This window comes from Corylus avellana, chromosome 11 (assembly GCF_965113065.1).
Source record: "Corylus avellana chromosome 11, dhCorAvel1.hap1.2, whole genome shotgun sequence".
NCBI lineage: Eukaryota > Viridiplantae > Streptophyta > Magnoliopsida > Fagales > Betulaceae > Corylus > Corylus avellana.
Window position 1 is genome coordinate 17,281,678 of NC_142500.1, and position 72,089 is coordinate 17,353,766.

General features: G+C 35.2%; 2 protein-coding genes and 1 pseudogene across 3 annotated transcripts; 2 read left to right on the forward strand and 1 right to left on the reverse strand.

The window, feature by feature from the left end:
* The first annotated feature begins 3,108 nt into the window (after positions 1–3,108).
* LOC148583173 (ras-related protein Rab11A pseudogene) lies at positions 3,109–7,088 on the forward strand (annotated as a pseudogene).
* A 9,386-nt stretch (positions 7,089–16,474) lies between these two features.
* Positions 16,475–29,323, reverse strand: LOC132165871 (uncharacterized). The gene is made up of 15 exons (XM_088511741.1): positions 29,011–29,323; positions 28,765–28,853; positions 28,103–28,169; positions 27,879–27,991; positions 26,878–26,944; positions 26,676–26,724; positions 26,359–26,444; positions 25,893–26,158; positions 25,754–25,809; positions 24,227–24,312; positions 20,745–20,837; positions 19,284–19,617; positions 18,409–18,947; positions 17,181–17,415; positions 16,475–17,107 (listed from the first exon to the last, which is right to left on the reverse strand). The coding sequence occupies exons 1-15, from the start codon at positions 29,188–29,190 to the stop codon at positions 16,842–16,844; spliced, it is 2,526 nt and encodes an 841-aa protein (XP_088367867.1). The 5' UTR covers positions 29,191–29,323; the 3' UTR covers positions 16,475–16,841.
* An 18,992-nt stretch (positions 29,324–48,315) lies between these two features.
* LOC132166189 (uncharacterized) lies at positions 48,316–50,953 on the forward strand. Of its 2 annotated transcripts, XM_059576965.2 has the most exons (6): positions 48,317–48,424; positions 49,629–49,760; positions 50,031–50,200; positions 50,280–50,545; positions 50,634–50,655; positions 50,743–50,953. In XM_059576965.2, exons 2-6 carry the CDS (start codon positions 49,682–49,684, stop codon positions 50,761–50,763), a joined length of 558 nt encoding a protein of 185 aa, XP_059432948.2. In that variant the 5' UTR covers positions 48,317–48,424; positions 49,629–49,681; the 3' UTR covers positions 50,764–50,953. The 2 variants fall into 2 exon arrangements, with proteins under 2 accessions (XP_059432950.2, XP_059432948.2); XM_059576967.2 differs by lacking the exon at positions 50,634–50,655 and having other exon boundaries at positions 48,316–48,424.
* Positions 50,954–72,089: the final 21,136 nt, after the last annotated feature.

A 72,089-nucleotide genomic window follows, 5' to 3' on the forward strand; every position in this document is an offset into this window, starting at 1 on the left:
TTTATTTGTTTATATTAGCTGCTTTGGTTGAATATTTCCTGAAGAAAATCTTGCTATGCAAATGGGTTTTTCTTTTTCATGTCAAACATACTTACAATTTTTTTCTCTGAAGATCGATGGGCAAGACAGAGGCTGACAAAGATATGTTGGATCTCAATGTTGATATCCTCTCGAGCAACTTACCTTGTGACGAAACAGAGGAGACAGTAGTAATAAAGCCGACCAGGCAGCTTTTCCCGGTTACTTGGGTGGTCTATGCTTATGCTTTGCTTCCTTTTTCGTCAGCAAATTGATGAAGTCCAAGTTTCCCGCGATAGCCCGAGTGCTCAATCGACTAGGTGTCTTCTTTGCAGTGACAACTTTGTTCACGTCCATTACAATTCCATTTCCTCTGTATCAGCAGTTCAAAAATAACAGTTTAAACTAATTGTTGAGTAGTTTTTATTCAGTTACTTTGTTCTGAAATTTTAGTTAGTTCAGTTAAATTTGTTAAGAAGCAAGTTAACAAACTCTGTTCTCGTATGTGAGAAACAGAGTATGCATATATTTATTGTAATCGATTACTTCTTTTACATTTTTAATGAGAATCAGTCAAGTTATTCTCTCCATCTTCTTCATCTTCTTCTTTTTTTCTCGCCTCTAAATTATTACGGTTTAGTTTCTACTCTCTTCTAATTATAATATTACTAATGTTCCACGTATTTCAATTAGTTTTCACATGAATAAATGCTGAAAGTTGTAATTTTTTATGCTTTTGAATGAATCAATGCTGAAAGTTGTAATGTTTGGTTTCACTCAAAAAAAACAAGACAAGATTTGGCTTTCTTTAGTTCTACTCTTTTAACCGGGTCGACTGTCAGGTCTCATAGGTGATACGTCATCGGATTGGATTGAAAATGGGCTAGGGCGAATCGAGTTGGGTCATTGGGGTGTGTTTGACAAAGGACTTGAAAAAGAGATTGGACTGAAAATGTAGCAGATTTCATTGATGTAAAAAAAAAGATAAGAAAGTTTTGTATGAAAAAAAAAAAAAAAAAAGAAGGAAAAGGAAAAAAAATTATTTTATAGTGATTTTTTTATTTGAAAAGTAATAAAAAATTATTGATATGAAAAAGTAAGAATATTATAGTTAATTTTGAGATGAATTTTTTGAGTTTTTAGGTCTGGTCCAGTTCAGTCCAGTCCTGGCACAGGACGTGGAGTTTTTTCACACCGCAGAAGCTGCACTTCTTGTGCAGTTCGAAAAGAAACGTAGTAACGGTAATAGTGGCAGGCAGCAGACACAGTGGCAGTGCATCATTAGTTTTCTTTTGACCCTAAATCTCGAATCTTATGCGTTGAAACGTGGAGATTACTAGCTTGGATTTAAACTTGAGAACTAAGAAGAGAAATGTATTTTCTTTTGCTGGTGTAGTAGTGGTCCTACTGGGTGTGGGTGGTTCATTTGTTTGAAGGCTTGAGTCTTGAGATGGGAAGAGAAGAGGTGAGAGGAGATGAGAAGGTAAGAGAAGATGAGAAGGTGAGTTTGGTGAGGAGTGAGCTAGTGAGGAGCGAGGAGGTGAGGAGTCTCATGAAAGGTGGAAATAGAAGACAAGAAATGAGTGGTTAAAAGATAAGAAGGAAATTTTAAGGAAAAAAAAAAACCCGCAAGGAGTAGCCGAGTAGGTGTGCCGCGTTAGTTGAAGTTGAAGGAACAAAAAAATAAAAAATAAAAAGTAAAGAGAGTCAAGAAAGAGTTGTCGGCAGAAGAAGACGTGGAGTTTTAAGGTAGAAAAAAAAAATATTAAAGAGAATAGAAAGGCATTAGATTCTAGAAGGTGAAGAGAACCAAGACAAAAAAATAAATGAAGAGAGTAAATGTAAGCATTAAATTTTAGAAGGTGTGAAGTGGAATTTTAAGGAATAAAAAAATAAATAAATAGAAGAGTAGGCGTGAGGAGATGAAAAGTTTTTTTTTTTTTTTTTTTCCTACAAAGGTGAGAAAGTTTAGAAAACAATTTAAACTAAAATAGAAGTACTAAAATTAACTAGTGTGGGAGGAAGTTTAGAAGACAATTTAGAAGATAATTTTTTTTTTTTTTTTTTTTTTTTTTGGTTTTGTTTGTGTTCCATCATTTCCTTTTTTAATTCATTATTTGTTTTTATTGGTTGCTGTGTTTGGTTTATTTTCAAGAAATCCCTCAAGATACCTCTAATTTACTGAAAGATACTCATTTTTCTTAGATACTATTAATTGTGCTTAAGTTTATTTTGTAAGTAGTTTGTATTATTATGTGTTTGTGATGGTTAGATAATATTTTTCAGCCTACAAAAACAAAAAACGGTATTTTTCAGCCTCACGTTGTCATAAATGACACTACAAAAAAAAAGGTCATTAGTGGCGACTTTGAGTTGCCGCTAATGAGCACAATTCCCAATTTTTCAACCTCTAATTTTTTACAAAATTTTAACACAACCTCTATTAGAACACAAAAAGATAAAAAAGATGAAAGATGAGAGATGAAAGAGAAATATTTATATTAAAATAATGTATAAGAAACTCTTTTAGTTCCTTACACATTGGGTAGCACTATAGCATTCTCAATGTTTAGAGAAGCTGCTACATACAGGTGACTTTTTGTGGTTTCTTTTGAAATTTTCCATATATATAGAGAGAAAGAAATAGGTTATAAGGTATCTACTACTAGTACTCTAAGAGTTGCTTGTTTACCTTGTTAGGCAAAACAACGTAATTTGCTTTTGAGTTAATAAAAAATTTAGCAAAGTTAGTCTGCATTATGTTATGTTCAACAAACTTGTTTTATGTTTTAACAAATAGAAGCTTGTTTTTTTGTTTTTTTACATGTATACACAAAAAGAAAGAAGAGATTCAAACGAATAGAACTTGTTAAAAGCCACTTAAAATAGTAAAACAAGCTTGTTAAAAGTCTTTTCCTTTTTTCCTTTTCATTAAAGTATTAATTAAGTTATTAAATTTATTTCTTTATATCAATTTAAATTTTTAGAATTAGTAATAATTTAATATCGTATCCGAACTAAAAGTCTTGAATTCGATGAGAACAATAATATTAAAATATTAATTAAATTATTAAATTCAGATGCGTAGCCATGCCGACAGGCGACAAGAACGTTGTCATTATACTGATTGGTAACAAAAGCTATCTCAAGGATCAGTGGGCAGTCCCCACTGAGGACGCCAAAGAATTTGCTCAAAAGGAAGGACTGTTTTTCTTGGAGACTTCGGCATTACAACTTGCAAGGGACTAATGTTGAAACTGCCTTCTTGACTGTGTTGACAGAGATCTTCAACTTTGTCAACAAGAAGAACCTAGTTGCGGATGAAAATCAAGGTAATGGGAACCCTTCTTTGGCTGGCAAGAAGATCCTTGTCCCAGGTCCTACACAAGTGATCCCAACCAAGAGCAGCATCTGCTGTAGATCATGATTTGATTGAACTGAGGTTTCAGAAAATGGGAATCTTGGTTCTATGTTTCTCGAAGCAATTTTTTGAGGGGTGTGGTGTATTTCCTTTGTATATTTTACATTGCTTCAGTGTAGTTTTGCACGAGCGGCTGATTAATTGCATGTTAGGAAATGGGAGAAAGAACTAAGGATGAAGCTGAGTTGGAGATTGTTTGTTACTAATTTGTTGTATTGAAAAATTTAAGTTTACGTTCTCTTTGCAATATCAATTTCACCCTCCCCATAAATCTTTGAATGCCCCGGAGACAGAACCTCTTGACAATCAAGAAAAAATGAATTGACACTCTTCTACCAGTGTTCCATCAATTTTTTAAACAAATTTTCATGGGAAAAGTACACTTTACCCCCCCAAAGTTTGGGGCAAATTTAAATTCAACCTCATATGTTTTAATTTTTGCAATGCACCCCTCCAAACTTGCAATTTTTTTTCAATTCGACCATTGTTATTCCAAAATTTCCATATTTTCCTGATAATAGTGTTCGGTGTCTTTTTGTAGTCTATTTCGGACTCCGTTTTTGGCGTTTTTGTTTTAGATCTAGTTTGTCGATATAGATCTAGTTTTTCAAATTCAAATCTACTCGTCTTCACCTATCAATGCATGTCTATGATATCGTGCTTTTCCGCAGCTGCTTGTATTGAAAATTTTGTTTTGTTTTGTTTTTTTTTGTTTTGTTTTGTTTTTTTTTTTTTTTTGTCGCGGTCTTTGGGTCGAGGATGTGAGTTGTTTTCCTAACCTTTTAGGCCGAGGAGGAGTAAATCGGTGTGGGGATTATCTCTTACAGCCGGAAAATAAAGTTTGAAAATTTGGGCTACCCATGTCTTAGATCTAATCTGCTTTGAGCATATTTTTTTTCATAACTATAATTATACATAGGCTAGCAGAATCTAAAGTCATAGATAATACTTGATTGTAAGAATTTTCTGATTGTATCTATATTTTTTTTTTAACCTCATAGTTTTTTAATGAAATCGGACAACATTCCCATTAAAAAAAAAAAAAAAAGGAATTCGAATTAATAAAAGCTTATTAAAAGCCACTTAAAAAAGTAAGAACCGAATTGTGACACTCGTTAGTTGTTGGTGGTTAAGGTACAGAGGGGAAAGATCGCTGCTGCCTCCTGCCTGGGCTTCGATTTTATTTTATTTTTCTTTTTGTTGGTATTAATTATCTAAAGAGGAAAGTCAAGGGTAAAAGGCTCCGATTCCAGAGGTTGATATATACAAATTTCCCCATTGGTATCTTCCAGGTACATGTTAACGTGATTAGTTTATTGTGCTTTTTCCTGTATTCTTCTTACTAAAAGTCTAAAATACATTTTTTCCTTCATCAGATAAATCTTTTTAGGAAGCCGGGATTTGAAATGGTACTTCTTCTGATCATTGGAGAAAAAAATATTCAAGTGGGGCTAGAATGAAACGTGCTTAATTAGTACTGAATGTGGATTCTGGAAAGTCATTGCTCAATTAAACATGCATGCACCGAAGCCTCGCACTAGCTAATACGACCTACGAATATGTTTCTCTCTTCTTCTTTATTTTTTGAAAAAAATAAAGAAATTTTTGAAAAAATATATATATATATTTAAATAAAATAGTAAATTTGATAGTTAAAATGGTAATTAAAACTACTTAAGATGCTTTAAAAAAGTGAATAACTAAAATAGGAAAATGTGATTTTTAACCGGGTTGACCCGTGGGTTTCATAGGTATCGGGTTGGATTGAAAATGGGTTGGGGCAGATCGAGTTGAGGCATTGGGTTTTGGAGTCATGAGTCAGATTTTCATGTCCAATTCCCTAAGAGCACTAGCTTCCCTTTGATTTTCCTTAAGTTTAAGGAACAAAACTACTTTTTGCTTTTCTAACCAAATATACTTCAAAATAGTTTTCCTTACATTTCCTTATACCATAAGCAGCAGCTTTTCTTTGATTTTCCCAAAGTTTAGGAAACAAAACTACTTTTTGCTTTTCTATCAAAATATACTTCACAATAGTTACCCTTACATTTCTTTATACCATTAAAATATTATTTCTTTACAAAATACAAGTTTCATATCTACCCTCCAATTTTTTACAAAATCCCAACACAATCTCCAATAAAAGGCAAAAAGATGAAATAGGAGAGGGGAAAGAGAAATATTTATATTAAAATAATGTATAGGGAAGCTCTTTTGGTTCTCTACACATTGGGTAGCACAGTAACATTCTCAATGTTTAGGAAAGCTGTTGCAGGTGAATTTTTGTGGTTTGTTTGTTTATTTTTTTGTTATTTTTTTAATTTTCCCTATATATAGGGAAGTAAATGGATTATAGAGTGTCTGTTGCTAGTGCTCTAAAAGTTGCTTGTCTACCATGTTTAGGCAAAACAATGTAATTTGTTTTGAGTTAATAAAAAATTTAGCAAAGTGAGCCATTATGTTATGTTCATCAAATTTGTTTTATGTTTTAACGAATAAAAGCCTTTCTTTCTTTTTTCTTCACATGTATGCACAAAGCGACAAAAGGGATTAATTCAAACAAATAGAACCCGTTAAAAAAAGTAAAATAAGCTTGTTAAAAGTATTTTCCTTTTTTCTTTTCTATTGAAGTATTAATTAAATAATTAAATTTATCTCTTTATATCAACTTAAACTTTTAAGATTAGTAATAATTTAACATGATATCAGAACTAAAAGTCTTGAATTCAACAAGGATAGTAATATTAAAATATTTATTAAATTATTAAATTCAGCTTAAACTTTTAAGATGTAACAATTCTCCCCATCCGACCACTTTGCATCTTCCAACTGTAATATAGGATCTTTCCATTTTATTCTCAATATTTACAATATAGTTTCCGTTGGTTATTGGCTCTTTTTGGTGGAGGGTCCCAGCCACCACCCTTTGCAGATTTTGCAAAGCATTTGCTTCTCTCGAAAGGTTTTGTGCAGCACATGGGCAGCCACCATTGTTGACGTTGTTGCTACATCTTTAATTATCACTTCAGTTGTTTTGCTCCAGAATGAATTCGATCAGCCAAGCACAGCCCATGAAATTTTCTCCATCTATTTGAGTTGAAGCTTATTAATTAGAAAGTGGCTCGTTTCTTAGCTTGGTTGGACCTGGACCATGGCCTAGGCAAGTTATGGTGTTCTGCATTTTTCTTTTGGATCGAGCAGGTACAGAGCAGTTACAAGTGCATATTACAGGGGTGCTGTTGGGGCAATGCTGGTTTACGACATTAGAAAACGCCAGACCTTTGATCACATACCTCGTTGGCTGAAAGAGCTGCGTAGCCATGCCAACAAGAACATTGTCATCATACAATTGGTAACAAAAGCGATCTCGAGGATCAGCGGGCAGTCCCCACTGAGGATGCCAAAGAATTTGCTCAAAAGGAAGGACTGTTTTTCTTGGAGACTTCGGCATTGCAACTTGCAAGCGACTAATGTTGAAACTGCCTTCTTGACTGTGTTGACAGAGATCTTCAACATTGTCAACAAGAAGAACCTAGTTGCGGATGAAAATCAAGGTAATGGGAACCCTTCTTTGGCTGGCAGGAAGATCCTTGTCCCAGGTCCTGCACAAGTGATCCCAACCAAGAGCAGCATGTGCTGTAGATCATGATTTAATTGAATTGAGGTTTCAGAAAATGGGAATCTTAGTTCTACGTTTCTCTAAGCAAGTTTTTGAGGGGTGTGGTGTATTTCCTTTGTATATTTTACATTTCTTCAGTGTAGTTTTTGCACGAGCAGCTGATTGCTTACATGTTAGGAAATGGGAGAAAGAACTAAGGATGAAGCTGAGTTGCAGATTGCTTGTTACTAATTTGTTGTATTGAAAATTTAAGTTTACATTCTCTTTGTATCAATTTCACCCTCCCCATAAATCTTTTGAATGCCCCGGAGAAAGCACCTCTTGATTATTAAGGCAAAATTAATGAACACTCATCCACAAGTGTTCCATCAATTTTTTAAACAAATTTCCATTTTTCATGCCATCTCTGTAAGCCTTCTGCCAGCAAGATGACGGAAAAGCTCTTTCAGCCATTCACCCCTACTGCTGTCAAGCTATCCAAAATTTTGAGATACATCCAGTTGGAAGATGCAAAATAGTGAATTTTGGAAATTTTGGATACTTTGAACAGACTATTTTTTTTTTAATCGATGGGGGGAAGGGGAAAAGGGGAAGACGGTTTAAAAGGCTTGTTTTTCTTTTTTAAGTGGCTTTTAACAGGATTTTATTCGTTAAAACATAAAACAAATTTGTTGAACGTAACATAATGGCTCACTTTGCTAAAAATTTTTATTTTTTAAATAAAAATATTTAGGAGAAACTTCACTTTAAACCCTTGAACTACCGCTCGTTTTTAAATAAAAATATTTAAAAACTCTCAATTTACACTCATGAACTTTCAATTTCAATTAATTTACCCCATTCGTTAGATTTAGTCGTTAACTTTTAACGGAAATGCCTAAAAAGACCAAATTACCCTTCAATTTTCGTTTTATTTTTAATTTGAAATTAAGGGTGAATTTGAAATTTTATAAAAAATCGAGGGATGTAAACGTTATTTTATCACTTTTAACATTTAAAATCTGAAGGATGTGGGTCAATTGAATCAAATTAAAAGTTCATGAGGTTAAATTGAGAGTTTTTGAAATTTAAGAAGGTCTTCTCAAAACGCGCGATAGTTCAAAAGTCTAAAGTGAAGTTTCCCAAAATATTTAACAATAACTCAAAAACAAATTACATAGTTTTGCCTAAACAGCAACATTTAGGGAATCGGACATGAAAATCCGACTCACGACTCCAAAACCCAACGCCTCAATAAGATCTGCCCAGCCCATTTTCGATCCAAACCCGATGACCTATGAGACCTGCAGGTCAACCTAGTAAAATGGCAAGAGTAGAACTTGAAATAGGTGGGACATTCCCATAAGCAATAAAGTAGCAATATTATAATTAGAGGAAAGTGGAAACTAAAACCGCCATGAATGAAATTGCATAGACCAGCCAAGTAATAATTTGGAGGCACAGAGGAAATGGAATTGTAATGGCTGTGAAGAAAGCTGTCACTGCAAAAAAGACGCCAACTCCTTCGAGGACTCGGGCTATCACAAGAAACTTGGGCTTCATGAATTTACTGACGAAGAAGGAAGCAAAGGATAATACGTATTCAAAAGAGAGCACGTAGAAGGTTGGAGAGAATTTGGAGTGAACTTGGGCGTACGTGAGAGCTATTGCAGTTGCCGATGCTAAGCAAAAGTTCTCCATGTTGTTATGCACCACTTCCAAATCAAATGGCTCGGCGCCTGCTTCTACGTCTTGAGGTGGCTGTGGCTGGGGAAGAAATTTCTGAAAAAGTTGCCACAAAAGTGTGAAAATACTCATTTTTCAATGACCTATGTGGGTATTTGCGAGTGTGCTGCTTGTGTTTTACAAAGGGGTTGGCCTCTACTGCTTTTATATATATACATACACAGGTGTGGTATTGTTGTAAATATATAAAAAAAAACTTATTTACAACAATGCCATAGCGGACATGACAAATATATTATTTATATATCATCATGGCAATGTTGTAAATATGTAAAGATAAACACATGAGGTTGTCACATGCGTGGCAATGTTGTAAATATGTAAAGATAAACACATGAGGTTGTCACATGCGCTTGCTGTAAATATTTACAACAATGCCATGGCGGATTTGAGTCAGAGACGACGTAAACATCTTTACATATTTACAACATTGCCATGATGATATATTTTTGTTAGGTCTGTCATGTCCGCTATGGCATTGCTGTAAATGTGCAAACATGTTTACATGTAAAATATTACATATTTACAACAATGCCATAATGATATATATATTTGACAGGTCTGTCACATTCGTCATGGCATTGTTGTAAATATGTAAGCATGTTTAATATTTACAACAATGCCATGATGATATATACATTTGCAGGTCTGTCACATTCGCCATGGCATTGTTGTAAATATGTAATGTGTACATATTTACAACAATGCCATGGCCGATGTGACACTTGCAAATATTTATCATGTGTGTTCCTACAAGGACATCAGAGTGTCAGACTAAGAAAACAAAACTTCGTATCATTGCCATTTGCCGGCGATATCAAATAAAAGATAAATGTTTTTGTAAGAATTTTCAAACTTTGGGACATCAAATAAAAGATAACTGTTATTGTTATTTGGCAGAGAGCAATTAATTTTAGAGAGATCGAGTAAACAGAGGGTTAATTAGGGAAATAATAAAACTGTAAAGAGAGTTTGTGAGACCCTAACTTGGACCAAGACCCCGAGAGACACGGGCTTTCAACGTGAATGTTTGTCGGCGGGCCGCAGCCTCGCACTAATACACTCATGACCTAAATGAATAAAAACTATTAAAAACTTTCTCTTTTCTTTCTTATTTTTTGAAAAAAATTAAAAATAAATAAATTTTTAAAAAAATAATATTTAAATGAAATAGTAAATTTTATAGTTAAAATAGTAAAACTACTTAAATACTTTAAAAAAGTGAATAGCTAAAATAAGAAAATATGATTTTTAACAGGGTTGACCCACGGGTTTCATAGGTCATCCAGTTGGATTGAAAATGGGCTGGGGCAGATTGAGTTGAGGCATTGGGTTTTGGAGTCGTGAGTTTGATTTTCACGTCTAAATTTCCTAAGAGCACTAACAGCAGATTCCATTTGATTTTTCCTAAGTTTAGAGAACAAAACTAATTTTTGCTTCCTTATCCAAATACATTACACAATGGCTTCCATTACTTTTCCTTATACCATTACAATATTATTTCTTTACAAAATACAAGTTTTATTCCTATCCTCTATTTTTTCACAAAATTCCAACACAATTCCCATTAAAAGGCAAAAAGATGAAAGATGAGAGAGAAAAGAGAAATATTTATATTAAAATAATGAATATGAAAACTCTTTTGGTTCCCTACATATTGGGTAACATTGTAGCACTAGTAGCAGCTTCATTTTGATTTTCCCTAAGTTTAAAAAATAAAACTACTTTTTACTTTCCTATGAAAATATAATAGTTTCTCCTACATTTTTCTATACTATTAAAATATGATTTTTTTACAAAATACAAGTTTCCTACCTACCCTCATATTTTTCACAAAATTCCAACACAATTCTCAATTAAAAACAAAAAGATGACAGAGGAGAGAGAAAAGAAATGTTTATATTAAAATATGGGTTAAATGATGGAGTTCCACAGACGCCTTACACGTGGACTGGTACCTGTGTTTTCAATGCGACACGTGGACTGGAACCTATGTTTTCAATGCCACAACAATCAAAATATATATATATATATATATATATATATATATATATATATATATATATATATATAGTGGCGGAGCTAGATGTTTCACAATGTAGGGGCCGTAAAAAAAATTTTCCGCGTCCTAAAATGTTTTTTTTGCATCCTAAAATTTTTTTTCACACTAAAAAGTTGGTAATTCACACAAATGTAATCAGTTCCTGACTTCCATTGCTGCCCTACAAAGACATAACAGTATGACACTCATTTAAATTATAAACAATTTTTGGGTGCTCTTCTTTCATCAAGGAGAAAAAAAAAAAAAAAAAAAATCAAGATTTAATGCATAAAATTAACTCTAAATCAATTCTACTTTTTAAGAGAACAAAGGATGTAAAACCCACATGATATCTGATCTTCGGACCTTCACTCTTATAAGTTACAAATGCAATTTATTATTTATCAATGATTATGGCTTGGAGTTGGAGTTGGAGCGTCTCTACGTGACTGCGTCTGTCTGACTCTGAGAGAGAGAGCGTTTCAGAGCCAGAGGGACTGAGGGAGAGAGACGGAAAAGAGAAAGGGAGAGAACTCAGAGGAAGTGTGGCTGCGAGTGCGTGAGAAAGAGGGAAAAGAAACAATTTTTTTTTTTTTAGTAACTCGTGGGGGCCATGGAGGATGGAGCAGACCAGCAATAATTTTTTTTTTTAATATTTCTTGTAGGGGCCGTGGCCACCTCTGGCTTACATGTGGCTCCGCCACTGTATATATATAAAGAGTTTTGGGGTAGCTAGCCACCCCATTTTGGCCATAGGGGGTGGTCGGCCACCCGCATTTTAGTTAGGGGTGGCTCGGCCACCCCCATTTTAGTTAGGGGTGGCTCGGCCACCCCCAAGCAAACCACCCCCGTGGCCCTTGGGGGTGGTTCGACCACCCCCTGGCTGGCCATTGAGCCACCCCTAGTTAAAATGAGGGTGGTCAACCACCCCTTATGGCCAAAATGGAGTGGCTAGCCACCTTGAAACTCTTTAGATTTTTTTTTTTTTGGTTACATATTATTTTATGAGATATGATATAGCCACAACTTAAATCCAACTTTGGTCCAACTTCTAGACTAAATTTCTCTTTCTCTCTAGTTTAAGGCTCTCTCTCCTCCACATGCAGTTTTTTTTTTTTTTTTTTTTTTTTTTTTTTTTATAATTTAAATTTAAGAGAAAAGTTGGGCCAAAGTTGGGTTTAAGTTGTACCTTTATCATTTTCCTTATTTTATTAATTTTTTAATCTGACATGGCATTGAAAACACTGGTAACAGTCCACGTGTTGCATTGAAAATATAGGTACCAGTCCATGTGTAAGGTTTACGTGGAGCTCCGTCAAAAAATCTAACAGAATCGTGACGGAAGTACCAAGTGGGTTTATCTGTTTACTTTAGGTACCATTTTTGACATTTTTGAAAACCAAGGTAGCTATTTGATTTTAGCATAATACTGGAAAGACATTTAACCCTATTTTATTATTTTATTATTTTTTTTAATCTGGCGTGGCACTGAAAACACAGGTACCAGTCCATGTGTTGCATTGAAAACACAAGTACTAGTCCATGTGTAAGGCATACATGGAGCACCGTAAAAAAATCTAGCAGAATCGTGACAGAAGTACTAAGTGAGTTTATTTGTTTACTTTAGGTACCGTTTGTGACATTTTTAAAAACCGAGGTGACTATTTGATTTTGGTGTAAAACACAGGTACTGAAAATGTATTTAACCCTTTAAATAATGTATAGGGAAACACTGAGAGCATTCACAGCAGCTCCCCTATATGTGGGTCTCTTCCCTAAGTTTAGGAAAAATGTCAAAAAAGTTACAAAAGCCACCCACAGCAGAGTCCATATATCAAACATTAGGATCACTACAATGCAACCCAATGTATAGGGTTGCACTGTAACAATTATTGTGCTTATTAAAATAAAAAAATAAAAAAACTCATTCTCTCTCCTGAATCATTAAAAAGGTAGAAAAATAAAGAACTAAATAAATAAAAAGAAAAAGTAAAGAAATGATATTTAATTAGTATAGAGAATGATAAAGAGAAGCAATTGTAGAGTGTATGTAGTCTTTGTAGATAGGAAAGTAAAAAGTAGTTTTGATTCTTAAATTTAAGGAAAATGACAAGAAAGCTGCTAGGAATGCTAACCCTTGAAAGTTGGTTAAATGTATGGAATTTGATGTGAGTAGGTTTTTGTGGTTTTTTGAAATTTTTCCTAAACATAAGGAAAGGAATGACATATAGGGCATCTGCTATTAGTGCTCATTCTCAATGTTTAGGAAAGCCGCTACATGTGACTTTTTGTGGTTTTTTTTAAAAAAATTCCTATATTATAAGGAAATGAATGGGTTATAGGGTGTCTATTGCTAGTGCTTTAAGAGTTGCTTGTTTACCCTGTTTAGACAAAACAATGTAATTTGTTTTTGAGTTAATAAAAAACTTAGCAAAGTGAGCCATTATGTCATGTTCAACAAATTTGTTTTATGTTTTAACGAATAGAAGTTTGTTTTTATTTTTATTTTATTTTTTACATGCATGCACAAAGAGAAAGAAGGCATTCAAATGAATAGAACCGGTTAAAAGCCACTTAAAAAAAGTAAGAGTTAAATGCTTTTTTAGTACCTGTGCTTTTCGTTAGAATCAAATAGCCACCTCGGTTTTTAAAAATATTACAAATGGTACCTATGGTACGTAAATAAACCCACTTAGTACTTCAGTCACGATTCTGTTAGTTTTTTCGACGGAGCTACACGTAACCCAATGTGGACTGGTACATGTAGTTTTGGAGGCAACACGTGGACTGGTACTTGTGTTTTTGGGTGACACGTCAGATAAAAAAATGTGTAAACTAATATGTAACAACAAAAAAAAAAAAACAACAACAACAACATCAAAAAACCAATAAAACCAAAAAAAAATTAACACTCTTCCATAAGTGTTCCATCAATTTTTTAAACAAATTTCCATATTTCATGCCATCTCGATCTGTAAGCCTTTTGCCAGCAAGATGCCGGAAAAGCTCATCCAGCCATACAGTGGGGGTGATTCACCCGTACAGCTGTCGAGCTATACAAAATTTTTTGATACTTCTACTTGGGAGATGCAAAGTAGTCGGAGGATTAATAATTTGCCGTAATATTTGGAAATTTTGGATACCATTTTTTTTTCTTTGTAATAGATGGGGGGAGGGGAAAAGGGAAAGACTTTTAACAGGTTATCGGCTTATTTTTCTTTTGGACAGTTTTTTTTTTTAAGCGGCTTTTAACATGATTCTATTCGTTAAAACATAAAACAAATTTGTAGAACATAACAAAACATAATGGCTCACTTTGCTAAATATTTTTTATTTTTTTATTTTTCTAATAAAATATTTAACAATAACTCAAAAACAATTACATCGTTTTGCCTAAACAGGCTAAACGTACAGCAACTCTTAGGGAATCGGACATGACAATCCGACTCACGACTCCAAAACCCAATTTGCTCCACCCCATTTTCGATCCAACCCGATGACCTATGAGACTCGCAAGCCAACCCGGTTAAAAGGAAAAACTAAAGAAGGCCAAAATTGAAATACGTGGGACATTCCCATAACTAGTAAACAAGTAATATTATAGTTAGAAGAGAGTGAAAACTAAAATCGGCAGGAAGGAATAGACCACCCAAGTAATAATTTGGAGGCACATAGAAAATGGAATTGTAATGTCAGTAAAAAAGGCTGTTAGTTGGAAGAAGACGCCAACTCCTTCGAGGACTGGGGCTTTTATAGGAAACTTGGGCTTCATGAATTTGCTGACAAAGAAAGAAGCAAAGCATAATATGATTCGAAAGAGAGCACATGGAAGGTCGGAGAGTATTTAGAGTGAACTTGGGCATGTGACACAGCTATTGCAGTTGCCGATGCTAAGCAAAAGTTCACCATGCTGTTATGCACCACTTCCAGATCAAGTGCCTGAGCGACTGCTTCTTCGTCTTGTGGTGGCTGTGGCTGGGGAAGAAATTTCTGAAAACGTTGCCACAGAAGTGTGAAAATACTCATTTTTCAGTGACCTATGTATTGCTAGCTAGTGTACGTGCTGCTTGTGTTTTACAAAGAGGTTGGACTTATATATAAAAAGGTGGTGGCATTGTTGTAAATATATATTTATAACAATGCCACCACCTTCAATTGAAGCTTCCTTTCAATTCTCTGGCTTTACATATATATATGATATATATTGTACTTTGCTTTGGCTATATATATATATATATATATATATATATATTATCATGCTTTGCGAAGAAAAAGAAATGGATTGTTGAAGGTGGATTATATCTGCTAGCCACTGCGTGTTTTAAGCTTCGCGGAGGGGAAAAGACGCCAACTCCTTTCTCTTTATCTCTCTCTAGATGATCTCTTGAAACGATGAAAATGACTCGATTTTCCTTTTCCTTTCCTTTCCTTTTCCTTTTCTATATATATTTGAAAAGCCGAAGAGAAGCCGATGGGTTTATAAAAATGACACGAATGCCCGCTGGATTTTTCGTGTGTAATTTGTGTTAGTAGTGGCTAATAATAAAATATTACTATTAAGAGTAAAGTCCTCTTAATCCCTCAAACTATTAATTTAATAGTAATCTCTTCTTAAACTATTAATTGTGATAATTTACCATCGAATTACCAAAACAGTGACAATGTATCTTCTAATGATAGTAAAATGACAAAATTATTTATATACAAAAAATACTCTTACAATTTTTTTTTAAAAAAAAACAATTAAATATATTTAAATTTTAAAAATATATATTAAAAACTCTCTCTCTCTCTCTCTCTCTCTCTCTCTCTCTGTATCGCCGGACTCTCTCTCTATCCACCGGAGAATCACTGCGCCGTCACTCTCTCTCTCTATCCACCGGATAATCCCCGAGCCGTCAGCTTACGCCGGAGAAGATCCGCTGCACCATCACTCCGCCGTCGCTGTCGTTGGAGAAGATCCATCTGCCGGTGCTGTCGGGATCCACCGGAGAAGATCCACTGTAATTATTAAATATGATTCATCTAGTAATTGGATTGGTTGGGTTGTGCAGCACCTTCAATGTAGTTGTTGTGAACACTATGGAACTTCTGTGCTGTTTATGGTTCAGGGCTCTTCAACAGTGTGGTTGTTTATTCATCCAAAAAAAAAAAAAAAAAACCAGTGTGGTTGGAATGGGGGTGGTCGAAACCGCCCCAGAGGGTCTGGTGCTCGAGTTTTCGTCTGGTTCCCCTGCACCTCTCGCATATTCGGCAATTTTCAGCAGCAGAATTTCTATGTGGAGTACGATTTGGAAAATGAGAGGTTTGCCTTGAGTGCACTGTTTTCTTTAGGGGGGGTTTTGTGTTTGTTCTTTTGAGTGCAAGTGTCAGGCTCAGGCAATTAAGAGGCATATATATGAATTTTTGTCAAGCTAGCAACAGCAGCTGTAGAACTTGGGAATTGAAGCGGCCGTAGAAATGGGAGAAAGAACTGAGGATGAAGCTGAGTTGCAGATTGCTTGTTACTACTTTGTTGTATTGAATATTTAAGTTTACATTCTCTTTGTATCAATTTTACCCTCCCCATATATCTTGTGAATGCCCCGGAGAAAGCACCTCTTGATTATCAAGGCAAAATTAATTAACACTCTTCCTTAAGTGTTCCATCAATTTTTAAACAAATTTTCATATTTCATGCCATCTCTGTAAGCCTTCTACCAGCAAGATGCCGGAAAAGTTCATTCAGCCATTAAGAGGGGGTGATTCACCCCTACTGCTGTCAAGGTATCCAACAATTTGAGATAAATACATGAATATCATATCTGGAAGTATGCAGAGAACAAAATTTTCAGCAAAATCTATAATTTCTTGTTCTAAAGAATACATTAGCACATGGTAGTCCACATAACAAGAACTGAGTTCCTCTAAAATGGTATATGGCAAGACAAAGGGACTCTGGCCATACTAGTGATAAGATCCAAGACTAGATTCCCCCATTATAGCGTATGGAAAGAAATAAATTTTTTGAAGTGAATTCAACTTGAAGTTGCAAGTTCGATCTTTTCTGCGTTCTCATTCTTTTCAATGTCATTTGATTCTTGTACTTTGTTAGCCTCAACATCAGATTTCTCTTCCTGCACCAAAGAGCCGTTTTCAGGCTCCTTGCGCATCAGAAGCCTTTCTAGCAGTTCTTGGCAGTCAATTGCAGTGACCATTACAGTTAAACTGGCCCTACCCTTCCAGCATCCAATGGCTATTGTTGACTCGTTCACTTGGGCATGATGATCCAATGCATTGTTACCTGCAGAGAAAGGCAAATGTTAGGTACTCACATAGATGAGCACTGATCATTTTGACATCTTGTTACTATATACCTTTGCTCAAAACAATCACACAGCAACCCATCATTAGGTTTGATGCCTTCTGACCAAACTCAGCATCAACGAAATCTGCAAATTTAATAGTTTTATATTGCAGAAGATGCTTGAAGTCCACTGGGGATGCATAGAGGATCTGTTTGGTGATGTAGGGGAGAATCAGTGGTAATCCTTCTGAAGATATCCGAAATGAACATGGTGCAGAGCTGCCTTCTCGGGATGATTGTCGTTCCTGTTTTTCAGGGAAGGATAAAAGGAAGAGATTACCTCCAACCACTAAAAAATAGCAGGTGATCAGGGAACTTTATTCTCCTAATAAACTAGGATTGGCCAGGAGACAGCAAGGCTCCTTACAAGGAATATGATGAAATGATATAATATGGAACTGCAAAAGAAAACCATTCCATACTTAGCAGACATGTATCGCATCAGAGGACTAGACTCTCATTTCTTGTTCCTTTTCTTGTCCTGATCCTCTACCCATAAACCTTCCAACCCAGGTGAAGGCAAATATCAACCCTAGTAGAAAACTTAACAAGAAGGTAGCAAGCACCCTCCTTGATTCTTCGTTAGGACTAAAATTGTATGTTTTCATAAACTTTAACTATTTGTATGTTAATGATTATAACCTAACTTTGATACGATAATGGGACTTGTAAAATGGTAGCTTTTACTTTCAAATTTAATTTCAATTTGACTACAGCCTTCTAGACTTAGGCTATGCTGACGTTAGAACAAATTGACAAGAGTCGTATCTTATTGAATAATGTTAGAAACTATATTTTTATCCCACAACTATCCCATAATACTAATGTGGCAGTCCAAACCAACACTTGGATTAGTCATTATTAAAAATAAAATCCAACTGATGGTTGAGACTGTCATGTCAACATTGTAGGATAGTTATGTAATAAAAATGTGGTATAGAGCATTATGAGGGGGCAGGGAGGTCATACATGCATTTAGGGTAACCACAGCTGATATGTAAGGTGCCCATACAATGGCAACACTGCCTTAATTTATAAATACCAGATCAGATAAACTTCGTAAAGTAAAGAAAGAGCTTTAATGCCATGCATGGCAATTTGCTGTATAAGTCCCTTGTCTATCATTAAGCTATAAGGAAGTTATTCAAACACCAAATAGACACCACCAAACCAAATATTAGAGACGAGAAGACATGGGAAACCTATGATGAAAATTATCTTGGAATGGAAATACTTACAAACATCTTCAGGCCAATGGATGTTATCTTAAGTTGCTGCCCCACAGAGAAATTCAGTTCAAGAACATCCTTAACCGACTTTGAAATATAGTATATTCTCTTCACGTGGTTAATATCGTTATTTCTTGTGACAAGGTGCCCATTTAATGCAAAGGATTCATCAATACCGTAGAATGTCTTTATGCTATTGATGATGGCTTCATCTTTGAAGAAAACAACAGGGTCAACCCCTTTCCACTTGCCTTGAGTCTGCAACTTTCTTTTACCTCCAGCTTTCTTGGGATCAGTTTCCCTATGACCAGTTGCTTGTGTTTCCTCTGAAGTATGCTCTTCACCTGTAATGCAAATATGAGGTTCCACTGCAGCCCCATCTGGTTCATTATCAATTAAATCAGCCTCTGAAGCTGCTTCTAAAAATTTCGCATCTGTACCATCTCCTGATATAACCTCCAATTCTTTCATATCTTCAATAACCTGATTCGGTGATTTAACACTTTGCTCATCAACTCCTTGCAGAAAATGGGGTTTCTCCTGCATGGCTGCAGGCAAAAAAATATTACATTGCAACTATCTGATAAGGAAAGCAAAAACAGCACATAAAGAACAAGAATTGCTCCAAAATGAATTATAAATTTAAATTCATTGCAAATAACATATCATAAACAAGTTGCATTTGCAAGAAGGTATCAACCAGTCATCTGTTTATTCCCACAAAAAGAAAACAAAACATAAAAGACACAAACACACCCAAAAAGGGATTTATTCTATGGATGTTTAGCACAGGCAATCTATCACTTCAGTTTTACCAAACTGATACATTCACTGTCTTGGATTCTCATGAAAAATACGATGACTTAGATAATATCTGAAGCTACCTGGAAGAGGGGAAAGTTTGTGGAATACAGCAATAAAAAATGCTCCACCGTTTTGATCATGAGGCACTATCCTCGTGCAACGTTCTAGAGGAAAATTACAAACTTCCTCGTCCAATTCATCAGCTAGCGCGACAGGATCCTCTGGTGGCTTGAACCCATCTTCAGAGTTTCCATGACCATCATTCTCATGCTTTTCTCCCAACTCCATGTCATGGTTAGTCTCAGTCGGCTCCACATAGCTTCTGCCAGAGGGAAACATGCTGGGAACAATCACATTCCTGCGGTACTTGGGGACATCTTTGTAAGAAACTAACCAAGTGCCCTTGTCACGTACCTGCATGTCCAAGTGAATGAATGAACAAACATATATTTGAAAGCTGCCAGCAGGAAGCTAAAGGAGTGATGCAAGAAGTCCACAAAATATACCACAATCTTTATCTACTGCTAGCTATTAGGCAAGGTTAGCAATTTGTTGCGTTTGATTTGGATAGAGTAAGCTATATTCGATGTAAAGATCAAGTTTGAGGCCAGAAATTGTCATGTACAGGAACATCACTTGCTATATACGAAATTTCTTAAGGTTAATTGATTTTGAAAATTTTAGGTTTTTTTTTTGCGATAAACAACCAGTATGCCTAAAGTAATAGCTTCAGTATTAACCTGCTGGTGCAACCAACATTAACATTTCCCAGTCGAGAAAATAAAGGCCCAGGTAGGACAGACTGCTTGCGATGCACCAATTCAAATATGCAATTTAAAAGAATGGACAAAACCAAGTGACTAAGTCCAATAAGAAGGTACCATCTACCATTAATTAATAAGAGAAAATGCATTTTGACCAAAACATAAAAGAGGAAAAAGCAGTAATATGAGATCTAATTGGAAAGGCAAGCTTCCATCGCGTACCATAGTCAAAAGCAGTACTGCACCATCACTTCCATCTACTAGCTTATTATTTGATTTCTTCAATTGCTCAGATGATCTATTAATTTTCAAGCAGTATCCTATAAGTAACAAACATCACTTTCTCTCAACTTTATGTGTGAGATTGACATTCTGATATGCAAGGGAATCACAATGAAATAACCATCATTGTTTAAAATTTCCTCCTTAAGGAGGAGCACTTGATGTTTTCTGTGTAGGCGATGATACTCTCAATTTATCTACAAGTAATATCGAAACAGTTTATATACAAGTTTGGCTATAGCCATACCATAAGCCAAAAAGAACCAACTTCAGCTTGGGAAGAACAGTGGCTATGGTGATGGCTCAGAAACCAAGATTTTTTTGCTTCAATTCCCCTAGCTTAACACAATGCACATCGTTTCCAGGTGATTGCGTGCAGCCATAGGGATTTGTCTTGCCTTAGATGGGCCACACATACCCCAGAGTAATTTTTTAAAAAGAAAAAAGAAAGAAAAAAAAAAAGGAAAAACCAAAATCTATACACCAAGAACTAACCTTCCAACTTTTAAGACCTGGCCGGCGAACAAGTTGGGGGAGCTCACAAGAGACGTCAACAAGTTCAAGAGAATCTCCACACTTCCGCAAAATCTGCAGAAATGAGCCATGGTGACCAAAAGTGATTAGATGGGAATAAACCTTCAGGTTGGTAAAACAAAATCTGCCATAACTGTGACTCCATAATTAAGGGAAGAAATGGCATCCACTCTTTTTAAAAATATGGACATCATCTCAACAATTACTATAGATGACATCAATTTCATAATATCAAATACCAATACATTAAGATGAAATTGACACAATTTTGCAACTTATATCAAGGTAAAAGCATAGAACCTATAAATAACAACTTAGAAGCCTAGGATTCACATGCAAACAATTTATTAGTTACACAACAACGAGTCTAGGAAAACAAATTAGAACTCCCAGTTAACAAGAGGGAAGGTCTCCTCAGGTACCACCGCCATTTATAAAACTTTCTGCCAAAGTAATAGTGTGACATGCAAAACCAACATCTTTATGATAAAGGAGAAGAAACAAGCAGACAAGCTCACAAGAGATTACCAAAAGATGGTAAACCTTTTTTATAAGTAAACAATATTCATTAAAACCAAAGGGCCCATCCAAGTTCACAAGAAGCATACAAGAGAAACACCTAACCATAAAAAGAATAAAAAGAAAAGAGCTCAAAAAAGTCATGAAAACTAGAAGTATGAAAACAATTATAGGCAGCCATCCACCGGAAAAAGATAAAGAAAAAGAAGGCCTTCAACTCCCTCACTGTCCTCTCAGTGTCTTAATAGCTCATTTATTTCTCACCAAATGCACCACATCATATAGAGCGGAATCCTCTTCCACATAGTTTCATTTTAAGGATTACCAAACAAGCAAGGAGATCTCTCACATGACGAGGCATAACCCATGCTAAATTGAATAACTCGAAAATAGAGGACCTTAAAGCACTAGCTGTCTCGCAAAGGAGTAAGTGGTGGTCAACAGTTTCCACACTTTTCTTAACATGCAACACCGATCTACTACAATGATTTCCACTTTATTAAGTTGTCCAAAATGAGAAGCTTACCTAAAGCGGCTGACCAAGTGAAGAAAGCTACTCTCAAAGGAGCCTTGCTTTGCCAACACCTCCAAAGGAAGGCAATGTTGTCATGGGGAATTAAGACATTATAGAATGATCTTACATCAAACAACCCTCTCTTGGAGGGGTTCCAACAAAGCTTGTCTACACCATCCTGTTTCAAATTGACAGAACACAACTTCTCAAAAAACGAGAAAAAGAAATCTATCTCCCAATCATGTGCCGCTTGAACAAAATTAACCTTCCACTAAAGAAAGCCATTAGAAAACTGAAGATGATCAGCCACAGAAGCATCCCTAAGGCAAGCAATGCTAAACTTTGGAAACGCTACCTTAAGGGGTTGTTCCCCACACCACACGTCGACCACCCACCTTAAATCTAGTATATCTAGAGAACTCCAAACCCCTCCTAATGAATCTACAGAGACCCACCGCATATGACCCAAAGACTTCTTTAGAGCATCACCCACCCCACTAACTACCATATTTAATGTCCACTACTAGTCTCCAAAGAGCCTCTCTCTCATAAGTGTAATGCCGTAACCACTTCTCCATAAGGGCTCGGTTGAACATGAGCAAATTCCGAACCCCAAAAGCCCCTCAAAGTTCAGAAAACACACCTTGGACCAATTTACCAGGTGAATTTGACTTCCTAAGAGCATGTTTGGGATTGTATTTGAGAAATAAAGTTTTGTCAAAAAGTGTTTTGTTGACAAAAGCTTCCTTTTTAAGCATTTGTCAAAAGTGTTTTTTTGCCATTTTTAGAGTAAAAAGTCAGAGTAAAAAGTCAAAAAAATACTTTTGAAATTTTTTACCAAGAAGGCTAACTTTTGTTTGGCACAACTTTTTAGGTAAAAAAAGTACTTTCTAAGCTTTCTAACACAATCACAAACAAGCCCTAACCTATACCTCCCCATAAAAAATCCCATTGTCACTTCTCAATTCGATTGGCTATACTAGCCATGAGAGGAAACAAAGACATGAGGTAGGTAGGCAAATTAGACAAAGTGCTCTTGATTAAGGTAATCCTACCCCTTTTAGACAAGTACAACCACTTCCAACCAGCCAATCGATGCTCAACCTTCTCAATAATGCCATCCCAAATACATATTGGCTTTAAAAGAAGCACCCAAAGGAAGACCTAAGTACTTAATAGGCAAAGAAGAGACCCTTCAACCCAAGATCCTAGCCAAACCTTCTATATTATTAACAGTTCCAACATGAACCAACTCTGGCTTAGCCAAATTGATCTTCAAGCCTGAGAACTTCAAAACATAAGAACAAGCAATGCAAAAGACGGAGGTGATGTTCGCCCCCAAAAAAATTGAAGTGTCATCCGCAAACAAATGATGAGAGATAACAATCCCACTAATAATCTTTAAGTTATCCAAAGTGAGAATCTTACCTAAAGCAGCCAACCATGAGAAGAAAGCCACTCTTAAAGGGGCCTTGCTATGCCAAATACACCTCCGAAGGAAAGGGATGCTATCATGGGGGACTAAGACATTATATAACGAGCTAATCTCAACACGCCCTCTGTTGGAGGGGATCCAGTAGTAAAGCTTGATTACACCATCCTGCCTCAATCTAATGGAGTACAGCTGATTGAAAAACAAAGTAAAGAATTCCAACTCTCAATCATGCATTGCTCTAATAAAATTAACGTTCCACTAATAAACCTATTGGAGAACTGCATATTTGCCACAGAAGCATCCCTAAGGTAGGCAATGCTAAATAACTCTAGATACTCTCCCTTAAGGGCAGCACCCCCACCATAGGTCATGTCAAAAACTAACCTCGAAGCCAAAACCCCCACCTCAAATCTAGTAAGACTAGAAAAGTCCTCCCAACCCCTCCTAATGACTTTCCAAACCCCTCATAAGTTGATTTGCTTTATAAAAAGAAGATACAATGACAAATGGACTTTTGAGATGTTGACATAGCATAAACATCCCATTGCCCTAAGAGACGAATAAGCTGGTGAAGCACAATGTAGGATTTCTTAAGGAGACCATTGATTTAGAAGTAATGTAGGGCGGTTCAGACAACAAACATATATCAGGCCAATCGGGTGTCTTCATTCTAGCAACACTTTGAGCAGCAGCTAAGATGCTAAGACTGGAAAATTCAACTAGTCCAAAGGGGGAAGTTTACTCCTTTAAGTTTGCTAGCCTACTTCCTCAACCTTCCCTAATGCCCTCTTTGATTGAGAAGACTTAGTTAAAACCAAAAATTCATCATAATTTCCTGTAGGCTGGTAAAAGAGTGCATATGTTACTCGATATGTAGGGTAGTCTTTGTGCACAGAAATCTTTGAGCAAGTGGAGTAACCCAAAGCTTCCTTCTTTACTGGATTCATAGGTGTAGAAAACAATTGATACATTTACCTCAGCAACAACAGCTTCATTCTCTACTGGATTCATTGAGCAAGTTGAGTATACCATTCTCCCACCAACTTTAAGCAAAGATACACCTGCATAGTCAACAGAATTGTTGAAAATTTTGTATACCTCACTGGACTGCAAGCACACACACGTAGATCTTTAAGTATATAAACTTAAAACCAAAAACTGAAAAACATGATTTGCACATTCCATCTAACACAATAAACAGATTCAGTTAAAGAGTAAATTAACCATCAAAAATCTTTTTGAGTCTAAGCAAAAACATGCATTGTAATGTAATGTACTAAATACAAGGTGGCAAGCCCTTGAAGAGCTTTTTCATTTTTAGAAAGCTGTGATTTTATCTATAATAAAACACATGAGAGAACTGTTTCTTTCCATATTCCCCTCAGATACAAACCCATACCAACATTTCAAGAATAAACTAATATTCGCATGGGGCAATATCTAGGTTTTTTTAATTGTATTTTAGTTAAAATTTCAGACAAAGGTAGGACCAACATCTAAAAACCAAATCAATAGCGAATCAGAAAGATAGTTGATTCATAGGTTGACCAATCCAACTGGTTTGGACATACATACATATATTATTATAATTAAATATAAGTATAAAATAAGTTTTTTTATAAGTATCGAAATATCATTAAAAACCGAAATGAGCAACCCGGATACACAAGAAATATACAAAAAAAACACCTAACTACAAGAAGAAAAGAGAACAAGGAAAACATGAGTATAAAATAAGTTATGCTTACACTCTTGATTCATGAAATTTAACATATTTCAAATTTCGTCCTTGAAATTTAAAAAAATTCTGACATAGTGCTCAAAACAATTATATGGTAGGAATTTAGTCTCTCATCCACCAGATTGGAGAAAATTGTTAAAGTGGCAAAAGAAGAAATGAGGTAGCACATTAATGGTATATGTGGCATGTGGAATGGCCACATGGCACATGCCACGTCAAGAATTAAAAAGAACATCAATTTATTATTTTTTGCTTAAAGAATTTTGGTTATCCTCTCTTCCTCCATCCTAACCACCCCCCCCCCCCCCCCCCCCACAGAAAGTGCCACTATCATGGGTTAATATAATAAACATTATGATAATGGATCCAATTGGATTTAGAAGGATTGGAAATAAAAACTTGCTTCAGGCTCAAACCGAATTTTTTTTTTTTTTTTAAGAGAAAAAAAAAGGAGTTCAGGCTTTCAACCCATCCAAGTTAACTCAGTATTCGAGCGGTGCTGGTTCAATCATTCTGAATTTGAAACTTTTCAAGCTCTGATTCTTAGCAGTAAACATGAGTAAAATTCGTACTTAATAAGCAAGAACTCTCTAAATCTCTGGATACCTAAGAAGCGTAATCAGCTTGTGTGAATACGAATCTTAATCTCATAAAGACTAAAATTTGGATTAGCCAAAAAAGAAAATTTAAACATTCCTAAAAAGCAGAAGGGTATACAATCACAGAGAATTCAAAATCTTTGAACTTTCCATCAAAGATACCTCGCATAGCTATCTGAACTTGTAGGCCATGGACGCCATTGCCCAATCCCGCACTCCTGTATTAAGAAAAGAAAATCATATCCATCCTGAAAGCAAGAAATTAAAAAGAGAAAGTAGATGGAAAAGGAAAAGGCACTACCATTTCCTCCAGATATCAGGAGCCTTGCGAAGGGTACCATCTCCACTGCAAGGAACATCACATAAGACACGATCAAAGATAAGTTGACTAATGCTCGGCTGAGATCCTACTCCTCTTTCAGAAGAACTAGAGCAATTTCTGTTTAAACGGCAGCCAGGGAAATGTTGAGCTTCATGATTTGTGACTACCAGGTTGGCAGTACACATTCTTTTAGTTTGGTGGATGAGAAGATTACATCTTTGGACATCAAGATCATTTGCCACAACCTAAGATAACCAAGAAATCAATTTCACAAACAGGATTAGCAGGACAGGAATTTCAAATTATATCTAGACAAGTAACCCAAGAAAATTATGATAACAACCAATTCCAATACCATTACAGAAAATGAAAAGAGGACAGAACAGACAAAAATAAAATCAGAAGTAAAGAGTGTAAAACAGGATATAGTTAGAAGGAAACAAACCATTCCATCAGGCAGTGATCCTGCTTTGGTTGATCGGTGTATAATCTCAAGCAGTTGGAATGTTTTTGACCCTGGTGCAGCACACACTGAGCAAACGCAAAGAAACATTAAGAAAATATTTTAGTAAATATACCAATTCTGATAAGTCAAATGGGTTGTCAATTATTTTTTCACCAAAACTTAAACAGCCATTTGGCAAAGACAAAGATGAAGGAGAAGCAATAACATCATTGGTTAAAAGGATTTTTGAAAATGCAATTGTATCAGAAAAAGGAATGTTAAAAAATAATAATTTTAATGCACCATAAGTTGCTTACTGTCAAGTACAAAATGATATGGACGTACATCCAAGAAGAGAGGAGGTACCTGCACCACAAGCAATCATTAGCTGCAAGTACTTAAACACTAACATTAAGTAAACTACGTACACTAAAACGCCCAAAAAAATTCAAATCTATCAGATAGCAAAATGAGTACATAAACCTCAGAAGTGACAGATAGTATGGAATGTTGACCTACCATGCTGACAGCTTCCTGTCTTGTGATGTTTCCAATTTCATTTTCTAGCTTTAAGAACTCATGGAACCTGGGAAATTCATATATCAGAATGAGATCTGACATAATATACATACATATGACAACTAATTGATAATTAGTTAAATGACTCAAATCAGTTCATATTTTTATGGACAGCTTGCTCACATTGTAAATATACTACACTAGCACTCCAGAAAGATAATTCTGAAAAACAATAAATTGCTAACAAGTGAGCAGGTACTATTCCTCAAGGTTGGAAAGAGAGTCTATCTTTTGACAATATACCTTCTCTTCAAAAAGAAGAATAAAATCTGATCAATAACTTCTAAATTGATTAGAGGGTATATTCCCATTGGGGTTAATTACTTATAAAAATAAAAATAAAAATAAAAAATTGATTACAGAGTATAGGTTCGGAAGAAAACACTCTGATAAAGATTTAGCTTTTTACTGATAGCCAAGACAAAAATAAATAAATAAAAATAACGGTTCCCCAACAAAAGGAACTTACACTAGAAGCTGTTGATCTATCATTCTATCAGTTAATATTATTCAAATTTCCACATGTGGTACATCATACTGAATAATTTCTACAGATTTTAAATAATTAATAATCAAACATCTAGCAGATGTACCAATGAACAATTACATTCTTTATTTTTCTTTTTTTCTTTTTTAGATAAATAGATATACGCATACATTCCTTCACATACACAGATCAGATAATACAAACACGCACATACAAGACCCGTGTGCTTTGTATAAAATTTTTAGATTTTAGACACCTTTAATGTAGTTATCTCTCTTGTATACTCTTTGTGTACAAGGCCTCTGATTTTTTTTTTTTTTCTTTGGAATCAAACTCCATCCTTCAAGTATGGTCTAAGTAAATCAACTGACAACAACCTCCAATCTACGCATGTATATACACCCAGTTACACTAAAAAAAAAAAAAAGAAAACATCACACAAAATGTGCTTTACCTCTCAAGAGTTTGGTTCTTCCTTAGCTGCATGCGGGAAAAATTTGACTGCCAAGCGAGATTCTCAGGGTACCAAGGCAATGGTCTAATTGCATCCACTTCGCCATCAGTGACCTTAACAGAATAAAATGCAAGAGAAAGACAACAGCGTATTATAATAATGACCAGCAGATATGGCAACTTCATCACTGCACTACAGTCACAAAGTTAAATCATGCGACTCACCTCATCTTGAAGAGATTTCATAAAGTCATTCTCTAACTGTGATCGGATGTCTGGACAAAACTGGCTACTGTAGAATAAATAAAAGCACAGAAAATATGCCTAGGTTCAATTAATATTAACAGAATCCTGAGAAATCAATTGTGATTCCAAAAAAAATTTAAAATTACAAGGAAAAAGGAAAAATATTATCAAACGATATCCACAGCGGATATTAATATCTACGCTTTTGCAGATGGGGAACTTTATCTTCTACAGTAATCCATTAAAGGAATACCCGACCACCCATAAGCCGCTCTTTTGTTGTATAAGATCTTTTTCATTTCATATTTCTTTTAAAGGGGGAGGCAAACAAAAAAACTTCCACATTGAAAGGATGTTGCTTGCTTACACATATTGCCTTGTTTTGAATACTTCACATACACCCTTCTTCTACATTTCAATTCTTTCTACTGGAACAAATGCTTGTAAGAGCACAACCAAATTTCAATTCTTTCAACTGAAACAAATGCTTGTAAGAGCACGACCAAATTTCAATTCTTTCTACTGGAACAAATGCTTAATAAGAGCAAAACCAAACGTATATAGCAAATTCCCACTTCTCCATTATCTGAGAAGAACCACTTCAAAAGACCGTTTCGTAAAAGGCACCAATTTAGCATTACCTTGAATTGATTCTAAAAGCCGAAGGTAATGGTTTTCGAAGAACTTCCATGAAGGAGTCCCACTCTTCTGGGGACACTATCCCTTGCTCCTACCATCCAAAAGATTTAAAAATAAATAAGTACTTTCATATTTCCACCAAAAAATACATAATCCCCAGAACGCAATTAAAAAACAAATTGTAAAACATGTTGTAACGCCCAGAACCTGTTTGTAAATGCATATCCAAGTATAGACGGTAATAGCACCTTATAGTATTCTTCAAAGGCGAGGTTTTGGGTGGCGAAGGGCTGCCAATTGGGCTTGTCATTTTCGTTGTTGTTGTTGTTGTCGGAGGAGGAAAGGTCGGACTTGGGGCGCTTCCAAACGTTCTCTCTGCTCTGCTTGAAGTGCCTTCTCTGAGTGCGAGATCTTCCTCTACCTCCCATTTTCGGATTCTGTGTGCAACAACTGCGTTGTGGTCGTAAACGAGGCACTGGGTTTTGGAGTAGGAGTCGGACCTTGAAGCTTGCGGTTTTGGGTTTTAGGTTAGGGTTCTAGTTTGGGCTGGATCTTAGATTTTTGCGTGTGCCATTTAGATTACTTAGAATATATTTTTTTTTTTTACATCATATTTACTCCCATTTGTAGTCATAATGTTATCAATTCACAATTTAAATAGGTTCTTGTGTAAGGATTTAAATATTAACTCCCAACTAGTTTTTTTTTTTTTTTTTTTGATAAAAAAGCTCAAATGGATCTCAATTTGGGTGTTATTCCTTTAACCGGGTTTACATGTGGATTTCATGGGCTATCAGGTTGGATTGAACCTAGTCTGAGCAGATCAGGTCAAGGCATTTTATCTTGGGGCGGGCCCAGCGAGGCACTTTTTTTTTTTTAATTAGATTTTAGGGTTAAATACTTTATTAGTACTAGGTTTGTAAAAGAGAGCAGCGCATTGAGAGCATAACAAAGTTGAGGGAGGGAATTACGCGTATTCAGTAATAAAGGAAAAAAAAAAAACACGACTTGAATAAATTCTTAATACGCATATTCAGCTCAATAAATGCAAGCTTTCCATCTATGGATCTCCTTACTATTCTGGGTGGCCGTGGAACCATTTGCATGTGGTTTTTGGGGCTGGGATTGGTTGTAGTGTTGGTGTGGGGTTTGGATACGTCCAAGGGATTGGATACGGTTTTAGTATTTTGACGTGTTTTGTTTTACTGAGGAGGGGCAAAATTGGAAGTTTTATCATATTGTTCCCACGTGAGACGCACGTGAGATAATTTTTGTCCACTTAAACAAAAATTAGTAACGAAGGGTCTCAATTACAAATTTTTGAAACATTAGCGGGTATATTGCCAATTTTTAAACATTGTGGTTCAAATTGAAAAACACCTCAAACTCCAGGGATAAAGTAAATTTTCCCCTTAAAGACATAAGTGCAAAATGAGTAATGGTATAATTGTAAAAAAATACATTTAAAGTATGGCCCGTATATCACATATATTAGTAACGAAGGGTCTTAATTGCAAATTTTTGAAACATTAAGGAATACATTACCAATTTTAAACATTGGGGTTCAAATTGAAAAACACCTCAAATTTCATGAGTAAAGTAAATTTTCCCCTTAAAAACATAAGTGCAAAATGAGTAATGGTGTAATTGTAAAAAAATACATTTAAAGTATGGCCGTATATCACATATATTTACTGAGTTGTTAAGCATAGGTCAAAAGATTTTTTTCTCCTAAATTTTTATTTCAGGTCTATATGTTGTTGAGATACGCTAGGACAAACATAGTTAGATGTAATTCTAAATCCTCATTTCCGCCGCTTATTCTGTAGCATTTAATTTTATACATTAACAGTGAAATGAAATGCTATGAGGTGGGGTATGTAACTAAGTAACTAACAACTCCGAGCTCAGAAGGCCTTGTTTGGTAAAAAGGTTGAAGTTGGCCTAGACACTGTTTATCACAATTTTTCAAAAAAATTAACATCAAAACATTTTCACTTTTTATATCACATCATTCACTTTTTATTATTATTCAAATAAATAAATACTACAAAACAAAACTTTTTCACTATTTCATGCGACTTTTTTCACTTTTTTATACAAAACATTCTTACTTTTTTTTACATCAATCTACATCAACTATAGTGTCGACCCATTTACCAAACACCACCTTATTGATTCCACGTAATAGAGTCTACACACGAACACACCGCCTAAACCAACGCGGAAGTTGCAAAGAAACTTCCGCTACTACAACCGCTAGTTCAAAATGTCTTATTAAATTCAAAGTGTTTTATTAAATTATATATATATATGTATATATAGAGAAAGAGAGAGAGAGAGAATAACTTATATAGGGAGGTTGCACAAAAAGTGAATTTTGTGCCACCAATAAAAATGTGACACCTAAGCTAAATTTATCAAACTTAAGTTTTTTTTTAAAAAAGCATAACTACACCAGATTATAAATAAAAATTAATTATAAATAAAAAATAAAAAAAAATAAAAAACAAAATTGAAGGGGTGGTGGCCAGCCACCCCAAATCCGGATTTTGGGTGGCTGGCCGCCACCCCCAGCCCATGGGGGTGGCTCACCGGCCACCCCTAGGCCTAGGCCGCCACCCAGATCCTGATCTGGGGTGGTTGGCCGCCACGCCCAGACCATGGGGGTGGCCGCGCAGCCACTCTCATAGCCTATGGGGTGGCTCGCCAATTCTGGTTTTTTTTTTTTTTAAAAAAAAAAAAAAAAAATTATTTTATTAGAGTGTAATCTAGTGTAGTTGAGCTTTTGTTTTAAGTATAAGTCTAATGAAATTTGCTGATATGTCAGCTTCTTATTAGTGGTACAAAATATGACTTTTGTGCAACCTCCCTATATAAGTTATTCTCATATATATATATATATATATATATATATATGAGAATAAGGCACTCGCAAACAAAGGAAGTGCAGCTTGAGGCATCCCGTTTTAGCTAACACCCAAAATGAATATTTTCACACGTTTTTCCCAACTTTTTCCGAGATTTCTGCGCCAACCGCTGCAGCCATCTCCCGACGTAGAAGCAGCCCCTCAACCACGTGGTTTGGAATTGAAAATGGTGCATAACCATATTAGCGATTGGGCTAAGATAATGGTCACCTTTTGCTTAGCATCCGCACCTGCAATGGCTCTCACATATGCCCAAATTCACTCCAAATACTCTCCAACCTTTCACGTGCTTTCTTTCTTATGCTTATTATGCTTTGCTTCCTTATTTGTTAGCAAATTCATGAATTCTAAGTTTCCTGTGATTGCCCAACTGCTAGACCTTGTTGGCATCTTTTTTGGAGTGACAGCTTTTTTCACAGTCATTACAATTCCATTTCCTATGTACCTCCAAATTATCACTTGACTGCTCTATGCCATTACTTTCCTCGCGGCTTTTGTTTCCATTTTCTTCTAACTACAATGGTACTAGTTCACTGTTTTTTTTTTCTTCTTTTATTAATAATAATAAAGCTCAAATGGAAATATTCGTCGGCTCTGTTTGGTTACCAAAGAAAGCTTTGAGCAGAAGAAATGAGATCAGATCATGTCAAGAAGAATGAAGTTTTCAGCTTATCTTGCAATTTCTATTTTCTGTTTTCTTTTCTTCCAGTTTCCTATCTACAAAACAGAGCATACCTTTTTCTCTCTGTCTAGCAGATCTCAATATGGGTTGACCGGCGGGTCTTGTGGTCTTCGGGTTGGATAAATACTTAATGGGCTGGACAGATCGGGTCGAGACATTGGATCTGGATCTTGGGGCAGGACAGTTGAAGCTTGAAGGGCCCACTAGGGGTTTTGGTCCTTTGGAGTTTTGTGTCCGATCGTTGCTTTTTTTTGTTTTTTTTTTTTTTTGTTGAACATTCAGGTTAGGTTTCTAGGTAAGTGCTGAATCAAGAACCCTAAGCCGAACCACTTTACGATGTAGCCGAAGATGTGCTGGTTTTTTTTTTTTTTAATGAAAGTGAAAGATGTACTGTTTATACGATATTAAATTATGGGTGTACCTGATAGGCTGATATTTAAAATGTGTTTTCGTTACCATTTACGATACATTTAAAAAAAATATGTTTGATGATATTAAAATTTGTACGGCCAATTATATGCTAAGGAACACTTGAAATTACGTAAACAAATGACTGGAAGGCTGACACTGTCGAATCTTCTGACCACTTTGCATCTTCAACCAATAAGATTCAAGAACCAACCAAGACTTTTCTTGGGTTTTTTTTTTTTTTTAATGAATAATCTTTACTAATTAAGGTAAAATCAGTGCTTACAGACACTCCAAATTAATCAGAAACCAGCTGCAGAACAGCAGCTAACTTCCCATCTAACTGTCTGAGCAAGCTTCTCCTCAGTTTGTATATGATTCCCATGCCTAATATTATTCCTCTCCTTCCATATATTGTAAACTGAAGCACTGAAGCATAATCTGAATAGCACAGCTTTCAATCCTTTGCCTTTCCATTCTCTCTTAACTCCTCTCTCTAAAATAGCTTCCCATTTAGTTGGAGCATCAGCTATCGAACACCTGCTTGAATTTTTAAGCCAAATTCTTTTGCAGAAACTACACTAAAAAAATAAGTGACTTCTCCATTCAATACACCTTCTGCAAAATACGCACAGCACATTCCCTCCATAGGCCCCAACTAAGCAACCGCTCCCCTGTTGAGAGACTGTCACAAGCTGACAACTATAGTCTAAAAATTCATCTCAATTATGTGCCTCTTTCGTGTTAATAGTCTGGGTTTTCTTTTATTTAGTGAAAGATGTATTGCTTTGTTCTCTTTTGATGATTTACGGTCATTTTAGTCTCTGGTGTCAGTTTTTGGGGTCCTTTGTCTTGCGTGCTTAATAATGCTGACAACGGGATATTCATTACGCACCAAATTTCTTTTGATCTCAACAAGAAAGATTCGTCGTTTTCTCAGTGCGATTTTAGTTTCAAGAATTGGGGGAGGCTCTGGTGTTGGTGGAAGATCTTGTTTCGACATTGGACTTGAAAGTTTGCCTTTTCTTTTGTGGGAAGCATCATTTTAGTTGCAGTCTAAAGTAGAGTTGGTTCATTGTTTCCGTGGAAGGTATTTTGGTTATTTGTTGGTTAAGGTACTGGGGATTACCCATTGTCATCTTCCTTGCTCATGATGAATTCGCGTACTAGTTTATGAAGTTTTGGCATTGTGGAACAATATTTTGAATTTCATGATGGGGGACATAGCGCTGGTGCCTCCTGGGCTTCGATTTCATCCAACTGATATGATATTGAGCTAGTTATGTACTATCTAAAGAGGCAAATCATGGGTAAAACTTGAAAGGCTCCGTTTTGAAGCAATTTCTGAGGTTGATATATACAAATTTCCCTCTTGGAATCTTCCAGCTACATGTTATGTATACTCTTTTGTCAACATGATTACCTTATTGTGTTTTCCCTGTATGATTTTTACTAAAATGCACTTTCTCCTTCATCAGATAAATCTATTTTGGGAAGCCCATTGGAGAAACAATATTAAAGTGGGGCTAGTATGAATTATCATTTTTCAGGGACGAACATTCTAAAATAGTTGGGGCAAATGTGTGAAAATAGTCATTTTTCAGGGACCTGCGCCTAAAATGGGGAATGTGAGTAGCCTGCTTTTGTGAAAATACTCAAATAGTCATTTAAATATTTTTAATGCGGAATGCGAATGGGAGGACACAAGCTACAATTTTTATTTTTTATTTTTTTGACATGTCTACACAGAGAAAATTAGAAAGATGGTGATTTGAATTAATAACATTCGCTTTATAAGGAGTGATCCCCAATCGATTAAGCTTAAATTTAAAGAAAGTTATTTAAATATTATTTTAAATATATGTTAAATGAAAAAGAGATTCGGTCTTTTTATACGAAAATAATGTTAAAAGAATAAGGGTAACGTTGCACTTTTGGTTCTCTTAGTTTTTGACGTTCTCTAACATCCTAACATCCCCAAAAAAGATTTGCAAAACACCCTAACATCCCAAAAAAATGTTATAAAAAAAGAGAAAAGTTTATTTGCATGACGTTTATATTGCATACATTTTCATTTACAGTGGCTCATATGTCACATATATTATATATTATATATTATATTATATTATATTAAAAGAGTTTTTATTAAACTAAAAATTTTGAGTAATTAAATATACAGATAACTACTTAAGATGAAAGATTATTTTATTTCACCAAATGTTGTATCCCTTGATGGAAGGAAGCAACGTTTCATTATGGATAAAGGTCTTGCCGTCTTGGTCTATCTATATATAAATAAGCATGTGATTCTCCACTAATTACAATATGAATGTGAGAAACAGATAGGCCAAAAACTCTTAATATATTGGGAGGGCTAGAATTGCAAATTCAACAAAAGTTTAAATATGAATTTCTTGATTATTCAATTCAAGCACTAATGCAAAATCACTAACCTCTAGCCATATGGCTAGAGGTTAGTGATTTTATTTTATGTTTGTATATGAAATATTCGCCCAAATTCTTATAATATGTTCATCCACCCTTAATTAAAAAAGAAAAAAAAAATTGTATACAAGATGAACACTATAATAAAAAAGGCATTTCTTTATATAAAAAACAATGCTAAAGAACACGCACGTCATGAATGACGTGCACACGCACGTCATGAGTCCAAGGGCAAGCCGGACCCTTACAAGCCATGGCCCCACGAAAAGATTCATTGCTCCAACTCCTGAGATGTTATAAATTCCCTTGTAAAACATAACTAGCAAGACACTCGCAACCCCCATAGGTCACCCAAAAATGAGAATTTTCACACATTTGTCCCAACATGTTCAGAAATTTATTCCCCAGCCACGTCCCCAAGTAGAAGCAGGCGCCCAACCACTGGATTTGGAAGTGGTGCATAACTATATGGTCAGCTTTTGCTTAGCATCGGCAACTGCAATAGCCGTGACATTTGCCCAAATTCTCTCCAAATACTCTCCAACATTTCACGTGGTCTCTTTCGAATGCTTATTATGCTTTGCTTCTTTCTTTGTTAGCAAATTCATGAAGCCCAAGTTTTCTGCGATAGCCCAAGTGCTCGACCAATTAGGTGTATTCATTGCAGTGACAGCTTTCTTCACACTCATTACAATTCCATTTCTTCTGTGGCTCCAAATTATCACTTGGCTGCTCTATGCCGTTTCTTTGCTTTCGGCTTTAGTTTCTTTTCTCTTCTAACTAGAATATTACTAGTTTACTGCTTATGGGAATCTCCCACGAATTTCAATCTGGGTGTTCTTTAGTTCTTCCCCTCTAACCGGGTTGACATAGAATAAGAGTTGCTGTTTGGAGGATCAAGAGTGGTAAAATCCTTTGTTGTAATCTCTATTCCAGGTCTACTCAATTAGAGAAAAAATAATAATAAAAAAAAAATATAAAAATTTAGAAAAGTGGGCCATTATATGTTTAACAATTTGTTTTATGCTTTAATGAATGGATCGAAGCCTTTTAACAGCCACTTAAAAAAGAAAAAGAACAATAAAAAAAAAAAAAAAAAAAAAAGGGGCCTGTTGGGTAATTATTCTATCTTATCATGCTCTAATAATTAATCGGTTCAAAAAAATTACGGCAAATGAGCATGTATGCCTTTTTTATTATGATTATTATGATATTTTTATTAGCATCGAAGCCTTTTTATTATTATTATTATGATCTTTTTTTTAGTACAAGTTTAGGATTCAGATATATAAAAATAAAAAATAAAAGTTATATAAAAATAATTACGGAAATGAGTACATATATAGACCATTCTCCAATGTCAACGCTTGGTCAGAGACTCAAGAGCACTCGGGCAGCAGTGGGGCCTATGTGTTTGCGGGTCTAAATTTCTAATGACAGGATTTTAATGATTAGAATAGCTTAAAAGAGAATAAAAGTTATCATTATTGATAACATTAAGACTGTGATTAGGATATAAATATTAGAGATAATATGATATCATTAGAAGTGATTTATTTTTTTGATAAAAAAAAAAAGAAGTGATTTATTTTTAATAAATTTAAGTGTCTAATTTGATATAGTGGTAGTATGGGAGACTATAATGTCATTTTTTTAAATTTGAAGGTATAAGTGTAAAATTAATAATAGTTTAAGAGGTTAAAGTCTATTTTTTCCTTCCTTTTTTTTTTTTTTTTAGATTCTTATTGGACAAGATGGTTGCCCTAATGACAAAAAAATTGACATCAGGTTATTGTGTTTCTTGGACCTATTGTGTCTCATTCAAGCACAAAATTAGAAGTAATTTTATGTCACCCAAAAATAAGGTGGCTCTTAAAGTCACCCTTTGATCAAAATTCAATAATGATCAATCACAAGGCTAATGGTAATTTTAAGAGCCACATCATTTTTGGAGGGATATAAAAATAACATAAGAAGGTTTTGTAGCATTATTACAGAATTAAAATATAAAGCGTTAGTCAATGCCTTAGCCAAGCTCATTTGGACTCAGTCCTTAGTCCTTACTCAGTGAGCTTTTATCAAACACCAATCTTACACTGTGATAATATTAGCGCAACTTATAATTAGTTGTGAGATTACCTCACAACGAATCCCATTTTTCATGCTCATACGAATTAAGTATATCTAAATAGATTAGTTAGAGACTAAGTTGCAGCTAATTAAGGCATATTTGATGTACATTTTCTGTCTAGCAAGGATCAGCTTACTGACATTCTCACCAAGCCTCTTCGTATCCCAGAGCTTTCTCATTCCTCAATTCCTCACAGTCGAGTTTATAATTAAGGTTATGGGAATATCTTTCGTTCGGTCATGGCGTAAATGACCTAGTTTAGGCCCACCAACCAAAAAAGGACAAATCAGCTTATTTCAACTTACAAAATGAACTTAGTTATACCATATTATACCACCTACTCTTAAAATGAAACCCATCATTTCTCTCTTACAAAAAACTCAGTTTCAAATTTTCACACCCACCGCCCATCCGGCCAGGACAGGCCGCCACCCACAACCAGCACGATCCTTTGCCCAACCGGCTTCGAAAATCCAACACCGCCCAGCTCACCGCATGGCCGGTGCGGGCCGTAATCAGTACCCACTGGTTTAGCACCAAATTTAGGATGATCGAATCCCTTTAGGGTGATAGAATCCTTAAAGGGTTCACCTTTTACCTCTAGGCTTTAGTTTTGAATCCAGAAACGGGTTTTGAGGCATTAGCACCCACCGCTAATGTAACATCCCGATATTTCTTTTCTTTTATCTTGTAAATAAATTGAGTGTTACGCTGAAATAATCTGATACAGCGGAAAATCTGAAATTTATCAATACAAAACAATACTCTTAAAAATACTTTTCTTTATACAAAATACCCATAATTATGCCAAACAAGGCATTTATACAAATCTATCTGACTGTATAAACTTTATACAAACTTCACAAACTTAGAATCTCTGTACATCTCAAATATGAAGCTCTAATCACAACTGCATAATTACCTTGACTTGCCATACCTGCAAGTACTACAAAAACTGTAAAGTAATGAGTCAATTGATTCACTATAAATCATTTTTAAAGCAATTATATCAAAATGCCAGGCATTTAATAAAACTACAAATATCTGTATTATTGAATATCAATATCACTCTTAGTAAGTAATAATACTTACAGTGGATTACATGAATGGATCATCATAGGTAATTACTTGTTGAAACCCATTCTGTTTCACACAGTTTCTCTTTCTTTCAATATCTCTCATTGTCTCTATTTCTATATTTCTCTTACAGTCTCCAAAAACTCCCACTCAATCTCGCACGTTCTACCTCCATCTCTCTTAGCTCTCTCTCCCTTTCTCAGTTTTGCTCTGATTCAACTAAAGGGAGGAGAATAAATAAGCAAAGAAACAAAGAAAGAAAAGAACAAAGTATTAGTTAATAATTCAAAGAAGGAGAATGAGTGGGGGTGGGGCTACTGTGAAGAAAATGGGGAAAGGAGAAGAAAATAAATAGGAATTAGGTGGGTTGGTCGGCAAAGATGTGGAGAAAAATAATAAAAAGTAATAATAAAAGAAAAGAGAAAGATAAGGTGATTATGAGCAAGTATTGCAGGTTAACTCGCATTTTAAAATAATCTGTCTATTGTTCTCATTTAATCAATCACCAACTATTATAATTATACTCCAAATTCTATTAATCAGCCATCAATTATCATATCTCTTAAATCACCCAATAAAATAATAAGATATAATCTCAAATCATTATCATATAATCTAATAAATTCCTCAAGAATAAATATCATTACCTAATCATCATCAAATAAATATATCTAAAATAAAACTTTTAAAATTTGAGGGCGTTACAGCTAATGTAAAAACAGGTTTTGAGGCATTAGCACCCATCGCATTAGCATTCCCTTAGCAGGAGCAGCGATGGTGAACCGTCGGAGTAGCTTGGCAGAGCTGGGCGGGGTGTGGCTTGGTAGAGCTGGGCGGGGCGGCGTCTCTGCCTGGGAGGTGCGTGGTCTGGGCAGTGAAGTTTAGGAAATTTTTTAGGTTAAGCTTTTGTTATTTGGGATATTATCGGGGGAAATTTGATGTTTGGGATATGACCTTGTACAACCAAACTTATTTTGTAAGTTGAGATGATCTGAGGTGGCAGCATTTCTGCCTTGACCGCATAGCAGCACCTCTCCTAAGGTTATACAATTACACATACAAGCACTACTCTACACATTGGGTAGGCAGAATCATACACAAACACCGCTTATTATAAGACAAAATACACTACTTATTGAGACCAGCATGTTGAGTATTATTATATTAAACCTCATTGTCCACCAAGACAGCTCACTGAAAAGAAAAAGATTATTTTAGAATATTATTTATATGAGGGACTTGATATCATCAGCTATGTTATGTGCATAGGTGCTAGCTCCATAAAACCCTCTTCTTGATAGTCCAATGCAGCAATGGCGGAGTCATAAACTTATTATTGTAGGAGCCAAATTAAAAATATGATATATACACTTTAAAATAAAAAATGAAGGATTTTCAACTACAACCGTTAAGTTTTCACTACTAGAGTTTTATAATGATATTCTTTAGCAATCCTTTAAGATTTGAAGTTTCATCATTAAAATCTAATTGTGTATTACTTTTTGAAATGTCAACTTCTTTTCTATTTGAATAGATAGTTTTTAATTTTGACGTTGTGATTCATGAACCTAAATTCTTAAATTTAAATTACAATTACATAAGAGACAACCAAATTGATAAACAACAAATAAACAATCATAGAGTAGAAACAAACACGTACATACACGTGTATATATATATAAGTAATCATGGAATAAATTATATACATCGTAAGCATTTACTTTTTTGCTTTGATTATGAACATTTCCCTCTTTTTTTTTTTTGTTTTTTTTTTAAAAAAAACATATATCTTTCGAACTTTACTACAAGCTAATTTTATATTAATCTTTTAATATTCTCTAAATAGTAAATAGTGCTTGATTGGTGATGCAACCAAAATAATATATCATTTTTGCCTTATTTACTCACTAGAAAAAAGAAGATGGTTACCAATAATTCAATAAAAAACTTTAGAGTGATTAAAAAAAAAAAAAAAACACTAATTTTCAAAAGACCAAGTAAGCCTTGCTGAAGTGTTGATTAAGTGATTAAATTTACATCTTCTTATCAGCTTAAGCTTTTAGAATAACTGTTAATTTTACATCGTATCAGAGCCAAAGGTTCTAGGATCGAACCTTGACTCGTCAAATCACCACCATTTAAATTAAATATTCCACGTGTTGGGTTACCTATTAAAAGAGAGTTTGAGCCTACACGTGAGGGGGAGTGTTAAAGTATTGATTAAGTGATTAAATATTTTACCTATTAAAATGAAGTTTGAGCCTATACGTGAGGGAGAGTGTTAAAGTGTTGATTAAGTGATAAAATATTTTATCTCTTCTTATCAGCTTAAACTTTTAGGATAACTGGTAATTTAACACGCCTCACTTAAAACTTTTTTTTTTTTTTTTTTTTAAATGACAAATATGTAGGGAACTACTGGATCCTCTCCAGTCCATTAAATGGACTGGAGAATATCCAGTTAATGGTTAGGATCTCTTTAAAGAGATCTTGAGGCCATAAATAGGACATATGTCCCATTAATAATAATAAATAAATATATATTATATATTTTTTTAAACAAATTATAAAAAATTAAAGGGTGGCCGGACCACCCCAGTTGGGGCTGGGGGTGGCTTCGGCCGTCCCATGGCCCTTGGGGGTGGTCTGGCCATCCCCAAGGGCCATATCTAAAGTCAGACCACCCCCAAGGGCTCTAAGGTGGCTTGGGCCACCACAAACCGGCTGGCCTGTGGCGGTAGAACTCTAAAAAAAAAAAAAATTTGTTTGGCCCTTGGGGGTGGCCAAACCACCCCCAAGGGCCCTGGGGTGGCTTCGACCACCTCCTATGACTAAGATGAGGTGGCCAGCCACCCCTTATTTTTTTATTAATTTATTTTTATTTTTTTTAATTTGAAATATTATTTTTTTTTTGTAGTGGAACATGTGTCTTATTTGTGGGTATATGATTTCTAAGAAGAAATTTTAGCCATAAACTGGATATTTTACAATCCATAATTGACTAGAGAGGAACCTATTCCAATATGTAAGGCTGTAGGGGTCATTTTCAAAATTTTCCTTAACTATAAAAAATAAATAATTAAAAGACCCCCACACGCCGTAACGTGGCTCCACCAGTTGCAGTATAACCCATTCTTTCCCGGATTCGGAACCCCTCCGATTTTAAGAAATATGAGTTTCTCATATTTCAAAATTCTGACCGTCAAATGCATCTAACGATTCAAAAAATGCCAGATGTTTTTTGTCTTACGGAGGAGCACGTTTAAATTTTAATATAAAAAAACCTTCATTTTCAAATTTCAAAACAAAAAAACTTTCTCCTTCTCTCCCTCCTTTCTTCCTTAAGCTGGAAAAAAAATCCCAGCTTCACCGACCCAGACGACGGGGAGGCAGCTAAACGCATCGTCGCATGGGTCCTTGAATCGCGCCGAGTACTATGTACAGAGAGAGAGAGAGAGAGAGAGAGAGAGAGAGAGAGAGAAAGGAGAGAAATTAGTGTGGAAGAAGAGAAAGGAGGAGGAGAATCAAACAAAAATGCAGGTATATCTCTCTCCCTCGTTATTTTTCCCTCATCGCACTGTTACATCTTACTTCCTCTTCTCTGTTTTTAAATTCGAATTTTGAAGATACCCATGAAGGTTGTGGTGCCTTTGAGATACCCATTTGGCGATTTTAGTTAAATTTCCTAAAATTTCTGAAAGTTTAGGTAGATTATGAAAATTTTGAATAAGACCGAGACCCCTTTTCTTTTGAGAATGTACATGTTCATTGATTTCTCCTGCCTTTTCTTTGTTAAATTGAAAAAGTTTGTGATGGAATTGGGTGGTGGTAGCAGCAGATGAAGAGAGTGAATGGTCGGGTGAGAAAAGTTACAAAGTTGACATGGTGGCTGGTCGTGTTCTGGATTTGTAGCTCAGATGTTTGTCAAAATGCCTAACTGACCTATAGTATCGTTTTTTCTATGGATGATGGTCTTTTCTGGCTTTACTATGTTTTTGGTTGACAATTAGCAAATCTTTTCTGGCTCTAGTATTTGTGTTTGGCTGGTAAGATTTTTTACCTCACTCGTAGCACATATATCCTGTCCAATACATGAAATGCAAAATTTTGCGTTGCGATACACCTCATCTAACCAAATGAACCCATGGGACAATTTCGTATTACTGAATTTATTTTAGAGTCAGGAGCTTTATCTTTATTTGAAATGAAAAATGGTCTACATCTAAAATCCTGATCTATTGTTAAGCTATTGATAACTATTTTGTACTTACATTTCCATATTCATTCAGACAAAGTAGGTCCAATAGGGGTTCTATTTTGCGCGTGCCGGGCAGTAAGAAATCTCACACGTGCATGCGTTAAGCTGCCTCCTAATCCAGCTAGTGTAACTAGGGCTTTTAAGTGAGCGAAGCGTCTCGCGAGTAAGTTCGGGCTCGGCTCGTGCTCGACTCAAATATTAAATGAAGCACTTCATGAACACAAATCTTAGCTCGAATATTAAACGAAGCAAGCTCGGCCCGACTCGGCTAGGCTCGTAAGCAAGCTCGTATAAGCTCGTGTATATATATAAACTAAGTAATACATAATTAATTATAAATCTCATAATTATTAAAATCTTAAAATTGCATTTATATTTAAGCGTTAGAGAATGAAAAATTCTAAACCCTTCGTGATCAAAGAGAGAGAGAGCAATTATTAAAAAGACCTCGATTAAATTAGAGCAGACCCAAACGAAAGGAAGAAGAATCAAACAGAAACTATTGAGGGAGATTGCAGAAGGCATAAACTATTGAAGAATCATACAGACCCAAACACTATCACTACCTGTTTGATGAGCGAGAGTGAGAGAGTGGGAAATGAGAGTTCAGGTGGAAGATACGCTGTGACTGGTGAGGGGGATTGAGAGAGAGACGTTGAAAAAATAGTTTTTTATAGGGGGCCTTGTCTCAATGCAGTCTGAATGCAACCTATTAACTTGTCCCACATTGTTAATAAAATATTAATCTCTAAGTTTGCTTATCTATAAAATGATGCATATCTTCTCTCTTTGAAACCAAATGCCTTGCTGTATTGACTCAGGTTCCATACTCGACTAGCCAGGTTAAGCAAATACTCATATGCAAACTAACTTCTTAAGCCGTTTAAGAGTACTTAAAGTTAATTTTTTTTTTTAAAACAAAAACATTAAATATAAGAGCCAGCTCGCGAGCTGGCTCGGCTCGACTTATTATTAGCTCGAGCTCGATTTTTTTGGCTCGCCTTTGAGCTCGAGCTCGAGTTAAATTAAAACGAGCCAAACCTGAATAAGGGAAGCTCGCTCAAGCTCGGCTTGTTTACACCCCTAAGTGTAACAGGTTATGAAGTCCAAGATCAAAATAGAGCAGCACATGTTCTAAGTTCAAACAAGGCCGATAGTGTCGAAGATCAAATTGTTCTATCAGATGATGATAGGGTATGAAGGGATTCAAGTTCAAATACTACATTACAAAACAACTGAATTCAAAATGTTGTTTATCTTCTCGTGAACTGATAGAATACACTTTGAATATGTAATCGTGTATTATAACTTATCTCAAACTCTCAACTGTAAATGTTATAAATTGATCGATTCAAAACATGGTTTGATCATTTTGATCAACAAATTCATCACTTAAATGTCACATTATAAATAATGAATCTTCAAGAATTGTGATGTCAATATCTTGTTACTTTAACAGTAGCTTTGCTTCTATTGGTCCATTATGAATTGATCATCGGTGTAGCATCATGAGAAGTTAAACAACACTTGTTGCTTTTAGTGAATAACTTGTTGCTCTGGGTGTTATTAGTAGCAACATCGAAACTGGTAGGTATTTTAACAATGTCATCCCACATCAAAGTGGAACTCTCCTGCAAAACATTACACTACTAATTTAGCTTTAGGAGTCAATATAACACCATTTATTGCCCACAAGACAGGAGAATACAAAATCCAAGCAAACAAAAGAGGCAAATAAGCATGCAATTTTCAAAACAATACCATAATTCGGTCAGTATTTTTGACAAAAATCTTACCCACAAATCCAAAACACAGCCAGCCACCATGGCAACTTTTTCACTTTCCTCACCCAACCGTTCCCTCTCTTCATCTTCTGCTGCTACCACCACCCAATTCCATCACAAATTTTTTAACGCCAGGAACAATAGGCAAGAGGAAATTAAATAAACAGGTACATTCTTATAAGAATTTCTCTGCCGCTTTGATTGCATTAAAAGAAGTTGTCATTGAGCAATTGACATAGGTGTCAAACTTTCAATTGTCGTTCCTAAAGTTGTCATTGGAAAATCAGTGAAGATTTTGCAACCAAAATTTGCTGAACAAAGAAAGTACTACAATGGGCCACACCAAAAACATCCACAAACGGAAAGACAGACATCAAAATTCTATGTAAATTCTTCTCCCAACCATCAACAACACAACCAACTAAATGAGAGATCCTTTGACAAATCAACATAATAACCCACTGAATTCCATTTACTTTTCGTGCCTTAGAAGTTAAAATAACTTTCTTTTTATGGGATGAAGATGCAGGCCATATATCAACAATTACAACAAAACTCAGCCACTCCAACAAGGAGGGAACCAAAAAAAAACATCTAACAGCGAAGAATCTATACATCAATAAGTTTTACAAAACTTAACTACACACACCAATATGCACATCGTTCCAATACTACCATCAATCCGATTTTCCAAGAAAATCTTAGAAAATTTTGAAAACACCCATTGAACAGTACCAAATCAGGAAAGAAAATGAGTGTCGGTCATACTAAAAATTTCCATAATCCAACCAAACTTACAAAAATTTTAGGAAATTTAGCTAAAATCGCTTAATGGGTATCTCAAAGGAACCACAACCTTCATGGGTATCTTCAAAATTCGAATTTAAAAACAGAGAAGAGGAAGTAAGATTTAACAGTGCGATGAGGGAAAAATAATGAGGGAGAGAGATATACCTTCATTTTTCTTTGATTCTCCTCCTCCTTCCTCTTCTTCCACACTAATTTCTCTCTTTTTCTCGCTCTCACTGAACATAGTATTCGGCCCGATTCAAGGACCCATACGACGACGCGTTTAGCTGCCACCCCGTCGTCTGGGTCGGTGAAGTTGGGATTTTTCTTCCAGCTTGAGGAAGAAAGGAGGGAGAGAAAGAAAGTTTTTTTGTTTTGCGAATACTTCACCGAAGAGCTCCAACTTCCACCCGTTTTGAAATATTCCTTAAATTTTAAAATTTTTCAATTTAGTTTGTTCTCAATTTGGACATCTCTGTTAATTTTAGCTGTTAAAAATACAAAAAAGACTAAAATATCCTTAATTTTTGTTTTTTAAATAAAAAAAACGTTTTGGAAGTTAAATTTTTATACAAAAGTTAGGGGTATAAACGTCATGTAACGTTTAAACTATGGCGAAAGGGTCCAAATTGATAGCAATTGAAAGTTCAGAGGACTAAATTGAGAGATTTTGAAATTTATAGGGGTTTATTAAATCGGGTGGAAGTTCAGGGGTCTTCAATAAAATTTTCCCGTTTGTTTTTAAAGTTGAACGTGAAGGTTTTTTTGTTTTAACATTTAAACGTGCTCCTCGATAAGACAAAAAACATCTGGCCTGTTTTGAATCGTTAGATGCATTCAATGGTCATGATTTTAAAATATGAGAAACTCATATTTCTTAAAATCAAGGGGATCTTGTTGAGATAAAATAATTATAGGATCACAAATAAAGTATAAAAATAGTAGAATAGTAAAACAATAAACAGTTATACAAGACATCAAGATTTAAGTGGTTCGGCTTAACAAGCTTATATCTACTGGCGAAAACGATCCATAAGAAATTTACTAACAAAAAGATGAAGTACAAATAAAACCACTCGAACCTAAAAGCTCCAATACACCCAGGTTCACAAACACATAAAAGAGAATCAAATACAAAAGATTCTCCAAGAGCTTGCTATCCCTCTCTTTTTTCTCCTCACAAAAAGGAGCTACTGCCCCCACACGGAGCTGCACAGACACTCGGCCCAAATGACACAGAAGGTGAGCCTTCAACATATATAGACTTAAGGCAGCCAAGTGCTTAATGGTGAAGTAATGAAAGTACTTCACAGTGAAGTAAATTTCTAAGGCTAAGAAGAATGCTTCTCCATGAAGCATTCTCGCAATAGGCAAAATACACCACATAACAGCAACCAATAGAAAGAACAAAAGCTGGGGCCCACGTAAGACTTGAACAAGTCACTTTCCAACCGATCCGAATCCTTCTTTTCCTTCCGTGGTTAGGGTAACTCGGCTTTGGAAGCCCATAATCGTTCAAAAGATAATCATCCCCCTGCTCCAATTTTGGACTTAAATAAATATCGATTTTTCTTATAAAATGGACTACGTACGTACAACTTTATAACATATTTTTCTTCAAAGATATATATATATATATATATATATATATATAATCAAATAATATATAAATATATATAGGTTTACCTAAGAGCATTCCGAGCAGATTCTTTATGGAAGATGATTCTTTCCAGTCTATTTTGAATTAGAGAATATTTAATTAATGGTTAGGAACTCTTTAAAAAAATCCTAAGGCCATAAATAGAATATCTGTCCCATTAATAAAAAAAATAATAAAATATTATATATTTTTAAAAAACAATTATAAAAAAATTAAAAGGGTGGCTGGCCATTCCAAGGGCCAGATGTAAAAATAAAAAATAAAAAATCCGTTTGGCCCTTGGGGGTGGCCCAAGCCACCCCAAACTGGCTGGCCTGGGTTGGCTTCGGCCACCCCATGGCCCTTCGGGGTGGTTCGGCCACCCCCAAGGGCCAGATCTTAAAAAAAAAAAAATAATAACTAAAATAATTTGTTTTGGCCCTTGGGGGTGGCCGGACCACCCCCAAGTGCCATGGGGTGGTCCGGCCACCCCTGGCCAGCCATTGGGGTGGCTCTCAAGCCACCCCTAGCTAAAATGGGGTGGTCCGACCACCCCTTATGGCCAAGATGGGGTGGCCAACCACTCCTTATTTTTTTTATTAATTTTTTTTTTTTTTTTGAAAACTTCACTTTGACACTTTGAATTTCCACTCGATTTTACAAACTCCCCTCTGAACTTTCAAATATCTCATTTTGGACTTTTAAACTTTCAATTACTCTCAATGTGAACCTCTCCGTCATATTTTAAAACGTTACATGACATTTATACCCTTAATTTTTATATAAAATTTCAACTTCCAAAACGTTCTTTTATTTATTTATTTTTTTTAAATGAAAATCAAGGAGATTTTGGCCTTTTTGTATTTTTAACAGCTAAAATTAACGGAAGGGTTCAAATTGAGAGTAATTGAAAGTTCAAGGGTCCAAAATGAGACATTTGAAAGTTCAGGGAGTTTGTAAAATTGGGTGGAAGTTCTGGGGGCTAAAGTGAAGTTTCTCATATTTTTTTTAATCTAAAATATTATTTTTTTTGTAGTGGGACATGTGTCCTATTTGTGGTGTAAAATTTCTAAGAAGAAATTTCAGCTATGAACTAGATATTCTCCTGTCCATTATGAACGGGAGAGAGTCTTATTTCATTCCCTATAAAAGAATCTGTTCTCTAAGTTTATAAATGAATTCTAAACATTAAAATTACAATAGTAAAACCCAAAATATTGGGTTCCATTATTGGAATCCTATTCCTTCCCGGTCCCTAGCATTGCTCGTCGGGGAGACTTGCTTCACAAGTCTATGGTGGCCCCACCACGTGTCTTATTCGTCATGCACCACATCATGTTGTCTCTCAATTATTTTGTTTTGTTTTCTCGATTATTATGCTTTGGCTCTTTCATTGGGTAGCTTTTGACTAAAAAAGATATATATAAAGCGGTCATTCTGTAATAAGAGATAGAAAGTGGCAGCGACTTAAAGAGAAGAAGAAAAACTTGAGTTGCAGAGAAGAAGGCAGCGTGTTTGAGTGAGTATTCACCATTTTTGTTTCAGTTTTTTTTTTTTTGAAAAGAGCTTAGAGAATTTAGAGAATTTTTCTCGTGAGATTTAAGTTTTTTGAATTTGAGTGTTTTTGTCTTACTCTTTGTACCCTACCTATTTTGTTACCGAGTCTCTTTTGGATCGTCTTCATGGATGTAGGCAGACTTGTAAATTCGAACTATTTAAATCTTAATATCGTACGATATCGTGTAGTGTGTGTGGTTGTGTTATTTTTTATTGTGCACTTTCTGGTTTTTATTTATTTATTTTTATCTTGGAATATGTATTTGTTCCTACATATTTTTTTCTTTCGCCGATTGAAACGTAGATTCTGTGCTTGAGTTTGATTTGTTGTTGCATATGGGGTGATTCATCGATGGTAATATTGATCATCATGGCGGTGTTAGGCAGTGGCGGAGCCACGTTAAGCTTTGGCACCCCAAAGATTTTTTTTTTTTTTTTTTTTTTTTAAATATTCTTTCTTTTTTCCTACGCAAAGTTTCACACTGCCCCCAAAAAATTAAAAAAAAAAAAAAATTCTTTTTCTTTTCTATAATCTAAGAGTTCTTGTAATTTGGATGTTTTGGTTATTAAATGTCAAGAATATTGGTTGTTAGAATTTAATACAATTCTAAGCTCAATTTCTCATTGTAATTAAGTACCAGTGATTAGAAAAAGAAGAAAAAAATATAAAAAAGTAACAATTCATTACAATATGAAAAAAAAAAAAAAAGTTCAGCGCCGCTACGATATGAATTGTCTTGCTCCACCACTGGTATTAGGTTCCTTTTCTTGAGACGTTGATTGAGTGGAACTTAATGTATAAAGTTTTGAATCTTTGATGGTTGAGAATCTTTAGAGTAGATCATTCCTGCAGCTATAGTTCCAAAATTTTAATCTTGCTCATAGTTATAGTGAAACTAGTTCGTGGAGAAGTTGTTAGGACCAGCTGCAGACAACCGGGTGGATTTTGGATTTTTTTTTTACGGATTTCTAAATATTATGTAGTAGGATCGTTGAAATTTATTTATAATATGCTGTTTGATTCTTTAGTTGTTGGTAAAATATCCTAGTAGATGGTCATTTTGGTAAGAAGATGGCAAACAGAATTTCTAGCCATAATTGTTTGTTGTTATTGTTTCATATAATGGTCGTTTAATTGGTTCTAATGCCTAATCTCATGGTTGCAGCATATATTTTGGTTTGCATCCTAAGCTTTGGGGGGGTTCATAGCACTTAGAAAATGCTGGGAGGCAAAAAAACAGATACAAAGATAGAAATGAAGTCAAGTAGAAGTAAAGCTTTAGTGGAATATCGAGAAGGTAAAGTGCATCTTTTAACTGGTTGTAAATTTGTAATGCTATTTTTTCCCTAATAACTATATAGGAAAATGGAAAGACCCTGAAAAAAGTGATAACGTTAGAGCGCACATCATATTACATAAGTGAACCGCTTCCTACTCGTCACCCATTTTCTCATTCATTCGGATGAAGAGCGGAAAAGATCCATTATAATCCTATGTTTTGATTGTTATTGTTGGAGTCCAACCTCAAAAAGTGATGTTCATTTTTTCACCTCTTGCTTGATTGCAGAGAAAAAGTGCAAGAATGAGCAGTACAAAAATTACTACAGCAAGTCGTCTGGAAAACAGTTGCAACATCAAGCTCGTAGTTTCACTCTTCATAACTCCACTGTCACTTATGGCAATGCCGATGGATCATATATATCTTCATCCAGGACTAGAATGACAGGGAGTGAGGGAGTAAGTGATCTTTAAGGTTGATAACATGTTCAATTTGTAGGTTGGTTCTGTTTCTTAATTTGACTTTGTTGTGGAGCAGGTGACCTTGGTAAAAAGCAAAGAAACTGAGACTGCTATAAGGCAAGGAAAACGCATCAGCTCTGAGACAGCTACAAGGCTAGGACAACTGAAAATCTCTGATACTGCTACAGGGTGGCAAGCAAAACGCAAAAGCTCTGATACTGCTACAGGGCAAGCAAAACCCAAAAGCTCTAATACTGCTACAAAGCAAGCAAAACCCAAAAGCTCTAATACTGCTACAAAGCAAGTAAAACCCAAGATATCTGGGGGACTTCATAATAACAGGTATTTATTGCTTCACTTTTTTTAGTCTGAGCTTTGTGTATATAAGATCAAAAATTGATATTCTACTTGTGGTGGTGACATTTTGTAGGGCCACTGCAATCTCAATGAAGGTATGTAGACATAGTATATTTTTTGGGGTATATTTTTTTGCACATAAAAGAGAAATAACCAAAAGCTTTGGATTGGAAAATTTTCAGGTGAAGATAATGAGCAGATGATCACTCGTATGATTTATATGAATATGACAATGATTATTATCCGTGAGGTTGACTAGAGGCGTCAACTTTTGAAGTGATAAGTCAGTTTTAGATGTTAATTTGCAGCATGTGGCATCTTTTGGAGTTGTAAAAATGATATGGTTTTAAGTTAAATACTCTTGAATATCTATGAAATATGGTTTCAATATTAGTGCTCTGGTATGTTTTATGAGTGAGATTGTGGTTTTAAAAATAAAAAGAAAAATTATACTCAGAATCTTTCTCTACAAGTGTAGAGAAAATTTAGTAGTGATACATATTCATAAAAGCTGGGTCATTATTTGTAACTCAACCATAAGTTAAATTTGAAATCTAAACCGAATTGGAAAATGCCCTAATTTGTTTCATCTTCTCTCCTCTTTATATGCATATTTTGAAGAAACTTTGGATTGTAAGCGGATTGGAGGCAACACTTCCCCACATGTTATAATTTCTCTATTTTGTAGAGTTCTTCAAATCCCGATTATTACTTAATTTTCTCTAATTCATCGCATGTCACATATGATAAATGTTGGGATGATAAAACCTAAAGTTTTTTAATTGGGTTAATTACCTTTTCCTCCATCAACTACAATGCATTGTCACTTTATCCCATGAACTGACAACCCTACTGTTCAACCTTATCAAACTACCATTTTGTGCCAAAAATTCTCATTCTACCTGTCAAAGGTGTTAACTTAGACGGTCAACTCATCACTTTGTTTTCATGAACTACAACTTGTTGTCACTTTACCCCTATGAACTAAAACATATTGTCACTTTGTCCTCATAACCTATAACACATTATCACTTTGATCGTTTGAGTTAACACCTTTAACAAATGGAAGGGGGTTTTGAGTACAAAGTGGTAGTTTGATTGGTCGAGCAGTAGGGTTATTAGTTCATGAGGACAAAGTGACAATTCGTTGTAATTCATTGGGAAAAGGGGTAATTACCCCTTTTTAATTTAATAATAATGTTTAAATTTTAAGAAACTTTATAAGATAAAAGTCCTACGAGAATCTGATCCAAATCTCACTTCAATTTTGAGTTCTCAACAACTATGTTTGGCAAGGGAAGAGCCCCGCACTGTAGCTGGAACGGCACTATTCCAGCTACAGTGCAATCTGACATGAACAGTGTTAAATTTGACTTTGTAATTTTTTTTTTTTTTTTTTAAAAAAAAAAGTATTAAAATTGCTGCATGCTTCACGTGAATTTTTTTTTTTTTTTTTCAAAGCAAAATATTTAAAAAAAAAAAAAAAAGGGAGGAGAACGATGGGGTGGCTGGAGCCACCCCCAGGCCGATTTGGGGGTGGTTCGACCACCCCCATGGCCAAGGGGGTGGTCCGGCCACCCCCTTGGCCAAAAAAAAAAAAAAAAAGGAATGGGTACATTTGGGGATGGCCGGACCACCCCCAAGGGGCTGGGGTAGTTTCGGCCACCCCATACGGCCGGTGTGGGGTGGCCGAAACCACCCCAGCCCCTTGGGGGTGGTCCGGCCACCCCCAAATGCACCCGTTCCCTTTTTTTTTTTTTTTTTGGCCAAGGGGGTGGTCCGGCCACCCCCAAATGGGGTGGTCTGGCCACCCCATTTTGGCCAAGGGGTGGCTGGAACCACCCCATCGTTCTCCTCCCTTTTTTTGTTTTTTTTTTTTAATATTTTGCTTTGAAAAAAAAAAAAAAAAAAAATCACGTGAAGCGTGCAGCAATTTTTGGCAGCATGCAGCAATTTTAATACTTTGTTTTTTTTTTTTTTTTTTTAAAAAAATTACAAAGTCAAATTTAACACTGTTCATGTCAGATTGCACTGTAGCTGGAACAGTGCCGTTCCAGCTACAGTGCGGGGCTCTTCCCTTGCCAAACATAGCTAACAAGAACGAAAAAGAGAAGAAAAAAAGTCAACATAAATTAAATGGTTCAAGTTTCAAGTTGAGCCTATAAATTCTCTCCTATAATCCTATCCCATAAATTTTCACCTACAATCCTATCTCATAAATTTTCATAAACGTGTTGGGGAAATTTCTTCAAATTCAATCCATAAATTTGTCATATGTTGCTCAACATATGAAAAACACATGAATTTTTTCACATATGAAAAACAGATGAATTTTTTCAATTAGCAGATTTTTAATAGAACTATTAAAAAACCATGTTCTTCATGACTCGAAAGACACATGATCCTCCTTTGTAACCATTTTCTTATTGGCTTGGAAAAAAATAAAGGACACAAGATAGTTTTATCAGGTGAGTTGGAGGACATTTCCATCTACGAAATTTGGAAGAAACTAACTAAGATTGTTGCGAGACCTTTGGTGCAACTACTATATATATATATTTGAAAACCGACAATATGACTCCAAACACACCTAGAGGGGGGAATAGGTGTTTGCCAAATATAACTCGGAATTAAAATCTAAGAAGCAATAAACATTCAATCACCAAATGAGCAAAGCAATAAAGAGATGAACACAATGATTTTGGTGACGAAGAGGAAACATTTTAAAAACCGTTTTAAAAGGAAAAACCTCTACAAGGCAACCAAACCCAAGATTATCACTATGAGAAAATTATTCACGAGATTATAGACACGAGACACTTACAACCCTAGCAAGTTCTTGCTCCATAAGACCACAAGCTCCCTGCTTGCATTCCAACGCTCTCGAATATTTTGCACAAGGATTCTCCTTTACCGGACTCCTTTTGATAGACTTTTTTTTCTTCCAAAAGATTACACAAGTATAACTCAAATACAATCACAAACACTCTAAGAGAGTAGGGCTCCAAGGCACATAAACATCAATCTCGCTTAGCTCGCAATGAAACAAACTCTCAAGGACTAAAGCTCTCTCTCAATAGCACTCTATCTCAGTTGGTTTGCTTCACAGAAACGTGTGCCTAAGTTCCATATAAGTAGGCACAAAAGACTAGATCAAGACAGCATCAATTAAACAAAATAAAAAGTTGTCTATCAAGTGATTGATCGATCGGTCATAGGTGGGCGATCGATCGGTCGATTCTGGTCGAGAGCCTTCTGATGCTCCATTCACTTCTGCACGCGTGGAAACCTCTGCACCCATGTTCTTCTGCTCAGAGAGACCTCCCCCATGCTGCCATGTGCAGCTTGCATGCTCCCAAGAGCTCCAACAAGCCCATGCTCAATTAAACTAATGCCCATGCCTTAATAAAATAATCCCATGCTTCCATAAGCCCATACCACGTTAAATAAATGCCTATACAACATAAAATAATCATTTTAAGTGGAAATTCCCATGACCCAAGTTTGACAAAACGCTAAGAAAGTCAGATTAAACAATTTTGGCTGGCGACGGATCGATGGGTCTTCGATCGGGGCACACTGAACACTTCAGAAAAATCTTCACATAATGGACCGATTGATCGGTCTTCGATCGGGGCACACTGACCTCTTCCAGAAATTCTTTTACGTAAATTGGGCGATCGATCGGTTTTCAAATATTGGTCAACACTGACCTTCAATTTTGAAACCAAATTTCACTTTTTGGAGCCAAATTCAGCTAACACAAAAACTAACAATATTAAAAAGAGAATTTTATTTAAAACTGAAAAAAAAAAAAAAAAAAAAAACCACAAGCTACTCTTGAAAAAACAAGACAACTTAAAAGTAAGAGGAGATCTATTTGTGATTTCGTTTGAGGGGTCTAAAAGTTCTTTTTAACACTCAAAAATCTATTTAAGGAAAAAAATATTTGTTTGGTAAAATAATTAAAAGTTTTTTTTTTGTCCAAAAAACTTAAAAATGATCAAAATGCACTTTTGGCAAAAACTTATATTTTAGTAGGCAAGATGATCTCAGAAATGCACTGAGATCCCTTAATAGAGTTACAAAAACAACATATTTCCTTAATAGATAGATTAAATTCTTCCCACTTGAATCAAAATATTCAACATTACAACAGAATAAATGAGATTTTTTTGTTGAGCATTCTCAACACAGCAACAAAACATTTTCAAAGATCAAGTTACTTCAAAACTTGATCAAAATCAAGTTACAGCAAAACTTTGGATCAAGTCTTGACCTTTATTCAACTACAAATGTTATTTATCATTAAGTTATTACACATGAATTTGTTGCATTCTCTCTTCTCTTTTGAAAGTTTGGAGGTAATCCACAAATTCTCACGCTTCACCAAAGCCTATCTTCAAACAACTTCAGGACTGAACCAATCTACAACAAATGAGTAGGAAATGAGTTAATAATTATTTCATATGCATTAGCAAACATTAGCAAGACTCTTCCCTTCCTCCATTCGGTTAATAGAAAAAATGCCCAAAAATTTCAAACTTCACCCATTCGGTTAAAAGAACACCCAAAAACCTTGAAAATTTATATAAGCTAAATAAAAACAGATGGTTATTACACATGATGGGCAAAGATAAAATTGATCTGGCCTTGCGGAAATTTCAACAAACCACTCTTTCTCCTCGTTGAAAAGAAAAAAAGAAAAAAAAAGAAACACCCACACCAATCGTAGATAAACAAACAAATCCAAACCCAAATCAAAACAAAAATCAAAGCCAACCCATTTAGGCAAATAAATCAGAAATAATGAAAAATCTAATATTTATATGTAAACAAGTATACATACCTGTCCAAGCTGGTGCCATGGCGGGTGGGTGTCGCCGGTGATTTCAGTAGCAAATCCGTTTTGGGTTTTGGAGGGCGGCGGGGAGAGAGAGGAGCGTTTGAGGAGAGAAGCATCGGATGGTGGGCGGCGGCACTGTTGGCCGTTGTCCTAGACCCAGCACGCAGTTTCCATCAAGATTCGAGGAAGATCCGAAATGACAATATTATCCTCCCTCCAGTTAATAAGAATAAGAATCCTCCTCTTCCGCCTTCCACCCCACCCAGCAAGCACTCACCATCAAGATTCAGGGAGGAGGATCCGAAATGACAATATTATCCTGCGTCGTATTAAAAAAAGGAGTATCCTCCTCCTCCCATCATTTTAAAACCCCCTACTAAAATGGGATTTGCAGGGTGCTCTCAATCCCAATTTATTTTAGCCGCAGATCACTAAAAATGGTTATCGTCACACATTTGGTGCAACTTCTTCAGAGATTTCAGCCCCAAGGGCAGCAGCCACCTCCCGACGTAGAAGCCGGCGCTCAACCACTTAATTTGGAAGTCGTGCATAACCATATGGTCACCTTTTGCTTAGCGTCAGCACCTGCAATACCTCTGACATATGCCCAAATTCTCTCCAATCTTTCATGTGGTCTCTTTCTTATTCTTACAATACTTTGTTTCCTTCTTCATCAGCAAATTCATGAATTCCAAATTTCTTGTGATAGTCCAAGTGCTTGACCAAGTCAGTGTCTTCTTTGGGTGGTGTATGATAAATGAGTTGGCCTAAATACTGTAGTTGATACTAAAGTAGTTTATATAGATTAATGTGGGAAAAAAAAAAAAAAGTTTGGTATAAAAAAGTGAAAAAATTGTATAAAAAAGTGAAAAAAAAAAAATTTAATTTGTAATGATTTTTTTTATTTGAATAATAATAAAAAGTGAATGATTTAATATAAAAAGTTAAAAAGTTTTGATGTTGATGTAATATAAAAGGTGAAAAAATTAAAATATTTTGATGTTAATCTTTTTGAAAAATAGTAATAAATAGTAATGAGGAAACCCAACTCATTTACCAAACAAAGCACAAGGAGTGACGGCTTTTTTTTCACAATCATTACAATTCCATTTCCTCTATGCCCCCAAATTATCGCTTTGTTCGTATATGTCATTACCTTCCTAGCGGTTTTAGTTTCCATTCTCTTCTAAGTAGAATATATATATATATATATATATATATATATATATATATGTCCGCACAAAAGAATGAGGGAATTCGAACTAGTGACCTCCGCTTCATTAGGCATGACTCTAATCCATTGAGCTACTTCTGAGAAATTTCTAAGTAGAATATTAGTGCTTCACTCTTCTTCTTCTTTTTTTTTTTTTTTTAATAATAACAATAAAGCTCAAATGGAAATATGTCTCGGCTCTGTATGGTTACCAAAGATAGCTTACGGCAGAAGAAATGAAATCAGATGTCGAGTTAAGAGACTAAGAAGAATGAAGTTTTCAGCTTATCTTGTAAATTATTTTTTCTTTTTGTTTTCTTTTCTTCCAGTTTCCTACCTGGCTACCTACCAAACAGAGCAGCCTTTTTCTCGGGTCTCGTAGGTCTTCCGGTTGGGTAAATAATGGGCTGGACAGATCGGGTCGAGGCATTGGATCTTGATCTTCGGGTGGGGCAGTTGAAGCTTGAAGGGCCCAAATCTAAACTGGGTTGTGGTCGGGAACGAGGCACTGGGTTTTGGAGTTGTGAGTCCGATCTTTATGTCCGGATCTTTCAGTTTGTGGATATGAGTTGCTGTTGAACATTCAGGTTAGGTCTCTAGGTTTGTGCTGGATCAAGAACCCAAAGCCGAACCGCTTTACGATGTAAACCAAGATGTGCTGTTTTTTTCTTTTTTTTTTTTTTTTTTTTGAGAGCAAAGATGTACTTTTTCTACGATATTAAATTATGGATGTACCTGATAGGCTGATAGGCTGATATTTAACATGTTTTTTTTTTTTTTACCATTTAGAGCCGACAATTTAACTTGTAATTTGTGAATTCAACATGTAATTTGAAGTTTAAGGTGTAGGTTAAACGGATTCAGATTATAAATAGTAATGCATTTAATAAATGTGTCGGGTCGTATCAACCCACGGGTTCGAGAGTTGACCAGTTTATATATTATTATTATTATAAGTAAATAATTGATGCGAAAGGTATATATATATATATATATATCATGTTCAGGTCATTTGTTTTATTTGAGTCATGTCAATTCGACACAATCCGTTAATTAAACAATTCACACAAGTCATGTCACTTGTTAAACTAGCATGTCATATTGGAGTTGACATATTTGACCCCATTTATTAAACTGGTGGAATTGGTGTCAACCTAAATGGGTTGGCGGGTCAAATGGGTCATCCTGAACTTGACACGTCAATCCGTTTTGGCACCTCGGCATTTACTATACATTTTTTAAAAATATGTTTGATGATATTAAAATTTGTACGGCCAATTATATGCTAAGGAACACTTGAAATTAATTGAACAAATGACAGGGAGTCTGACTCGGTCTAATCCTCTGAAGTTCTGAACACTTTGCTTCTTCTACCAATAAGATTCAAGAACTAACCAAGGCTTTTCTTGGGTTTTTATTTTTATTTTTATGAATGAATAATCTTTACTAAGGTAAAATCAGTGTTTTCAGACACCTCAGAATCCAGATTAACTGGAAACCAGCTGCATCAGCTAACCAACAGTAACCAAAAACACTCAGAAAGAACAACCTATTACCTATACCGATCACAATATACAATTGATTATATATATATGTATTCTCAGATGTACAGACCCAAAACTGCTAATCACCAAAAACTCGATCGGACAAACCCCAACTACAGCATAGCTCTTCATTTTCTCGGCTTCTCCTCAGTTTGACAGTTTGTATATGATTCCCATGCCTAATATTATTCCTCTCCTTCCATATATTGTAAACTGATGCACTCAAGCATAATTTTAATAGCACAGCTTTCAATACTTTGCCTTTCCATTCTCTAACTCCTTTCTGCTTCCCATTCAGTTGGAGGATCAGCTATCAAACACTTGCTTAAATTTTTCAGGCAAATTCTTTTGCAGAATCTACACTAGAAAAATAAGTGACTTCTCCCTTCAATACACCTTCTGCAAAATACACACAGCTCATACATTCCCTCCATATTCCCAACAAAGCAACCGCTCCTCTGTTGAGAGACTATCACAAGCTGCCAACTATAGTCTAAAAAATCATCTCAATTATGTGCCTCTTTCGTGTTAATAGTCTGAGTTTTCTTTTATTTAGTGAAAGATGTATTGCTTCGTTCTCTTTGATTGGTTGTTTGATTTATGGTCATATTAGTATGTGGTGTCTGTTTTTTGGGATCTTTTGTCTTGCGTGCTTAATAATGCTGATAACAGGATATAGATTAAGCACCAAATTTGTTTTGTTTCTTGTTGATCGATGCGATGACTTTTCAACCCTCAATATAGTCATATGTTTCTTTATTTCCATGTGAGTTTTTTGTTGCCGTGGGAGACTAGTTCTCCAAGTCCTTCTCAAAGCTAAGTTGGAATAATGTATGGGTCCGGTATTTGCTTTTCCTATTGTGGATTAATTTTGGACTCTCTCTTAGCCGACTTGTAGTTCTTATAAAAGAAAGGGTTTCGGTCCTTTGTAAATTGCCTCACAAGTCACAACACTAGCGCCGCACTCTCGGTCTTTTTGCGTGTGGGCAAGACCGTGAGATTAAGGTGGCAACGGAGAATAGCAAGAGAGAAAGAAAAAGAAGCATTGTGAAGTCGCAAAAAAATGGGAAAATTACAGTTTACCCCCTTAAAGTTGACAGCGTTTTTTTAATTCGAACACCAAAGTTTCAATTTTTGCAATTCACCCTCCCAAAGTTACAAATGTTTGTAATTTGACCAATTTTATCCAAAACTTCCCATATTGCCCCTAATTTTTATTATTATTTTTTTAAAAAAAAAAAATTAAAAAAAATTTGTGTGGTCCTCTAGTCATTTTTGCACCCCCAAATTTGTTTTTGTTTTCATTGGAAAAAAAAAAATCAGGGGCAATATGGGAATTTTGGGATGATATTGGTTGAATTGAAAAAAAAATTGAAACTTTGTGGGGGTGGATTGCAAAAATTTAAACTTTGATGTTCGAATTGAAAAACGCTGTCGACTTTAGGATGGTAAACTGTAATTTTCCCCAGAAAAATATATAGATCGAGACCGGCCGCCATTTTGTCGATAAGAAGAATTTGTATTCATGTCTTGTATTCTCTTTAGAGAATAATCTCTTTGTGTGATAGTGAGATTTGAGTGCGAGTTATTTTCTCGCTATTATATTTTTGTACTCTCTCTTTTATAGTGAATTTTTTCTTGATTGCTTCCGCCTGACGTACCTCACTTGATATTGAGTGAACTACTTAAATCTTGATATTTTTTTTTTTCACTTTATTTAATTGTAATTGTGATCGTGTTTTTGCATAACAAATATCAACAAGAAACATTGTAGTTTTCTCGATGTGATTTTAGTTTCAGGAATTGGGGGAGGCTCTGGTGTTGGCGTTGGTGTTGGCGGAAGATCTTGTTTCGACATTAGACTTGAAAGTTTGCTTTTGTTTTGTGGGAAGTGTCATTTTAGTTGCAGTCTAAAACTAAAATGGAAGCCCAAAGCATGGGGATAGATTGCTGCTGCCTTCTGGGCTTCGATTTCATCCAACTGATGTTGAGCTAGTTATGTACTATCTAAAGATGAAAATCATGGGTAAAATGCGTGTGATTCCAGAGGTTGATATATACAAATTTCCCTCTTGGGAAGGTTCTTAATATATACTCTTTTGTCAACATGATTAGCTAATCGTGCCTCTCCTTATGTGTTTCTTACTAAAATGCACTTTTTCCTTCATCAGATAAATCTTTTTTGGGAATTTATTTCTATACTCTAAAGCTTGTTCCTTCCCTAAATGCCTAAATATAATATAAGAAGAAAAATTACAAAAGGACACTTGCACAGCAAATGCCTATAAGTTTCATAAACCATTGGATAGTTATGTAGTGTCCCGATGTGTTATTATAATCTTAAATCACTAATCTTAAATCACCATAAGTATGGTATTAGAGCTAAATGTCTTGAATTTGAACCTTGATTATGTCACTTATTTCATTTCAATTAAAAAATTGCACATGTTGGCCTCGTCTGAGCATACACGTAAAGAAGAATATTAAAGTGTTAATTAAATAATTAAATTTATCACTCCTAATCCACTTAAATTTTTAGATATCCTAAACTATTGAATATCACTGTAACTACCGATGAATTATGATAATCCTAAAAATACCCGTGTTCTCTCTCCTCTCATGGCCCCCGATCTTTCTTCTTAGAATTTATTTGGAGTTGTGTTTAAAAGATAGACTTTTTAAGTCAAAAAAATGTTTTTTTTTTTTTTTTTGGCAAATGTTTTTATCATTTTTAGCCTTTTGTGTTTTTGATCTTTTTAGCCTTTTGGACGCGCTTTTATTTATTTTTTAACCAGAGGACTTTTTGAGTGTGAGTTCACGCCTCTCTCTCATGTTCTCTCTCCTCTCCCATTCTCAGTCAAGAATGGAGGACTGGACAAAAGAAATCAGCAACCACCACTCAACAAACGAGATCAATCCCACTTGAATAAAAATAAAAAATTAAATTAAATTTAAAAAAAAAAAAAAAAAAAACAGAAAATAGTAGAACCCATGCTTTGGGCCACTCACAAACACCACCGATCGAGAATAATCCTGCCGGGCGGCACGATTCTGCTAAGATGAAGAAGATGAGTGAGTGTGATTGACAGACAGAGACGAAAGGGGAGAGAAGACGCAGACGAGAGAGAGAAAGAAGACGGAGAAGATAGCGATTGAGAGAAAAGAAACTATTATTTTATTATTATTATTATTTTACATGTAGGCACAAGAGGGTGGGAGAAGGATTCAAACTAGTGACTTTCGCTTTATGAGGTGTAGTCTCCATCTGATTAAGCTACCTCTGGAAGACAAAGAAACTATCGTTTTTGAAAAAAAAAAAAAAAAAAAAAGTTAAGGGTTAATTATCTTTTTAATACTTAAATTTTCGCTTTTATTATTTTTTTAACTTAGGTTTCAAATCATATTACATATGGTAGTCTTATGAGCAAAGATCAACTTTATACCTCCGTCAACCCAAAATAACGGATTTTCATGAGTCAGTCAGATGTCCTAAAACTTAATTTAAAAAAAAAAAACTAATCCCTAAAAATAAAAAAATAAAAAAATAAAAAGTGCTAGCCACTCCCATTTTAAACATGAAGTTTTCGGCCAGTCAGCCACCCCTTTTTGGCCATTGGGGGTGGCCAAAACCCCCTTCCCCATGACCAATCCTAGACTATGCCTGAGCTACCCCCAATGGCCAAAATGGGGTAGCCAACATTTTTTAATTTTTTTATGGTTTAGTTTTTTTAATTATTTTTTTAAAATTATTTTATTTTTAAGGACATGAGGCATTTTTATGTGGCAACACGTGTCACAAAATGCAACAGAGGTAGTAAAAGGTAATTAACCCAAAAACTAAAATATATAAATATTTGTTTTAAGGAAAATGATAAAGGCACAACCTAAACTCAACTTTGGCCCAACTTTTTCTTTTAAGTTTTTTTTTTTTTAAAAAAAAAAATTGTCTGTGGAGGAGAGAGAGAGCCTTAAATTAAAGAGAGAAACTTGGTCTAGAAGTTAGGTCAAAGTTGGGTTTAAGTTGTGACTGTATCACACCTCTTGTTTTAATCATATAAATAAAGATTGAGAAAAATTATTGTAAAGTGTTCAAAAATAAGGAAATAAAAAATAATTTTGTTTTTAAATTCTCAACATTCTTACTTTTTATATCAATGTAATTATTTTTTTATTACTATTCAAATAAAAAAAATTACTATAAAAAAAAAAATCACTTTTCTATACCAAATATTCTTACATTTTATATCACATTTCACATTATCACTTTTTATTACTATTTAAATAAAAAAATAAAAAAATCACCATCAAGGGCAGTGGTTCAATGGCCCGAGGAAATTTTCAAGTGGTCAGAGCATGTACTAGAGCGTGGTTCGAATCGTATGTACTACTACGGTCACACCCAACTAATAGCCACAATTAGTCTCCAAATCATCACTTTTATTACTATTCAAATAAAAAAATCACTATTTTTTTTTTTTTTTGCACTTTTCTATACTAAATATTCTTATTTCTCTCACATTTATCACTTAAGATGCCATTGCTCCCGTGACATGCCATTGCCAAACATAGCCATGGGTCTCTCTTTGAATTTATCCACTGTAGTCATAAACACAGCAGGCAGCTTAATCAACCCCTTGATTGGACTTAGATCGTGCCACCCAATATTAATTTTTTTTTTTTTTTATAATTTTTTTTTTAAAAAAAAAGAGTTGCAATTCGTAGCCTCCCCGTTTGACAATCGCTTTTCCTTTGTACTCAAAAAAGTTAAAACTATCTATAAAGCAATCGCCTTTCACATGAACAAATAGCTTTTTTATTTTTATCTTACAAAAACTTTAAATAATTTCACATTTGTTAAAACAGTTTCCGGAGGAGTGAATTGCACGTTCTTCGAGGCAATGTAATGATGTTAATCTTTAATAACGTTCGTCAATGTTCTTCATGTTCCTACAACTACTTCAAAATAAAAACAATTAAGAGAACTCACCGGGTGTGTCGGCAGGATCTCATTCTAATGTCTAAGTCGGTCTCTGAGTAAAGTATGTGCGTAATGCACAATATTTCAATCTTTGGTTTATACTTGGAGACTTGGAGTATAGGCCTGGAGTAGGTCTTTTATCTCAACTTGAGGAAGGAGTGCTGAGTTGTTTGAGGAGAAGGATCCTCTCCATTTCATTTGAAATGGAGCGGATCCATTTAATTATTTTAAGAGGGCATTTTTATCCAAATGAAAAATAGGGAGCCCAGAAATGACAAAATTATCCCTTAAAAACAACTAACTTGTTCCTCTCCATTTCAAATGAAATGGAGAGGATCCAAGTCTGTTTGATTTGGACCCAGAGTCCTACTCCAATTCAACTTGGAGTAGGATTGTTAGCCGGATTCTTCAAAGAGTCTTAATTGGATTCAGATTGAGACTCTTACTCCAATTCAACTTGTATTTGATCCAAATTTCATGGGATAAGGCATGTCCTGGAATTTAGAGGGTTGAAACCTAGCTTCACTCTTCCTAGGTTTAAGGGATAAGAACTCTTTGTACCTTTCGTGTTGAAGTGATTGTCTGACTTTCTAGGGACATGTTTGTCCTGACACTTGTATGTAGATAAACCCTGGTCCCGTGATATGCCCAATCCCGGGATTCAACCTTGTTGCCATTAGACATGTCCCCTCCCGAGATGACCCCATTCCCCGGAGTAACCCATTAATTTACTGTTTATATCGTCCGGGAGTATGATTCTTCGAGAGTCTTATTACTTGGGCCCTGAAATGTTAGCTCTGTGGGCTGGTCTGGCTTCGGTGTTGAGGTCCATTATTCTTTTGATGGGTTGCATTGAGTTGTATTATTCCTAACAACATTTATATTACATCAATTCGTTCATTTTTTCTTTATTTTCTTAAAAAAGAGTTGCAAAACACCCCAACACCTCAAAAAGATGTTATAAAATAAATAAATAAATAATTGGACATTTATTTTGCAAATATTTTCACTAAGTTGGCATGCTCCATCTACCATTAATTAAAAAAAAATTATCAATGAAACAAGCCAACTCAACAACGCGTACCTAGTCCCCAAGTGGTAGCTCAATCGGCTATGACCCACGCCTCATGAAGCGGAGGTTACTAGTTCGAATTTTTCATCCTCCTTTCCTTGTGTGGACATGTCAATAAAAAAAAAAAAAAAACAACGCGTACCCAAGGTGAAGTTTATAAAAAATAGCAAGTGGCTAGAAAGGGATTCATGCATGGCCTGGTCAAGAGTCTCTATATAGGCATGTCCCTAGAAAGGGACATGCTTGACTTTCTACAGCCGAAACTTCGGCCGTAGAAATTCAGACATGATCACTTCGGCTGTAGAAAGTCAGGCATGTCCCTTTCTTACTATGTTACAAACGGATTCATGGTTTTCTTCAACTTGTTATAAATTCCATTTGCAAAACATAAGCAGGACACTCAGATTCCCCATAGATCACCAAAAATGAGAATTTTCACACATTTGTCCCAACATGTTCAGAAATTTCTTCCCCAGCCACCGCAAGACGTAGAAGCAGGCGCCCAACCACTAGATTTGGAAGTGGTGCATAGCCATATGGTCGCCTTTTGCTTGGCATCAGCACCTGCAATAGCTTTGACATATGCCCAAATTCACTCCAAATTCTCTCCAATCTTTCACATGGTCTCTTTCTTATTCTTATTATGCTTTGCTTCGTTCCTTGTCAGCAAATTCATGAAGCCCAAGTTTTCTCTTATAGCCCGAGTGCTCGACCTTGTTAGTCTCTTCTTTGCGGTGATAGCTTTCGTCACATTCATTACAATTCCATTTCCTCTGTACCTTCAAATTATCACTTGGCTGCTCTATGCCATTTCCTTCCTCGCTATTTTAGTTTCCATTCTTTCCAAACTAGAATAGTAGTTGTTGACTGGTGAGGGGAATCTCCCATGAATTTCGATCTGGGTGTTCTATTTTTAACCGGGTTGAGCCACTGGGCATTGGGTTTCCATGTCCGGGTCTTTCAATTTGTGAACAAGAGATGCTTTTTAGGAAAAACGATGTAACCATTATTATGTTCAATAATTTGCTTTTGAGTTATTTTTAATATATATTTTTATTTTAGAAAATAACAATTTTAAACAAAGTGAGTCATTATGTTCAACAATTTGTTTTATATATATTTTAACGAATTGAAGCCTCTTAAAAGCCACTTCCAAAAAAAAAAAAAGCATGTTGGGTAATTATTCTATCTTATCATGCTCTAATAATTAATCTGTTTATATTTCCATGTTTTGTTGTTTTTTTCCTGTTATTTTTGTTGTTGTGCACTCCGATCGGACCAAGAGCTCAGGCCTCCTTCATCCTCTTCACTCCGTCACAGTCCGTTCACCTATGTGTAGTGCCACTCACCTCCTCGAAACTAGTTGGGTTTTTAGATCTAGTTTTTCCAAAACTAGATCTAGCCTCTTCGGTCAGTTTCCCACCATCACGCGTCAATCCACCTCATTCCTCGCCCTCTCAGCTTCCTAACGCCACCTCCTCCAGCCAAATCCGACCACCACGTGCCGCCGCATGGATCTCACCTTCCAGTGCGTCTGCGCCATGCGCTTACCAATGTTTGCCAAACTCCGCTCCTTGGCCGTAGCTACTGTTTTCTGATCTTTTTGTTGCTTTCTTGTTGTATTTCTTATGTACTTTCGTACTTTATTGCTTTTGTGTTTTGTGGATTACTGTCTCCTAACTTTTTATTGGTTTGTTTCTTTAGCGGAAACTTTTGTAATCGAATTTGTGTTGATTCCTCTATTTACAACAATCATGGTTACGGACTTTAGCATTGTTTTTATTGCTTCAACCTCCTTCCAGCGGTTGTTATTAGTTACAAGTAGGGGTTCATATAGGTTTGCCTTAATCTGTACTCCTTTTGCTTCTGAAATCACCTTGTGTGGCCCCTTGAGAGGACTGAGTAGCTTGTTTGTCCCATTTCCTACGTTTTGTAATTATTTTCGCACTACTTTGGTTTGTTTTGAGCCTATTGTTGAGGAGCCCTCTCATTTTTTCGTTTTTAGGATTATCTCCTCCTTCTTCCTTTCGGATCCAGAGTGGAAATGATTATTTCTTGTAACCTTTTGCTTTTTTTTTTTAAAAAAAAATAATTAAAAAAAAATTAATCTGTTAGAAAAAAGATAGGGAAAATTAACATGTATGCCTTTTTTTATTTATTATGATTTTGTTTTTTTGTACAAATTCAGGATTCAGATAAAAAAAAAAAAAAAAAAATTCAAAGTTATATAAAAATAATTACGGAAGTGAGTACATATATAGACCAGTGGGGTGTTGACATTGGAGAACGCTCAGTGGGGTGTTGTCGTTTTCATCATCTTGATTGTATTGCATATATAAATTGAGTCAGAGACAAAGTTGCAGCTAGTTAATTAATGTTAAATTATGAATTGTTCTAAAAACTTAAGCTTATTAGAAGTGATAAATTTTAATCACTTAATTAACGTGTGTGGGCTCAAACTTAATTTTAATAGGTGAGACTCAACACGTAGAATATTTAATTTAAATTAGGTGAATTGACGGAGTCAAAGTTAGATCCGAAGATTATTTGGATCAGATACCATGTTAAATTACCAATTGTCCAAAAAACTTAAACTTATAGGATGAGATAAATTTTAACCACTTAATCATTAGTTTAACAATTAAGGCATATTAGATATATAGCAAACCTCAACGTCTGTTAACTGCTCACAGCCGAGTTTATAATTAAAGTTATACAATTACAAATACAAGCAGTACTGCTCTACACATTGGGTAGGCATCATACACAAACACTGCTTATTATAATACCAAATACAGTATTTATTGAGAGCAGCATTAAAATAAAAAGATTATTTCAGAATATTTATATGAGGGACTTGATATATATCATCAGCTATATTCTGTGCATCGGTGCTAGCTCCATAAAACCCTCGCACTGGGTTTTGGAGTAGGGGCCAGACCTTGAGCTTTCGGTTTGGGTTTTAGGTTAGGGTTCTAGTTTGGGCTGGATCAAGAACCCTGAACCAATTCATTTTAGTCCTTGGAATTTTATTCATTCATGTAAATAGTGTATTAATTAATTTATCTTCTTATATTATCATATTAAAAACAAAAATATATATATTTACTCATTTTTGTAATGTTAATGCTATTAATTCACAATTCAAATATGTACTTGTATATAAAAATAAAAAATAAATAATAATAACTAAAGTAAAAATTTGTAATTACTATTTCCTATTTCATTTAGATTATAGGGATATAATCTATTAAACTAACGATTAAATGATTAAATTTACTTCTTCTTATGAACTTAAGCTTTTGTGATAACTGATAATTTAACATGGTATCATAGCCAAAGGTCATATGATCGAATCTTGACTCCGTTAATTCACTCCCCATTTAAATTAAATATTTATGTGTTGGGCCCCACCTAAAAGGGAGTTTGAGTACACACGAGAAAAAAAATATTAAACTAATAATTAAATGATTAAATTTACATCTTCTAATAATCTTAAACTGATTGCCCAAGAGATAGAATATCAAAAATTATTCCAATATGAGAAGTGCAGGTGGGGTTATCTAACTTTTTTTGAGACCCCCACATTGATGTTAATAAAAGCAATAGAGACTGTAGATATCTCGCATTTCTTACATAAACAAACAAAAAAAATTAGTCTTTCGCCAACGATTAGACACCGCAAAGTGGAAGTGAGGAAGTTGCAATGAAAGAAGTTTGGTCCAAAGGCCCCGTGTCCAACCCTTATATAAACCTCAACCATTCTATAGCAATTAGCAAGGCACTTCCAAATTAAGGAAGCGTACGGGTTTGCTAATTGCTAACACCCAAAATGACGATTTTCACAAGTTTTTCCCAACTTTTTCAGATATTTCGCCGCCAACGCCGGCACCCACCTCCCGATGTAGAAGCAGCACCTCAACCACATGGTTTGGAAGTGGATAACCATATTATAGATTTGGCTAACATAATGGTCACCGTTTGCTTGGCGTCAGCACCCACAATAGCTCTCACATATGCCCAACTTCACTCCAAATACTCTCCAACCTTCCACGTTGTCTCTTTTGAATTCTTATTATGCTTTGCTTCCTTATTTGTTAGCAAATTCATGAATTTCAAGTTTCCTGTGATAGCTCAACTGCTCGACCTTGTTGGTATTTTCTTTGGAGTGACAGCTTTTTTCACATCCATTACAATTCCATTTCCTCTGTACCTCCAAATTATCACTTGGTTGGTCTATGCTATTACCTTCCTCGCGGTTTTTGTTTCCATTCTCTTCTCACTAGAATATTACTAGTTAGTTTACTGGTTTTTTTTTTTCCTTTTATTAGTAATAATAATAATAAAGCTCAGATGGAAATATGACGGCTCTGTTTGGTTACCAAATAAAGCTTTGAGCAGAAGAAATGAAACCAAATGTCGAGTTAAGAGACTAAGAAGAATGAAGTTTTCAGCTTATCTTGCAAATATGACGGCTCTGTTTTTTTTTTTTTCAGTTTCTTTTCTTCCAGTTTCCTATCTACAAAACAGAGCAGACCTTTTTCTCTCTGTCTAGCGGATCTCAGTATGGGTTGACCCGCGGGTCTCGTGGTCTTCGGGTTGGATAAATAATGGGCTGGACAGATCGGATCTGGATCTTGGGGCGGGACAGTTGAAGCTTGAAGGGCCCACTAGGGGTTTTGGTCCTTTGGAGTTTTCAGTCCGATCGTTGCTGGTTGTTTTTTTTTTTGTTTGTTGAACATTCAGGTTAGATTTCTATATATGTTTGTGCTCGATCAAGAACCCTAATCCGAACTACTTTACGATGTAGCCCAAGATGTGCTCTTTCTTTTTTTTTTTAAGAGTGAAAGATGTTCTGTTTATACTTTCATGCTGTTTTTCCACTTGTAGTGGCAAAGATGCACCCTATCCCTCTTAGTTTTGTTTTTACTTTCATGTTGTTTCACGTTCCTGATTATCCAAAAAAAAAAGAAAAAAAGAAAGTCAAAAGTAGCGTAGACAGGCCGACAGTGTCTAATCCTCTCAGCACTTTGCATCTTCTACCAATAATAATCTTTAATGATTTAAGGTAAAATCAGTGTTTACAGACACTCAAGATTAATCTGGAAACCAGCTGCAGATCAACAGCAGCTAACTTCCCACCTAACTTTCTGAAAAAGCTTCTCCTTAGTTTGTATAATACTATAATAGTCTCCTCTCCTTCCATATATTGAAAACTGAAGCACAGCTTTCAATCCTTTCCCTTTCCATTCTCTAACTCCTCTCTCTAAAATAGCTTCCCATTCAGTTGGAGGATCAGCTATCAAACACTTGCTTAAATTTTTCAGCCAAATTCTTTTGCAGAACCTACACTCAAAAAATAAGTGACTTCTGCAAAATACGCACAGCACATGCCCTCCATAGCCCCAACTAAGCAACAGCTCCCCTGTTCAGAGACTGTACTTCACGAGCTGCCAACTATAGGATGAAGGCTTAGGTTTTCCCCTTTTCCTTCTTGTGTTTAAGCTGATTGTTTTTCATCTTATTTCACACGCTAGGGTTTTCTTGGATTATGCTTTCTCTATTTTTATCAAGAGTACATTAATTTAATATACGCGGTTGAACACAATTTTAGCCTTAAAACCTAAGTTAATGGGCTAAAATTCACCAATTAGATGAATTTGGTGTTTCACCAAGAACGCAGAGTCTCACCACATAAAAGAGCAATCACAACTCTCAAGTAACAAAGTAACTGTTTATTTCTCAATCATAACCTCCCAAATACAATTGAAACTTATGCTTATATAGACTAAAACACTAAACCCTAATCCTAATGTGACTGACTTTTAGGCCAAGCTTATTATTAAATACGGACTCTAAAAACATAAATTAAATATTAAAAACCATTACAAAATAATATTAACTCTAAACTAATATTCTTTATTCATTCTGCATCAAAGGTCCACTTAACTATTATTTTCTTTTATATTTTCTCAATGTTGGACTCAACATTTACAAGTACACTTCCAACAATTTTTCCCTCCCAAATACAATTGAAACTTATGCTTATATAGACTAAAACACTAAACCCTAACCCTAATGTGACTGACTTTTAGGCCAAGCTTATTATTAAATACAAACTCTAAAAACATAAATCAAATATTAAAAACCATTACAAAATAATATTAACTCTAAACTAATATTCTTTCTTCGTTCTGCATCAAAGGTCCACTTAACTATTATTTTCTTTTATATTTTCTCAATGTGGGACTCAACATTCACAAGTGCACTCCCAACAATCTCCCTCTCCCTTGTAAGTCTCTTCACATTGATCCAACTCCCTCTCACTTGTGAGTCTTTATACATTTTTAAGAGTGTCTTGCATCAAGAGTTGCAAATGCAGACACAACTCCAAACCCGACGTTTCCAGACACCCGTCCCATGAAGTTAACCATGGCTCTAATACCACCAAGGTTTCTCAACTGTTTGGCAAATAACTCAACACAAGTAATACTTGCACCTCATCATATAGTGTAAGTTTCATGGTCAACAACTCATTCAACAATCTCTACAAATTACTCAGATGCTCTGTAACACTATGCTCATCTTTGTACTTCAAATTCACAAGCCTTCTTATCACAAAGGTTTTGTTTTGAGAAGTCTTTTGTTTATAAAGACTCTTTAACTTTTGCTAAAGAATGTAAGCATTAACTTCTTTGACTACATGATGAAAGACACTTTGATCAACCCACTGCCTGATATATCCAACGGCTTTCCTATTCAATTTCTTCCAATCTTCGTTGGTTGCAACAATTGATTTGACACATTTCAACTCAACGGGGTTAAACAACTCCTTATAATACAAAATATCTTCCGTCATAGTCTTCCAAATTGAATAATTGGAAGCCGACTCCTCCATTTTATTTACACAAGAACTTCACACGAACAATGAACCGAAGGCTCTGATACCACTTTTTTAGGGGTGAACACCAATTTCAGATACACAACGGAATTAGTCTACCCCTCTTTATGGAAATTAAATAGTCACACTAGCACCCAATAATAAACTCCCAATGCAAAATAATAATAAAGCAGCCCACAAGCAAGACACCAAGATTTTTAGTGGAAAACCCTCCAATGCGAAGATAAGTCCAATCAAATCTTCCATTATCAACAATAATGAGTTTACAATTGTTATCACCACATCAAGAATACATGCATTCTTAGATTAAACATAAATTCATCACCTTAAAAGTAGATTCCAACAAGAATAAAGAAAGATCTCATCAACTAAGTGTTAGCAACCAAGTGACTGGAGAGGAAGTCTCACAATCGATACCAATCAATACGTAGCACTCGTCATAAAATTGTATCACGATCGGACTACAAATGACCTTCCAATCTCTTACGGATGTGATTAGGCGAAACCTTTTTATCTTTTTTTTTTCTTTCTCTTTTTTTCTTTTCTTTCTCTCCTTCTGGCGTGCGGGCTATTCTTTTTTTTCTTCTTCTTCTTCTTTTGTCTCTTATAAACACACGTACCATGTGTTTCTTTTATGCTACAAACATAAGAGGGACCACCCAAAACTTTTGTGGAAAGCGTCATTTTAGTTGCAGTCTAAAGTAGAGTTAGTTCATCGTTTCTATGGAAGGTATTTTTGTTTACTTGTTGGTTAAGGTACAGGTGATTACCCATTGTTATCTTCCTTGCTCGTGAGGAATTTGCATGCTAGTTTATGAAGTTATGGCATTGTGGAACAATATTTTGAATTTCTTGATGGGGGACAGATTGCTGCTGCCTCTTGGGCTTCGATTTCATCCAACTGATGTTGATCTAGTTACGTACTATCTAAAGATGAAAATCATGGGTAAAAGGCTCCGTTTTGAAGTGATTCCA

Bases quoted from the DNA above. Each gene is read 5' to 3' on its own strand.
- LOC132165871 (XM_088511741.1), bottom strand. From the start codon at position 29,190: ATGGGAGGTAGAGGAAGATCTCGCACTCAGAGAAGGCACTTCAAGCAG. The intron at 26,445-26,675 runs GTAAGCAACTTA...GCGTTTGCTCAG, and splicing joins ATATCATTTTGTACTTGACA to TGTGTGCTGCACCAGGGTCA. The intron at 20,838-24,226 runs GTAAATGTATCA...TCATTTCTGCAG, and splicing joins ATGAAGCTGTTGTTGCTGAG to ATTTTGCGGAAGTGTGGAGA.
- LOC132166189 (XM_059576965.2), top strand. From the start codon at position 49,682: ATGCTGGGAGGCAAAAAAACAGATACAAAGATAGAAATGAAGTCAAGT. The intron at 49,761-50,030 runs GTAAAGTGCATC...GCTTGATTGCAG, and splicing joins TTTAGTGGAATATCGAGAAG to AGAAAAAGTGCAAGAATGAG. The intron at 50,656-50,742 runs GTATGTAGACAT...GAAAATTTTCAG, and splicing joins CCACTGCAATCTCAATGAAG to GTGAAGATAATGAGCAGATG.